This window comes from Hordeum vulgare, chromosome 4H (assembly GCF_904849725.1).
Source record: "Hordeum vulgare subsp. vulgare chromosome 4H, MorexV3_pseudomolecules_assembly, whole genome shotgun sequence".
NCBI lineage: Eukaryota > Viridiplantae > Streptophyta > Magnoliopsida > Poales > Poaceae > Hordeum > Hordeum vulgare.
The window spans coordinates 97,547,502-97,619,590 of NC_058521.1; positions in this window are offsets into that span (position 1 = coordinate 97,547,502).

Consider the following 72,089-nt stretch of genomic DNA (forward strand, 5'->3'; position numbering starts at 1 on the left):
AAAATTCAACAAGAACAAAGCAAGTGGTGAAGAAAAACTCAAAAAAACCCTAGCCACTTCTCAAATTCAAAGAAATTATAAACTTGTTCAAATAAATGAACCCAAAATGGCCTCAAGAAAAGTTCAACTTTTCTGATAATTCATGGAAGCAAATAAGCAATGAAGAAAATCATTTTCATAACACATTTGGCATTTTAAATAAATGCAAAAGGCTATTGGTTTCAAGTTTAAAATTTGAATTCAAAAACTTTAAGTTTTCAAAAATGTTGAAAACTTCAGGAATGGTTGGATATATTCCAACAAATATTTTGGTGTGTTCAAAATATTTTTTGTAAACTATTTTGGAGCTGAAATAAATAGCAAATCAAATAGTTAGTAAAACAGAAAAAAGGAAGAAACGCTTACCTGTCGCTCACCTGGCCCAGGCCTAGTCCCTCTGTCGTCTTCCTCCTCGCCAGTAGGAGCAGGAGGTGGCCGCCGCGATGTTGCGTGCCTCCATGCAGCTCCCTGCCTGCCTGGCCGCCGCTTCGCGCTGGCGCGCGCGGGGATAACCTCCCCGAGCTCTGGCCTATCCATTCCGCGCTCCATTCTCCCCTTCTGCTTCGTTCCCCACTGCAGCCATTGGAGCCCAAGCAGAGTTCGAGCTCGCCGTCGTTCTAGCCTACCTCTTTCCCTCCTAAGCCGCGCAATAGAACCGCGCAGCTCCCTGAAGCTTCCTAGCCACGAGCCCGACGCCGAGACGCAGTGAAATGACGAGTCGCAGTCGTCTTCTTCCTCGGGTCACCGAAGTTCATCGCCGGCGTTCTCCCTCTCCAGTCCGTCCCCGAGCAAGCTAGCGCCTCCACTGCACTCCTCGTGAGCTTGCGCAGCTTTCCCCGAAGTTTCCCCCTTCAATCCCTTCCTCTAGCCTTGATTTCACCTGAGCCTGACGAGATCCGCCGCGGGAGCTCGTCGCCGGTAGCCCTCCGGTGAACAGCTCGTCCTTCTGAGGCCACCGGCAGCTTCAGGACGTCGCGTAGATGTCGTAGGAGCAAAGTCCCGTGCGTAGCTCCCTCTGTTCCGATGACCCCGATGACGCCCGAACTCTGGCGGCCGCCAAGCTCGTCGCCGGCATCATCTCCGGCCAGATCAGCCCTGGCTAAGTTCAAAAATGAACCTGCGGGACTCGTGCCGTTCCTTTGGTGCACTCCGCGCAGAGTTTGGCCGCCTGTGCGCCGTTTCCGAGCCCCTTCGCCGTATTGGTGGTCGTCGGAGGCTCACCGCCGGCAAGGACGACCTCGCTACCGGTGGATCTCAGCTGGCTGAGCCACTAACGCGTGGGGCCACCCTCTGGATGATTTAGTTAATAAAAAATAAAATTAAATAAACTAATAAGTCACTGACATGTGGGTCTAGTGTGGTTAATTAGCTAATTAAGTTAAATCTAAACTAAAACTGACCAGAGTCACTGACCAGTGGGTCCCACTGGTCAGGTTTGACTTTCAACGGCCAGTTGGACCTGCTGATGTCATGCTGATGCAGTAAAGATTTTCTGATTTAAAAGAATTCCAGAAAAATGCCAAAACTTCTAAAAATCATAGAAATTAATCTGTAACTCCAATGAAAATAATTTATATATGAAAAATTATCAGGAAAATCAAAGGAATATGAATATGTCATTTTCAAGCATGTTTGAAAATGTTACTGGACCAAACATGTAGAAGAATGAATAAGTTAAATTTTATAAATGCTATGGAGATGGAATTTGAAAATCATTTGAATTCCACTTCAAATGCTATGATCAAACATTGTTCAATCACAACCAGCAACTTAACATATCATTTCCATGCATGCTAAAAACAAGTTGATCTGAGCATCTGGTCGAATCAATTAAAAATGGTATTCGAGAATGCCTCGTTCGAAGTGATATTTGAATCTGATTCAAATCAACTTCAAACCTAATAAATGTTAGCTATATTAGCATACCACCTTGCATCCTCATGCCATGCTCATGCATCATCTTGTTGCATATGATTGTTATCGATTGTTGTCATTTTCTTCGATAGGCTCCGCTCCTCCGGATTCCACTGAATATCCGACTAACAGATATTGTCCCTCATCTGAGCAACAAGGCAAGCAATCATTTTGATCATCCCGATAATTCCCAAGTTCTCGCTCCTGCACTTACTTATTGCATTAGGATCAAATGCTCAACTGCTTTTGCCACGTTAGTTAAACCCACTTCCTTTGCATGACCTGTCTTTGTCACAGTAAATAGCTGAACCTTGCAACCTACAATACCTGGTAGTTGCTTGAGCCATGATGTGCCTTATCCTGCTATGCATGTTATGCTTAGAGTTTTATATGGTCTGTCATCTGGGAGGTGAACAAAATTGTGAGAATGTGTTCAGTAAGTGAAGGCTGTGCGTTGAACCTGATTTGGTAAAGGTACCGGTGAAAGGCAATGTAGGAGTACATGGCGGGTTGTTTCATTGGAACCGTCCTTAGGAACTGAGTTCCGTGTATGTAATCCAAGACTAGATACTACCACACGTTGGGATACTTAATTGACCCTCTCGACTTATTAATCGCTTAGTACTCGGTCCTGGAGTTGCAAGTAGTTTCTGGTGTTTATAGTCATGCTGGAGGCCGTGCATAGCGCTGACCTGAGAGGTGGGTTGTGATGCGGTAGGCAGTGGCACGGTGTACCAAGTGGCACCCGGATGGTGGGCTTGGGAACCCTGCGCACATCATTTCGGGCCGTGGCGGAAACCTCGGGCGGACTTCCGTGTGGGTTACCCTCAGATAGGCGATAGACCTGGACTAAGTATTAGCATGGTTAACGGTCGTGGCCGACTCCCTCGCTGGGCTTCCGCTTGAAGGTTGCCGAGGTGCATGACATGCACATGGCGATAAATGGCGAGAGCGTGTGTGAAGAAGTACACCCCTGCAGGGTTATGATCTATTCGAATAGTTGCGTCCGCGGATATGGACTACTTGGAGACATATGTTGTTCATAGATAACTTCAATGGCTACTCTTAAAATTGTCAACATAAGCGTGAGTGTCGTGGACGGCATTTCCGTATGGAGACGGAATGATTCCACGATGGAGTATTGTTGTGGTGTTAGTGGACTCGTGTGCGAGAAATCAAGTTGTGAAAAATTGTTTTAAAATGCAAGTTGTCTAGCCACGAGTCAAATGCTGGTTTTCCGCATGGAACCCCACAATTCCTTATTGATACATTGCATGAGTAGATAGTTATCCTAAAGTCTTGCTGAGTACCTCCGTACTCATGTTTGCTTAATAATTGTTGCAGAGGTTGTTAATGACCCTAATGGAGGGTTCTTCCTAGACATCGACGACGACGAGTAGCTGGTGTCCCAGGTACGATCTGGCCCTAGGTTGGGTCTGTAGTATAATCAGGCCATGTGCCTTCTAGTTTCATCTGTCTGTACTCAGACAGTTTAATTACTTCCGCTGGCTTGTAACTTGAATGACTGTTATGATGGGTCGTGAGACCCCTACTGTGTAATATTATGAGTGTGGCTCTTCCGAGCCATTTAAATAAAGCTTGTATGTTTTTGGTTATGTTGTGATGCCATCAATGTATCTATACATATCGGTATGCCATGCGTACGTGTGTCGTACTTGGTATGTATGGGGTTCGATTACCTAGCCGTAGACTTTAGTAGCATTCCTTACAGGGAAATGCCCCTTTGTGATCCAACGAGCCAGAGTAGCTCGCAACTGCTCCGGACACATTGGTTGACCGGCGTGTGTCCTTCTTAGCTGTTGTGTCTGTCCCCTTTGGGGAAATGTCACGCGATGTAACGGAGCCCTTGTAGCTTGCTACGACTCGTCTACATTCGGTGGTGACCGACACCTGCTTTGCTGGGTCATGTATGCCTGTCCTTGTGCGGATCTGCCACTTTGGTTTATGACTAGACATGTCGATCCGGGTTCTTTGTCATTGGATTGCTAGCGACACAATTGCATACGCGAGTCAAAAGGCACGAACGGTCCCGACTAAGGTAAGGCTGCAGCCGTGGGGTTAACCGTGGGTGAGACCGCAAAGAGATGCGATGTGTTACAGGCTGGATTCCTATGGCTTAGGATCGGGGTCCCGACATCGTTGGTATCAGAGCCTAACTGACTGTAGGACTACTAAGCCAAACTGGTCGAAGTTGAGTCTAGAATTGCTTTAGTTATATATAAGGGAATTGTTTGTGGAAGGGAACGTAAGACTCTTGTTCTCTTCTCAAGTTATTCTATTCTGGTTATCCTCGTCTTTTCTGCGGGAAATAAGGACTAGGTTACTCATCTTCTTCTAGGCTCGTGTTTCTGATCGATAGATTATAAGACTACGGGTCGAGAGATATTTGGGTTTCTTTTATCCCTAGGAAAAAGGAAGTAAGTTTGATGATTAGAGAATTGAACTTGATAGTTGAGTGGTTACGCTATTCTATTTTTGGGTTGTCTCAAAATTGTTTTTGAGCATGTACAGCTGTTATGCTGCCCAATTTTGCGTTCAGAGCTCTAATGCTTTTGCATTACTCTCTATTTTCAGATGCCTGGCCGTCCTTCTCGTCAGGTGGTTCGTCTGACCAGGTGCATTGATGTGCCGGGTCATACATCCATGCTGGTCAGGGTGATGTTGGTGTGCGGTTACCGTTGGTACCCAGAGTACACAGTGGAGGAACAGTACCGAGACTTCAACCAGAGCCAGTATATCTGCACTGTTAGGGTATTTTCGGACTACCCTGGAGCTGAGGAGCCAATCCATTGGTCCTATGGATTGGGAGTCACTGTTGACATGGCAGTTCAAGATGCTGCCTATTCAATGCTGACCATTATGAGGGCGAGACATGCTCTGCTGCAGAACTCAGAGTTCTGTTATGTTCCTGCCTCTCAGCCAGGTGAAGAGGGATACCTCAGCGGGGTCTATTTTGACTCCTCTATGGAGGATCCGCTATTGCAGTCCACTGCTGAGATGCTAGAGAACAGAGACAAGGATGCTCGTGCCCTCCGTATGGAGCTTTATGCTACACGTGCCCGTCTGTGGACGGCTTTGACGCAGCTGGCACCGGTAGTCCAGACAGGGTATGTAGATATGGAGATGCTGAACCCTGTTAGAACCCATCTTCCGGCCCATGTTGACTGGCCAGCTATAGGAGGAGTCACCCCTCTTCAGGGACCCCTACTACCACCAGTCAGGGGACCAAGGCCACATCCGTGTCCTTACGGATCCCAGGGATCTCAGGCCAGAGTATTTCCTGATCCGCAGGTTGAGCTTCCAGGCCATGGAGGCAATCTTTATGAGATGTTCTATGCGGATGCCTGAACTGTGAGTGGAAGGATAGTATGGTAGTAGCTGTACGTTCATAGTCCTGTGTGACTTGTGAAGTATGCTTGTGATGTGAAATGAATTCCGGAGGCCTAGATAAATAAGGTATAGGAAGCTTGTAAGCCTCTAATGAATAGTTTCATAATTTCAGTAGTTTGCTCTCCGGTTAAGGTTGTACTGAGCTATGTAAGGGTGTGTATGAACCATGGTGTATATATAGCAGTTGCTTGTTACCATGTTGTTTGGATATTCATTTCCGCATTCCATGTGTTCAGTGCATTCTTAACCCATAGCTAGCATTGATGATGATTGGTCTAAGCTGTGAGTTTGTTTTGTCAGGATGGTGTTCACCAAGTTGAACCGTGCCCCTGCTCATGAGCAAGGCGAGGGTAGTCAAGCGTCGCAGGAAGACCTGCCTCACCCGCCCTCTCTGGTGGAAGTGATTCTTGAGGCAGAAAGGAACAAAAGGGAGACCAACCGACTGTTAGAGCGTCTTGAGCAGAATACGGCTCGTCAGCCTAGGAATGCTGCAGTGTCCTTCAATGACTTTGTGAAGCTGAATCCTCCAAAGTTCCATCACTCCGTCGATCCCCTCGACGCTGATGATTGGCTGTGCAGTATCTCACGTAAGATTCACTCTGCGAATGTTTCTGAGGCCGACAAGGTGACCTTTGCGGCGTATTTTCTGGAAGGACCTGCCAATCTGTGGTGGGAGAACTTTGAAGCTATGCGTCTTGCTGAACCAGCAGCCACATGGGCAGACTTTAGTGCAGCCTTCCGTCTGCACCATATTCTAGAGGGCCTGATGGACAGAAAGAGAGAGGAGTTCTGTGCATTCACCCAGGGAAAGTTGACCGTGGATGCCTATAGTCGCGAGTTCGGTAACATCGCCCGCTATGCAACAGAGGAGGTGTCTACTGATGCCAAGAAGCAAGCAAGATTCCGTAAGGGTCTGAGCCCTGAGCTTCGCCGTGATTTGCGCCTCCCAGTGCACCCAGTGCCAGTTTCTGTCTGCTGATGTCTTTTTTACATATACTTTTACACCAATTTACAGAGCCCCAAAAATCCCGAGAAAAATATATAAAAAACAGCGTGACGGAAGCTTCATGAAGCATCAAGTGGGGCCAGAGGGGAGCCAGGGCTCGCCCAGGCGACCACCCTCATGGGCCACCTCCTCGCCGCGCCATGATACGTCTCAAACGTATCTATAGTTTTTGATGGTTTCTTGCTGTTATCTTGTCAACTTTGGATGTTTTATATACCTTTTATATCTTTTTTGGGAATAACTTATTAATTCAGTGCCAAGTGCCAGTTCCTGTTTTTTCTGTGTTTTTGACTCTTTTCAGATCTGATTTTGGAACGGAGTCCAAACGGAATAAAATCCCCGAAATGAATTTTTCCAGAACAGAAGAAGATTGGGGGACTTGAGGGCCAAGGCAGGAGGCCCACAGGGAGCCCACAAGCCCTGACGCCGCGGCCAGGGGGGGCCCGCGGCCACCAGGCTTGTGGCCTCCCTGGAGCTCCCCTGCCCTAGCTCTTTGGCCTATATATTCCCTAAATTCCCAGAAAAAATTAGGGCGTCCACAAAACCACTTTTCCGCCGCCGCAAGCTTCCGTTTCCAAGAGATCTCATCTGGAGACCCTTCCCGGTTCCCTGCCGGAGGGGACTTCGGAGCTGGAGGGCTTCTACATCAACATCATTGCCTCTCCAATGACTCGTGACTAGTCTACTTCAGACCTACGGGTCTGTAGTTAGTAGCTAGATGGCTTCTTCTCTCTCTTGGATCTTCAATACAAAGTTCTCCATGATCTTCATGGAGATCTATCCGATGTAATCCTCTTTGGCGGTGTGTTTGTCGAGATCCGATGAATTGTGGATTTGTGATCAGATTATCTATGAATTATATTTGAGTCTTTGCTGATTTCTTATATGCATGATTTGATATCCTTGTAAGTCTCTCCGAGTCTTGGGTTTTGTTTGGCCAACTAGATCTATGATTCTTGCAATGGGAGAAGTGCTTGGTTTTGGGTTCATACCGTGCGGTGACCTTTCCCAATGTTAGAAGGGGCAACAAGGCACGCATCGTGTTGTTGCCATCAAGGGTAACAAGATGAGCTTTCATCATAGATTTGAGATTGTCCATCTACATCATGTCATCTTGCTTAAGGCGTTACTTTGTTCTTATGAACTCAATACACTATATGCATGCTAGATAGTAGTCGACGTGTGGAGTAATAGTAGTAGATGCAGAAAGTATCGGTCTACTTGATTTGGACGTGATGCCTATATGTATGATCATTGCCATAGATAACGTCATGACTTTGCGTGGTTCTATCAATTGCTCGACAGTAATTCGTTCACCCTCCGTCTACTTGCTTTCATGAGAGAAGCCACTAGTGAACACTACGGCCCCCGGGTCTATTCACAACTATCGTCTCCACTTTTACTTTTACTTTTCTTTGTTTACTTTTTTGCTTTCAGTTCTCACTTTGCAAACAATCTATAAGGGATTGACAACCCCTTGATAGCGTTGGGTGCAAGCTCTTTGTGTTTGTGCAGGTACTTGTGACTCGACACGATCCTCCTACTGGTTTGATACCTTGGTTCTCAAACTGAGGTAAATACTTACCGCCGCTGTGGTACATTACCCTTTCCTCTTCAAGGGAACACCAACGCAAGGCTCCAAGGCCGCGGGGGAATCCTTTGCATATTTTCCAAGGAAATCCCTATAGGCGTAGCCAGCAGCAGAAGGATTTCTGGCGCTGTTGCCAGGGAGGATCGCTTGCCGAGGAACATCAAGACAAGAATAATCTCCTGTCAACACGCCGATTTCTGGCACCGTTGCCGGGGAGAGATCAAGTCAAGATCTATCCAAGTAAGTGTCGCAAACTCATCTCTTGCATTTACTTTGTTTGCTAGTTGCCTCTCGTTTTCCTCTCCCCCACTTCACCAATTTGCCTTTTTCGTTCGCCTTTTTGTTTGCCCTTTTCTCTCGCTTGTTTTCTGTTCGCTTGTGTGCCATGTGCCTTCAATATGCTTGCATCTTCGCTTGCTGAAAATCTAGTGATATGGATCCTCATCCACTTGCTAATCTCTTTAAGAGATCCAATTATGTTGATCCAATTGCTAGTGAGTTGAGTGCACTTGACTATCTTTATGGAGTTTTGCTTGAGATGTGTGAATCTGAAAACTGTGAGGAAGAAATTTATGAAGAGATTCACGAGGGCTCCTTGGACGAAAAGCATGATTGCAATGGTTCACTATAAATTCTATTAGTGACAACCATGCTAAGAATATGCAAAACCCTAAGCTTGGGGATGCTAGTTTTGCTATGACCACTACTTATTGCAATAATCATGATTGGGGTGATGATCTTTCTTATGATCTTGAAAATTTGTTTAAACCTCATGATGAAAATGATATTTGCAATAATATTGAAAGTGGGTTTGGAGAAGTCATGACTTTAGTTGATGATAATCCCACTATTTTTGAAGAGCGTCAACTTTGCATTCATGTGGATCATGAAAAGAATATCCAATGTGATAGTTACATTGTTGAATTCGAATATGATCCCACACGTAATTGCTATGAGAGAGGAAAATATTGTGGTAGAAACTTTCATGTTACCAAATTACCTCTCGTTATGTGGAGATTGCTATTGTCTCTTTCTTCTTCCTTGCATATGGCAACTATTGGTTGTCTTGACAATCTGTTTTCCTATAAAATGCCTATGCATAGGAAGTATGTTAGACTTAGATGTGATTTCCACATGCTTTATGATGCTCTCGTTGTGCTTCAATTCTTGTCTTTTGTGTGAGCATCATTGATTTATCAATGCCTAGCTAAGGGCGTTAAACAATAGCGCTTGTTGGGAGGCAACCCAACGATTCTATCCTTTTTCTTTCTGTTTTGTGTTTTCCACACTTCCATAATTATGGTATGATTGTGTTTTTTGTGTTTCTTTTGCGTTTGTGCCAAGTGAAACCGTTATGATTAGTCTTGGGGATGATCGTTTCGTCATGCTGGAAAAGACAGAAACTTTCTGCTCACGAAAAGAATTTTCATTTTTTTTTCTGTGAGAGATTTTGAGTTGATTCTTTTTTCTTCTGATTGCAATGCAAATTCTTCAGACTGTCGTAATTTTCAGAATTTGTGAAGTACCGTAAGTATACGAAGTATACAGATTGCTACAGACTGGTCTCCTGTTAACAGGTTCTGTTTCCGTTGAGTTGGTTGCTTATTTTGATGAAACTATGGATAGTATCGGGGGGTATTAGCCATGGAAGATTGAAAATATAGTAACCCAACATCAACATAAGTATAATTTAAGTTTTCTACAGTACCTAAGGAAGTGGTGATTTGCTTTCTTATACTAATGATATCACGAGTTTCTGTTTAAGTTTCGTGTTGTGAAGTTTTCAGGTTTTGGGTGAAGTTCTTATGGACAAGGAGATAAAGAGTGGCAAGAGCTCAAGCTTGGGGATGCCCAAGGCACCCCAAGTTGATTCAAGGATGCCGAAAAAGCCTAAGCTTGGGGATGCCCCGGGAAGGCATCCCCTCTTTCGTCTTCAATCCATCGGTAACGTTACTTGGGGCTATATTTTTATTCACCACATGTTATGTGTTTTGCTTGGAGCGTCTTGTATCGTAGGAGTCTTTTATTTTTGTTGTGTCACAATCTCCCTTGCTGAACACCTAGAGATAGAGACATGCACTCACCGTGATTTTATCGAGCTTCACTTATATCCTTTGGTTAGACAATTCAGCTCACATGTGTTTCACTTATATCTTTTGAGCTAGTTGATTTTTCTCTATGTGTTTCACTTCTATCTTTTTGAGCACGGAAGCGCGTGGCATGGTAGTTGATCTATGCTATGAAAGTAGTCTCAAAAGGGGTAGTTATCCAAAGGGATATGAAAACTTCCACCTTCATGTGCATTGAGTAGTTAGAGAAGTTTGATTCATCTCAATTAGTTTTGAGTTGTGGTTGTTGTAATATTGAAGTTATACTAGTAAGGTGTTGTGGATCTAGAAATACTTGTGTTGAAGTTAGTGATTCCCGTAACATGCACGTATGGTGAACCACTATGTGATGAAGTCTGAGCATGATTAGTTTATTGATTGTCATCCTTTGTGTGGCGGTCGGGATCGCGCGATGGTTTATACCTACCAACCCTTCCCCTAGGAGTATGCGTTGAATGCTTTGTTTTGATTACTACTAAAACTTTTGCAACAAGTATATGAGTTATTCATTACTAATGTTGAGTCCATGGTTTACATGCACTTTCACCTTCCACCATCACTATCTTCTTTAGTGCCGTGCAACTTTCGCCGGTGCATAAAACCACCATTAGCCTCCCTCAAAACAGGCACCATACCTACCTACTATGGCTTTTTCAAAGCCATTCCGAGATATATTGCCATGCAACTACCACCATGACATGTGCCACCACTTCTACATTTCCATTGCATGATCATAAGATAGCTAGCATGATGTTTCCATTGATGTCTACGCCATGCTAGATCATTGTCACGATACACTACCGAAGGCATTTCATATAGAGTCATCATTGCTCTAGGTTTTGAGTTGTAAGTGTGATGATCATCATTGATGGAGCATTGTCCCATGTGAGGAAATAAAAGAGGCCAGCGAAGCCCATTTACAAAAAGAGGCCAAAGATGCCCACAAAAAAAAAGAGGCCAAAGAGCCCACCAAAAAAATGAGAGAAAAAGAGAGAAGGGACAGTGCTACTATCTTTCCACACTTGTGCTTATTAAGCACCATGATCTTCATGATTGAGAGTCTCTCGTTTTGTCACCACCATATAGCTAGTGGGAAATTTTCATTATATAACTTGGCTTGTATATTCCAATGACAGGCTTCCTCAAAATTACCTTAGGTCTTCGTGAGCAAGCAAGTTGGATGCACACCCACTAGTTTTCTTTAAGAGCTTTCACATACTCTTAGCTCTAGTGCATCATATGTATGGCAATCCCTACTCATTCAAATTGATATCTATTGATGAGCATCTCCATAGCTCATTGATATGCCTAGTCAATGTGACCATCTTCTCCTTGTTTGCCTTGCAACCTCCACCACACTCCATCCCACTTATAGTGCTAAAACCATGGCTCACGCTCATGTATTGCATGAGAGTTGAAAAAGTTTGATAAAGTAAAGGTGTGAAAACAATTACTTGGCCAATACCGAGGTTGTGCATGATTCAAATTCGTTGTGCAAGGATGATAGAGCATAGCCAGGCTATATGATTTTGTTGGGATAACTTTCTTTTGGCCTTGTTATTTTGAAAGTTCATGATTACCTTGCTAGTTTGCTTGAAGTATTATTTTCTCCACGTCAATAGCAAACTATTGTTTCGAATCTAACGGATCTGAACATTCACGTCACATAAGAGGAGTTACAAAGGACATCTATGCTAGGTAGCATGAAAGCATCAAAAATTCATTCTTTATCACTTCCCTACTCAAGGACGAGCATGAGTTAAGCTTGGGGATGCTTGATACGTCTCAAACGTATCTATAATTTTTTATGGTTTCATGCTGTTATCTTGTCAACTTTCGATGTTTTATATACCTTTTATATCTTTTTTGGGACTAACTTATTAATTTAGTGCCAAGTGCCAGTTCCTGTTTTTTCTGTGTTTTTGACTCTTTTCAGATCTGATTTTGGAACGGAGTCCAATCGGAATAAAATCCCTGAAATGAACTTTCCCAGAACAGAAGAAGATCGGGGGACTTGAGGGCCAAGGAAGGAGGCCCACAGGGAGCCCACAAGCCCTGACGCCGCGGCCAGGGGGGCCCGCGGCCACCAGGCTTGTGTCCTCCCTGGAGCTCCCCTGCCCTAGCTCTTTGGCCTATATATTCCCTAAAATCAAAGAAAAAATCAGGGCATCCACGAAACCACTTTTCCGCCGCCGCAAGCTTCCGTTTCCGGGAGATCTCATCTGGAGACCCTTCCCGGTGCCCTGCCGGAGGGGACTTTGGAGGTGCAGGGCTTCTACATCAACATCATTGCCTCTCCAATGACTCGTGAGTAGTCTACTTCAGACCTACGGGTCCGTAGTTAGTAGCTAGATGGCTTCTTCTCTCTCTTGGATCTTCAATACAAAGTTCTCCATGATCTTCATGGAGATCTATCCGATGTAATCCTCTTTGGTGGTGTGTTTGTCGAGATCCGACGAATTGTGGATTTGTGATTAGATTATCTATGAATTATATTTGAGTCTTTGCTGATTTCTTATATGCATGATTTGATATCCTTGTAAGTCTGTTCGAGTCGTGGGTTTTGTTTGGCCAACTAGATCTATGATTCTTGCAATGGGAGAAGTGCTTGGTTTTGGGTTCATATCGTGTTGTGACCTTTCCTAGTGACAGAAGGGGCAGCAAGGCATGCATCATGTTGTTGCCATCAAGGGTAACAAGATGGGGTTTCATCATAGATTTGATATTGTCCATCTACATCATGTCATCTTGCTTAAGGCGTTACTCTGTTCTTATGAACTCAATACACTAGATGCATGCTGGATAGTGGTCGACGTGTAGAGTAATAGTAGTAGATGCAGAAAGTATCGGTCTACTTGTTTTGGACGTGATGCCTATATGTATGATCATTGCCATAGATAACGTCATGACTTTGCGCGGTTCTATCAATTGCTCAACAGTAATTCATTCACCCTCCGTCTACTTGCTTTCATGAGAGAAGCCACTAGTGAACACTACGGCCCCGGGTCTATTCACAACTATCGTCTCCACTTTTACTTTTACTTTGCTTTGTTTACTTTTTGCTTTCAGTTCTCACTTTGCAAACAATCTATAAGGGATTGACAACCCCTTGATAGCGTTGGGTGCAAGCTGTTTGTGTTTGTGCACGTACTTGTGACTCGACACGATCCTCCTACTGGATTGATACCTTGGTTCTCAAACTGAGGGAAACACTTACCGCCGCTGTGCTACATCACCCTTTCCTCTTCAAGGGAACACCAACGCAAGGCTCCAAGGCCGCGGGGGAATCCTTTGCATATTTGCCAAGGAAATCCCTATAGGCGTAGCCAGCAGCACGCCACCAGGCCGCCTTGGTGGGGCCCACCCCCTGTGGTGCCCTCCTTCAGCCTATATTTACCTCTCCGACAGAAAACCCCAAGATAAGATCCAAAATCGTGAATTTCTCCACCGTTTTGCCGCCGCAGCGCTTCCGAGATCTGAAGCGCGAGGAGACCTCTTCCCGGCACCCTGCCGGAGGGAGGATTGACCTCCGGGAACTTCTCCACCACCATGGACGCTTACCGGACGTGGCGTGAGTAGTCCTCCTTGGACCATGAGTCCATGAACAGGAGCTATGTGATGTCTTCTCTCCAATCTTGTGCTTCAATGCTTAGCCCTTGTGAGCTGCCCTACATGATCAAGGCATCTATGTAATTTACCTGCTGTTGCTATGCTTGGTTTGTTGGGATCCGATGGATTATGAGATTATGTTCAGATTGTGATGAGTTATATATTTGGTTCTCCTTTTATATTATGTTCTTGAGTAATTCATGCACGTTTTCCGTCGCTTTTTATTGCTTTGGCCGAGTAGTAGATTGTAACTCCAAGAGGGACCGTTATGCATGATTGTGGGTTCATGCCCCCTGATGTCTATCTTGAGTGACAGAAACATGAGACTAGGGGGTGTGATGTTGCCACCAGGGAGAAAACAATGGTGCTTGTGACCACAGTTGCAAGGATTGTTTACCTTACGCAAAGTTCGTTAATGTAGTTGCCCGTTGCTTTGAGTTTACACTTTGGGTGGGGCTTGCAACTTAATACCAGCGAGATGTTCTGGATAGATATCTCAAGATGGATGATTAGAGAGTAGATGCTGATGGATAAATGGTCTACTTGTCTTGGCGTACTGCCCATTACTTTTGAGCCTCTAACTTTCTTGTAGCATGATTAGCATTGCGGTGCATTTATTATTCTGTTAATTGCCCAGCTGTAATTTGTTTACCCAGCATAGTTGTTTATCATCTTTTGGGAGAGAGACATCACTAGTGAACATCATGGGACTCTGGTCCATATTACCACCATTGTTTACACCTCAACCATTTACTGCTTTTATTTACTTTTCCGTTGCAATCACTATCACTATTCCCGCTTGTGTTTTGATCCTTTGTAAACTACAAGGCTGGAGAGATTGACAACCTCTCTGAACTCGTTGGGAGCAAAGTTATTTGTTGTGTGTGCAGGTCCACGTCTTCTGCTAGCACTAGAGCAGCGGACACCTACTTGTTGATCCTCGGAGTCCTCCTAGTTCGATAAACCTTAAAGTCCCCGTGTAAGGGAAATCTAGTGCTAACTACATCTCCACCTTCCACTTGGGGTAACCAACGAGGGGCGAGAAGTATATCCATCATCTCGTCATCAAGCAATTTTTTGGCGCCACTGTTGGGGACTCCAATCTTCAAGATAGGGGAGTTGCACACTATCTTTTACCTTTGCTTTTTAGTCTTGTTAGTTTGCTTTCTAGTTTTTGCTTTAGAGTCTTATACCAAAAACCACAAAAAATTAGTTGCTTTGTTCTTGCTTGTTGTTGCTGCTATGGGTTCCACTGAGAACACCAAGTTGTGTGACTTCATTAGTCACAACAACAATGACTTTATCTGCACTCCTATTGTTGCTCCTGTCACCGAGGCGACCTCCTATGAGATTAAACCTGCTTTACTGAACCTTGTTATGAAAGATCAATTCTACGGTGCTGGAGATGATGCTGCTTTGCACTTGAATAATTTTGTTGAGCTTTGTGATATGCAAAAGTACAAAGAAGTAAATGGTGATATTGTTAAACTTAAGATTTTTTCCTTTCTCTTTGAGAGGAGGAGCTAAAGTGTGGCTTCAATCTTTGCCTAGGAATAGCATAGATTCCTGGGATAAGTGCAAAGATGCTTTTATTGGGAAGTATTACCCGCCTGCTAAGATTATCCAGTTAAGAAGTAACATTATGAATTTTAGGCAACTGGATAATGAACACGTTGCCCAAGCCTGGGAACGAATGAAATCTCTTGTTAAGAATTTCCCTGCACATGGTTTGACAACTTGGATGGTTATCCAAACTTTCTATGCAGGATTGAACTTTACCTCGCGGAATCTGTTGGACTCGGCCATGGGAGGAACCTTTATGTCAACTACACTTGGTGCTGCCAAGAAACTATTGGACGAGATGATGACAAATTATTCTCAATGGCACACCGAGAGAGATCCAACAGGTAGGAAGGTAAACTCTGTTGAGGAGATCTCCTCCCTTAATGATAAGGTTGACATGATCATGACTTTACTTACTAAGCAAGCTCCTATTGATCCTCATAATGCTCCTTTAAATTCTTTGGTTGCTCAAGAAAGAGAGCAAGTTGATGTTAATTTTATCTCTAGGAACAACCTTAATAATAATGCTTATAGGAGTAATTTTGGTAGCAATCCTAGACCGTTCCCATCCAACAACTATGGGAATAACAACACTTATCCTAACACCAAAAACCCCACTTCTGAATTAGAGAGCATGCTTAAAGACTTTATCACTTCTCAAAACGCCTTCAACAAGAGTGTAGAAGAGAAATTAGAAAAATTAGATAGTCTCTCTTTGAAGGTAGACAACATAGCTCATGATGTAGAGATGCTTAAAACTAGACCCCCCCCCCTTGAGGAAAGGAAAACCACACCCATCAATGCTATCCAAGTCCAAATTAGTGAGAACATTAGAATGCCAGCCAAACTTAAGGATAGATGGGCTAGAGAAAAAGAAGAGGAAGATAGGATTAAGAGCCTTCCTACACTCACTACCCTTGCTACTATACAAGTTGTTGAGGATCTCAAAACTGTTAGCACCCATCACATCCTTAGTCCCAATGGACCTATTAATGGTGATGCTAATACCTCAAATTAGGACAAGAAGGTCCTTTGAACTTAGAGACTACCAAAAGAATGATCTTAGATGACATCACCACCACTTTAATTAATGGTAGTAATCTTGATTTTGATAATTGTAGTCTTTTTGAAGTTATCACCTTTTTTGCAAAGAATGGCTAAGGACCCCCACACTAGTACACTCAATATTGCCTTCACCGAGCATATTACCAATGCTCTTATCAAAGCTAGGGAGGACAATCTCAAGCTAGAGACTTCTATTCCTAGAAAACTAGAAAATGGTTGGGATCCTATGGTCAAGATTAAATTGAATAATTTCTCTTGCTTTGCTTTATGTGATGTTGGAGCTAGTGCCTCCGTTATGACCAAAAGAATGTATGATATGCTTGATTTGAAACCTTTTGATCAATGTTCTTTTGGTGTTCGTCTTGTCGATTCTTACATAAAGAAATCTTCAGGGAGAATTGATGATGTTCTTATTGTTGTCAATGATAAATATGTTCCCGTTGATTTTCTTATTATGGACATTGAGTGTGATCCCTCATGTCCAATTATTTTGGGATGTCCTTTTCTCCGCACTATTGGTGCTATCATTTACATGAAAGAAGGGACCATTAGATTCCAATTTCCCCTTAAAAAGGGAATGGAAAACTTCCCTCGAAAGAAGATTAGGTTACCTTATGAGTCTGTTACTCGGGCAAGTTATTTCTTTGGAGTTGATAATACTTGTTCTTGTTGCATCATGCCTAGCTCAAAGGCATAAAAGAAAGCGCCTATTGGGAGGCAACCCAATTTGTTTTTACTTTAAGTTTTAGTGTTCTTGATGCTTGTTACTACTGTAGCAACATCATTGTATCTTTATTTTCAAGCTTTGTGCCAAGTTTTAGCCTCTAATTGCAAGAAAGTTCAAAAGTTGTGACATGCTATCCAGAAACAGATTGTGTTTGCTTGACGAGCAAATTCGCCAAAAATCACTAGATCATCTTTTTGATCTAAATGTTTCTGACATTATGCTCTATATAATTTTATTTATGCGTCTGTTCTGAGTTTTTTGATTTGAGTTGCAGAAGTGCCCCGAAAAAATTATTTACTACGTGTTGTTCTGTTTTTCCCAGATTCTGCCCTCTTTTGCGTTTTCATTGTTTTGCAAATCTTAAGCTTGCTTTTTGTTTGCAAAAGCCTTTTGGAAATCTTGAGAAATAGTAGCTATTCATGATAATCCTTATTTACAGTAGAGAATAAATTATTTTATTATGGGCACTAACCACTCTAATCAGCTTATGATGAGTTTCGTATGAAGGGAGTTTTCAAGTATGTGATGGAAGATGATGAAAGAAGATCCAGGAGTGTCAAGCGCTCAAGCTTGGGGATGCCCCCATGCACCCCCAAGAAATATTCAAGCAGACTCAGGCGTCTAAGCTTGGGGATGCCCCCGTGCATCCCCTTCTCCATCAATAATCATCAGTTCGCCCTTCTCCATGTTATATTTTTATCACTTCATATGTTATGTGCTATGCTTGGAGCGTCCCACTCTTTACTTTTTAGTTTGATTTAGTTTTGGTTGCTGTTCATAACAAGTTGGAACCTAGCCTTCTTTGTTTGGGAGAGAAACACGCTCCACTCCACCCTAGAACACAACATAGGTTTTCTTGCTTATCTTTTTGTGTGTTCTTCATCTTTTCATAGTTGTTGTCATGCTTAGCTCTTAGTTTTCATGCTTTATCTTTTTAAGAGCTTTTATTTGGGTTGCTTTTGGAACTCTCTTGAGTTATCATGCTTATCTTGTTTACACAGTTGGCTTTTGCACTGAGTCGTGTGTCTTGCATGAGTAGGTAACTGAGGTTGCTATTTAAGTATAGTAGTAACTTGCAATAGTTTTGAGGTATTGATTTGAGTAATGTTTGGACAATTGGTGTCAAGAGCTTGAGCCTATTAGTGATAGGTGTCGTATTTTGGGAAATCCGTGTGTATTTTCAGAAACTACAAAAAAACATTAGTTGATAACTCTAGCTACTAGATGGATCGCTAACCTCTAGAGGGGTTGGAATATATAGAGTACCCTCACGTTATCATGGGTCGAGGATGCGCAAGGATAACCAAACCCCCAAACACTCCTCCTCGGGGTACTTGTATATTTGTGAATCTCCTGACTAGATAGAGAGTTACCGATAATAAGTGCATGAGTTCTTCGGACTAATGCGAGTATTCGATTGTTGGCACTTCCACCATCCATATTTTGCTAGCCTCTTTGGTACCGTGCATTGCCCTTTCTCATCTCGAGAGTTGCTGCAAACTTCGCCGGTGCATCCAAACCCTTGGCACGATACGCTCTGTCATCATAAGCCTCATTATATCCTTCCTCCAAACAGTCACCATACCTACCTATTAAGGCATTTCCATAGCCTTTCCGAGATACATTGCCATGCAACATCCACCATTTCATGACTTGATCTTCATGTCATACATTCTTTTGCTTGACCGAGGAGCCACATGATAGTTGGGCCTTGCCATTATTATTTCTACATGATGAGCTAGTTTCATTGCATATCCTGCTACACTGGCAGAGGCATACATTTGCATACATCATGATAGTTTTCATTTGTCTTTATGTTGAGTACTTCTTATAAAGTGTGAAGATCCTCTTTTTATTCTTGTAAAATATAGAGTGTTACCCTTAAGTGAGGAAAAGATCCCAAAGAGGACACATTTAAAGATCCCAAAAGAGGACACATGAAAAGATCCCAAAGAGGACAAATGAGAGATAAATAGAAAGAGCCAAAGAGGCCATAAAAAAGAGAGAAGGGGGCAACACTACTATTCCTTTTGAAAAATCCACACTCATACTCCATTGTCATATTTGTACTCCATAGAGATTATCATTCATGCATAACTATGTGGGGACCCTTACACTATAGAACTTGGCTTGTATGTTCCAATGACGAGCCTCCTCAAATGAGATCTAGGTCTACATGAGCAAGCAAGTTGGATGCACCCCCACTAGTTCCATTGGAGAGCTTACCTTAGATCATATGTGCATCCGTTGCATGGCAATCCCTACTCCTCACATCATATATATCATTTGGCTTTCTCTCGCCTATGATTGTCCTCATTGATGTGAGCCTTTCACACCTTTTTTGTCTTCCTTTCCCATCATTATTCTCTTTGCCATCCTAAGTGCCAACATATCTTTCTTGCGCTCATCCATTGCATGAGTGCTAAAAGTTCAAAGGGAGAGGATCATTTTGACTTGTGCCTGACTAGTGGTCTGGGGATGAATCAAAATAAGATTCTGAAGGAGACCAATTGTGAAGTTTTAGTAGATTGAGTTCTCAGTTAAACTATATAATATTTTTATGCTCCAAACCCATCTCCCACTTCTTGCACGCAAACACCATTTGGAGATATTCGAGTCACGGACAGTGAGAGCTCTTGCACGTTTATGTTCTTACCTTGCTAATTTCAATACTAGATATAAACTCTTGCTTGTTATTGTATTGACTTGAATTGCATATCTTACTTGCTTTACTTTGAAAGTTCTTATATGTGTATTAGCATGTCACCATAGAAATTATTTGTGTTATCATTTACCTACTCGAGGATGAGCAGGAATTAAGCTTGGGGATGTTGATACGTCCCAAACGTATCTATAATTTCTGTTTGTTCCATGCTCTTTTGGGTGACATTGTTATATGTTTTGCTACACTTTCATACCTTTTTACACATATTTGGACTAATCTACTAACTCAGTGCACCCAGTGCCAGTTTTTGTCTGCTGATTTCTTTTTTACAGGGACTTTTACCCCAATTTACAGAGCCCTCTCTCTCAGGAAAATGGATCTGGCAAGTGGGTGTGTGTTCTGAGTGCTTCTTGTGCGAGTGAGAGGAGGCGGATGGGTATATATAGGCATCCCCCAAAATCCACCTGTTACAACATTATTGCCCAACTTGGTGACACCAAAATGAATCTCGGTGGTACCGAGTTGCGGAAAATGTGGCAACTTTTGAATTCTCGGTGAGACCGATATATGAATCTCGGTGGTACCCATACGATGACCTAGAGTAGTTTCCAAATCCCAGTGAGACCGATTCCAACCTTGGAAATTATGATTCTTTCAATTTGCTCAACAGAAAGTTGGTCACATGCTTTCGGTGGCACCGATGTGAAACTTGGTGGTACCAAGAGATTATGGTTTAGCAAAGGATCTATTTGGTGGGAAATCGGTAGGACCGAGTAGAAAAGTTGGTGGCACCAATTTTGCTAGTTTGGCTTGGGAAAGAGATATTTGTGGGAGAATGAGTGAATATTTTTGGTGGCTATATCTAAGCACTTGAGCAACCAATTCATCATAATAGTTCACCCCCTTATAAAACTATTGGCTTTCCTATGGACTCAATAGTGATTTCTCACAAATGTAAAATGTAGAGTCCTCTTGCTTGAAGCTTGAGCCAATCCTATTCCTTTCCATGCATCAAGGGGTTTCTTTTCACAATCCTTTGTTCAATGTATCTTTGAACTTTTTTGAAATATACTTGGATAAGATCATTAGTTCAATGATATATATGTTGTGATTAATTACCAAAACCAGTTTAGGGAGCAATTGTGCTTTGAATCTCCCCCTTTTTGGTAATTGATGACAACATATAGATCAAAGCTTCGACAAAAGATATAATTAATGATTATTATCGACACTTTGAGAAGTAGTGAAAAGCAAGAGCTCCCCCTAAATTTGTGCATTATTTGAATTTGCGTTTGAATCAAACAAATAAGTGAATGATCATCATGTAGATAGCTCAAAGGTATAACATAGTAGCATCAACAATCAAAGCGTATGATCAAACACGGAATATTAAGTCATCCAAAAGACCAAAAGTTTTGAAAAACTAAAAGTTACTAAAATGATCTATACACATATCCCCCTTTGATAACAAGTTACTAAAAAGTTCAAAGGTATATAACTAAATGTCTCTCTGTGCTCGATCTCCTCCAACGGCAGTCGATGGAGTGGACAAAAGAGCATTGGCGAAGGCTTCTACGGATGTCCCTAGAGCTAGAGATATAGACATTAGAGGTGCAGGAGCTAAAGCTGAAGGTGCTGAGGCTTCAGATGATGAAGTTGGTCTTGATTCCGGAACTGGCACAACTGCTGACCTAGTTTGGGTCGTGAACTGAGTAGTCGTTGGAAGAGGCGACTCTTCATCATCACTGCTGGAATGGGGAATCTGCACAAAATCAACTTCATGCTGGAGATGCTGAATAGTGGTTGTCAACTCCGTCGCCTTAACATCCAGGTCATGGAATTTTGTTTCCACAATCCTCTCAAGACTCTTCTGGTTCAGCAAGATCTCATAAGTTTTGTTCTCCATCCCTTGGATGGTGCTGACAATAAAACACATTTGATCCTCTCTGGTCCTAAGCTGTGGAGCTGGTGCTAGAGCATCTCTAGCTGCCTCTGCCTATCCTGCCTCTACTGCTTCACGTGCTGAAGTTGAGCTGGGATGGCTGGGGTCCATCACAACTATGTTATCCTCAAAATCTGGCTGAAGTGGCAGGTGCGGAAAATCAAGTTGATATGCATGCTTGCCGATCTTGGCATTGATGAGCATATGAATATAGGGTGCAAATCCACAAGATCTCTTCTGATCTTCAGCAGTCCCCCTCACGGTCTCTACTATCAAGTCCATCACTCGAAACTGGGTGTGGGTGTCTAGATGGTGCATCAAGTTAATGGAATAACCTCTGATCATCTTAGCGTCTCGTGATTTGGGCATCAGGGTGTCTCTCATAATGGTGTTCTTAGTAGGTATTCCTGCTTGCAGAAAATAGACAGAGCCAAACTTATGTGTCTTCACATACTTATGGGGCACTGGAATGTACATGTTTGACATGGAGTTATGGTTCATCTTGGGTTGTGAGTACACATCCAAATCTCCTTCTTGTGCCTTTGGGGCACCAGTGATAGTGGTCCATCACCCACGGTAGACTCCTATCAATGACCTTTTTTCATCCAAACTATCCTTCCATCAGGATAAAAATGATAAGTTGAATAGAATTGCATGATCATCTCATCGTTCCATGCAGTCATCTATGTGCCAACAAAATCTTCAATATCAACTAGCCTGAAATTTTCTCTCACACGAGGAAAGTAGTCCTCACTGGCCTTGATATTTTCCCAATCAACACATCGCATGTCACTGACTATAGGACTCTTGTCAAGCAACACCATCTCATAGAAATCTTGTTGCACCTTAATGTGAAAAGGAGGATCAACAGTAGTTCTTCTCCTGATAGCACATGGATCTGCATACCTCCACTGCCTCAAACCTTGATCCCTTCTCTTCTTCATATCCTCCATGTCAACCGCTCACTAGGCTTTTGTTGTGGTGAAGTTGAACATCAGCCTCACCCCCCATTTTAAGATTTGGTTATAGTATCCTTTAATTCCACTTCTTCACCGATCTCTCCTGCAATCTTCTTTCCCCACTCCTCATCCAAGTGAGGAGCTACCCGAGATCATCGAAACCCACCACACAATGCTTGTTTTGATGATGCTATGGGTTGTATCGGGGGGGTGTAAGCCATGGAGGAGTTAAGATACAGTACCCTATGCCAAAATAAAATAATAATAAATTTGTAACAACACGTGAAAGTATTTTATATGTTGCTTATACTAACGGATCTCACGAAGTTTTGTTGAGTTTTATGTGATTGAAGTTTTCAAGTTTTGGGTATTGTCCCGATGGACAAAGGATTGAGGAGCAAGAAAAGCCTGAGCTTGGGTATGCCCAAGGCACCCCAAGGTAATATTCTAGAAAGGATAGAGCATCTAAGCTTGGGGATGCCCCGGAAGGGCATCCCCTCTTTTTGTCTCAATCCATCGGTATGTTACTTGGAGCTATATTTTTATTCATCGCATGATATGAGTTTTGCTTGGAGCATCGTTTGCTTTTGTTTGCTTTTACTTTCAGTTTACCACAATCATTGTTTCCTGGACACACCTATTTGAGAGAGATACCACATCATCACAATTTTTTAGAATACTCTATGTGCTTCAGTTATATCTTTTGAGCTTAGCAATTGCTCTAGTACTTCACTTATATTGTTGAGCACGGTGGCGTGTAGATTTTGTAGAAATATTATGCTCTTGTCCTTCACTTATTTTTTTGAGAGCCGGACAAATAGTGACGATAATTTGCATGGGTCGTAAGACTAGATCAAAAATAATGAGTATCAATGAGTGATGGTAAAAACCATAATGTAGCACGTATAAAGAAATTGTGTGTTAATGATATTGATATGGTGATATGAAAAAGGTGTGAGTGCATTATTATTAATTTAGATAGGTCTCGATATTAAGGATGTTAAACTTCTTGTTCATCTAAAAAATTAAAAGGGCACGGTGATGATGTGTGAGCATTTCTATTCCTCATTGAAATCCTAGTGTTGTTTTGAGTCGGAGTCGCGCGATGGTTAATTCCTACCAAGCCTCTCCCTCGGGGCATGCGAGCAGTACTTTGATTTGTCATAAAACTAATAAAACTTTGTAATAAGTATATGGGTTGTTCATGACTAATGTGACACCATGGACATACACACTCTCACATCCTCATATTTGCTAGCCTCTTCCGTACCGTGCATCGCCCGTTCTCACCTTGAGGATCGGTGCAACTTTTGCCGGTGCGTCCAAACCCCATGACATGACATGCTTTGTTGCACATAAACCTTCTTGTATCCTCCTCGGAACACCCACGGTATCTACCTATGATGGCATTTCCATAGCCATTCCGAGATATATTTCCATGCAAATGTGATCGTCACTTCACATGACTAGTTCGTTCATCATCACAATGCTTTGCATGATCATATAGAGCTGACATAATATTTGTGGCAAAGCCACCATTCATCATGTTTTCGATACATGTCACGCTAGATCTTTGCACATCCTAGTACACTGCCAGAGGCATTCATTCATAGTCATATCGTCCTATTAGTTTTCATATTGATTTGTAAGTAAATAAAAGTGTGATGACCGTCATTATTAGAGCATTGTACGGTTGAGGAAATAAAAATGGGGGACACCAAATGAGCCCACTATAATTAAAAAATGAATGAGAGAAAAAGAGAGAAGGGACTTTGCTATTACCCTTTACCACAATTGTGCCTCAAAGTGGCCCCTTGTTCTTCATATAGAGAGTCTCATGTTATATAATTCATATGCTAGTGGGAATTACTTTTTCAAGAACTTGTCTTGTATATTCCGATAACGGGCTTCATCAAATGCCCGATATCTTCATTAGCAAGAAAGTTGGATGCACACCCCACTTAGCTTTAGTGGAGCTTCCATACACTTATAGCTCTTGTGCATCATTTGCATGCCAATCCCTACTCCTCGCATCGATATTTCTCGGCGGGCATCTCCATAGCTTGTTGGTACACCAAGTTGATGTGAGACTATCTTCTCCACTTTTACCCCTTTGAAACTTACCACCATGTTCTATTCCAACTTTATGCTATGTCCAATGGTTCACACTCATGTATTGCATGAAGAATAAAAAGTTGATGAATATTGAAAAAGTATGATCCAATTGCCTGACTAGAACACCGTGGTGCTTGACATTTGTATAAATGCGGTGAAGATGGAGCCATGCCTTGCTAATATAATAAAGATGGATGGGGGATAAAACTATCTTTAAGGATCGTATACTTTGAAAGATTAATGATTTGTTGCTTATACCTATAAGTATTGCTATGTTAATATTTGTTAATTCATCATTTCTCAACGAGCATACCTGCATAAGGTTACATCATGGATAGCATGTCACATTAAAGATTCTATTTTTATCATTTACCTACTCGAGGACGAGCAGGAATTAAGCTTGGGGATGTTTGATATGTCTCCAACGTATCTATAATTTTTGATTGTTCCATGTTGGTATATTGTCATTCTAGAATAATTTTGGGGTATTTATTTACCATTTATATTATTTTTGAGCACTAACCTATTGACCCAGTGCTAGTTGTTGTTTCCTCCATGTTTTTCACTTTTCACGTTTTCCATACCAAATGAAGTCCAACTGCCCTGAAACTTTTTGGTGATTTTTTCTGGACCAAAAGAAGACCAACGAGCATGAGAAGAAGGCTAAAGGCCTCATGAGGGTCCACAAGCCAACATGGCACGACCTGGGGGGCGCCCTGATTGCTTGTGCCTCCCTCGTGGCCCTCCCGACTCTGTTCTTTGGCTTATAAATTCTCATCTACCCGAAGAACACAAGCGGGAGTCCTGAAACACTTTTTACACTGCCGCAAGTCTCTGTTCTGACGGGAGGCCATTTGGAGCTCCGTTCCAGCACCCTGTCGGAGGGGGGATCGATCACAGAGGGACTCTTTATCAACTTTGCTGCCCTCACAATGATGCATGAGTAGTTCACCATAGACCTACGGGTCCATCGTTGGTGCCTAGATGGAAATCTCTCTTTTTGATCATCAATACAATGATCATCACATCTTCACTTTGATCCATATGATGTAATTCCTTTTGTGCGGTGCATTTGTTGGGATCCGATGAATTGTGGGTTTATGTTCAGATTATTCATGAAAAATAGTTGTGTCTCCTCTGAATACTTATATGATTATTATGTGCATGATTATGATAGCTTCGTAATTCTCTCTGATCTGTTGAAATAGTTTGGCCAACTAGATTGATATTTCTTCGGTGAGAGAGGTGTGTTGTGGTGGGTTCAACCTGGCGAGTTTCTATATCCGAGTTACACAAGGGGACATGATGCATCTTCGTGTTTCTGCTACTAAGGATAACATTATGGGGTTTATTCATATTGCTTGAGTTTACTTTGTCTACATCAGGTCATTGTTCTCCATGCGTTACTCTGTTTTACTTAATACTCTAGATGCATCCTGGATAGCGGTCGATGAGTGGAGTAATGGTAATAGGTTGTGACGCCCCCGATTTTGATGGTACGCTCATCATAAACGCAATGCGTACGACCAAGATTAGGGACTCACGGGAAGATATCACAACACAACTCTAGACACAAATAAAAGCATACAAGCTTCATATTACAAGCCAGGGGCCTTGAGGGCTCGAATACAGAAGCTCGAGAAACACACGAGTCAGCGGAAGCAAATATATTTGAGTACAAACATAGAAACAAGGAAATTCTATAGAGAAGTCTAGCACAAAACATACAATGATTGACCAAGGCGAGGCCTCCTTCCTGGGAACCTCCTGAACTACTCCTAGTCATCAGCAGCCTGAAAGCACATATGCTCCCTTGGAGGTTTTGATAATTCATGTCAACATACATTGTCTCTTGGACTAACACTTTTACCTAGTATATTTCCGGCATAGTCCATTGAGAGCTTTGGCTATAGGATTGTGAGGAGATGCCCCTTGATGCAAGGAAGGAATAGGATTGGCTCAAGCTTCAAGCAAGAAGACTCTTCATTTTACATTTGTGAGAAATCACTTTGTGTCCATAGGAAAGCCAATACTATTAAAAGGGGATGAGGTATTATGATGAATTGGTTGCTCAAGTGCTTAGAGGTAGCCACCAAAAATACGGAGCCACTCTCCCACAAATATCTCTGTCCAAACCCAAACTAGCAAATCGGTGCCACCAACAATTTCCACTCGTCCCTACCGATTTTACACTTGACAGAACCTATGCCAAACCCTACCATCTCGGTACCACAAACATTCCTACCGGTGCCACCGAGATTCAGTGACCAACTTTCATTGAGAATATTTCAAGAATCAGACTTTCGAGTTTGAAATCGATCTCATGGAGTTTTGGAAACTAGTCTAGGTCATCGTATCGGTACCACCGAGATTCCTATATCGGTGTTACCGAGAATTCAAAAGTTGCCACTTTTAGTGCAATTCGGTACCACCAAGATTCATTTTGGTGTCACAGGGTTGGGCAATAATGTTGTAACTGTTGTATTTTGGGGGATGCCTATATATACCCCTCCACCTACCTTTCATTCATAGAGGAAGCACTCAGAACACACTTACACTTGCCAGATCAATTTTCCTGAGAGAGAGCCACCTACACATGTGTTGAGATCAAAAGATTCCATTCCAATCATTTGAACCTTGATTTATAGCCTCCCCAAGTTGATTTCCACAAGATCAATCTCTCCTACCCCTACCAAATCTGAGAGAGAGTGATTGAGTGTTGAGGAGACTATCTTTTGAAGCATAAGAGCAAGGAGTTCATCGTTCTACCCCATCTATTACCTTTTGGAGAGTGACACCTCCTAGATTGGTTAGGTGTCGCTTGGGAGCCTCCTACTTCGTGTTGTGGACTTGAACCAAGATGTTTGTAAGGACAAGGAGATCGCCTACTTCGTGAAGATCTACCGTGAGTGAGGCTAGTCCTGTGTGGACGGAAGCCGTTGTGGAATAGACAAGGCCGCTTCTTCGTGAACCCCGTGTGGGTGGATCCCTCCCTGGACTCTCGCAACCGTTACTAATGCATCTCCAATGTATCTATACTTTTTTATTGTTCCATGCTATTATATTATCTGTTTTGGATGTTTTATATGCATTAATATGCTATTTTACATTATTTTTGGGACTAACCTATTAATCTAGAGCCTAGAGCCAGTTTCTGTTTTTTCCTTTTTTGGGGTATTGCAGATAAAGAATATTAAACAGAGTCCAAATGGAATAAAATATATGGTATGGTTTTTTCTTGACGAGAAGAAACCTACCAGACTTGGAGAAGGGGGCAGGACACGTACCGTGAGGCCACAAGCCTGCACGGCGTGACCTGGGGGCGCCCCCTGGCTTGTGGGTCCCGTGCAGGTTTCCTAACCCTAATCTTGATCCTATCTAATTCCCAAATATTCCCCCAATACCAGAAGGACACCAAAAAATACCTTTCCGCCACCGAAAGCCTCTGTTTACATGAGATCCAATCTGGGAGCCTTCCACAGTAATCTGCGAGAGGGGGATTCGATCACGGAGGGCATCTACGGGCCAGTTCTTTTGGTAGCTTTTTTGGGATTCTAGAATAAGCTACCCCTACCCAGCTTATTCTAGAAGCCCAACTAAAAATATTTTTTAGAAGCCTACTAGTTAAGTATTAATTAGTAGGCTTCTAAAAGAATAATTTTGGTTGGGCTTCTAGAATAAGGTAGGTAGGGGGCAGCTTATTTGAGCTTATTCTAAAATCCAGCAAAACAACTAGCCCTACATCAACTCCATTGCGTCTCCGATGATGCGTGAGTAGTTTACCACAGACCTACAGGTCCATAGCTAGTAGCTAGATGGCTTCTTCTCTCTCTTTCTTCTTCAATACCATGTTCTTCATGATCTTCATGAAGATTTATCCGATCTAATACTTTTTTGCGGTGTGTTTGTCGAGATCCGATGAATTGTGGGTTTATGTTCAAATTATCTATGAATATTATTTGATTCTTATCTGAATTCTTATATGCATGATTTCATATCTTTGCAAGTCTCTTCGAGTTATTGGTTTGGTTTGGCCTACTAGATTGGTAACTCTTGCAATGAGAGAAGTGCGTGTTTTGGGTTCAATCTTGCGGTGTCCTCACCCAGTGACAAAGTAGGGGTATCGAGGCACGTATTGCATTGTTGCCATCGAGGATAAAAATACGGGGTTTTCATCATATTGCTTGAGTTTATCCCTCTACATCATGTCATCTTACTTAATGCGTTACTCTATTCTTCATGAACTTAATACTCTAGATGCATGAACGAGTCAGTCGATGTGTGGAGTAATAGTAGTAGATGTAGAATCATTTCGGTCTACTTGACACAGACGTGATGCCTATATGCATAATCAATGCCTTAGATATCTGCATAATTATTCGCTTTTCTATCAATTGTTCGACAGTAATTTGTTCACCACCGTATTATTTTCCTTCGTGAGAGAAGCCTCTAGTGAAATCTATGGCCGCCGGGTCTATTTTCCATATTATATTTCCAAATCTATAACCAAAAATACCAAAAATATATTGCTTCACTTATTTACTTTTGTTTTACTTTTAGTTCTTTCAATCTTCTATATCTATCTCTATCAGATCTCATCCTTGCAAATAACCGTGAAGGGACTGACAACCCCTTTGTTGCATTGGGTGCAAGTGTTTGATTGTTTGTGTAGGTTCTAAGATTGGGGCATGCTGCCTTTTGAGCTTGCGTTGGTTTTTCCCTTGAAGAGGAAAGGGTGATGCAGCGCAGGAGCAGTAAGTATTTCCCTTAGTTTGAGAACCAAGGTATCAATCCAGTAGGAGAATCAAGCCAAGTGTCCAGAGTACCTGCGCAAACACAAACGAGCTTGCACCCAACGCTATAAAGGGGTTGTCAATCCCTTCAAGATTGATTGCAAAGTGAGATCTGAAGCCGGAAAGTGCAACGAAGTAAAAGTGTAAGGCTGAAAATATGGTGTGAAGTAGACCCGGGGGCCATAGTGTTCACTAGAGGCTTCTCTCAAAATAGCAAATATTACGGTGGGTGAACAAATTACTGTCGAGCAATTAATAGAACCGTGCAAAGTCATGACGATATCTATGGCAATGATCATACATATAGGCATGACGTCCGAAACAAGTAGACCGATACTTTCTGCATCTACTACTATTACTCCACACATCGACCGCTATCCAGCATGCATCTAGTGTATTGAGTTCATGACGAACAGAGTAATGCCTTAAGCAAGATGACATTATGTAGAGGGATAAACTCAAACCAATGATGTAAACCCATCTTTTTACCCTTGATGGCAATAACACGATGTGTGCCTCGCTACCCCTTCTGTCACAGGGTGAGGTCACCACACAGTATGAACCCAAAACCAAGCACTTCTCCCATTGCAAGAATCATAGATCAAGTTGGCCAAACAAAACCCACAACTCGAAGAGAATTACAAGGATATGAAATCATGCATATAAGAGATCAGAAGAAACTCAAATAAGATTCATAGATAATCTGATCATAAATCCACAATTCATCGGATCTCGACAAACACACCGCAAAAGAAGATTACATCGGATAGATCTCCATGAAGATCATGGAGAACTTTGTATTGAAGATCTAAGAGAGAGAAGAAGCCATCTAGCTATTAGCTATGGACCCGAAGGTCTATGGTGAACTACTCATGCATCATCAGAGAAGCCCTGGTGTTGATGAAGAAGCCCTCCATATCCGAATCCCCCTCTGGCAAGGCACCAGAACGTGCCCCAGATGGGATATTGCGGAGACAGATGCTTGCGGCGGCAGAAAAGTATTTTCGTGGATCTCTCGTGCAGTTTTGGATTTTTTGGGAATTTATAGGCGGAAGAGGTAGGGCAGACGAGCTACACGGGGCCCACAAGCCTGCTAGGTGGGCCCCCCTGGCCGCGCCTAGGGGGCTTGTGGCTTCCCCTGGTGGCCTTTGCCTTGGTTCTCACGTCCCGTGCGTATCTTCTGTTACGGAAAAAAAATCTTTTCGGAAGTTTTATTCCGTTTGGACACCGTTTAAAATCCTCCTCTGAAAAGGGTCAAAAACACGGAAAAACAGGAACTGTCACTTGGCACTAAGTTAATAAGTTAGTCCCAAAAAGATATAAAAGGCATACAAAACATCCAAAGTTTGACAAGATAATAGCATGGAACCATCGAAAATTATAGATATGTTGGAGACGTATCAGGACCTTGCTTGTTCCTCCTACTGGATTGATACCTTGGTTCTCAACAAACTGAGGGAAATACTTATCTACTTTGCTGCATCACCCTTTCCTCTTCAAGGGAAAACCAACACAAGCTCAAGAAGTAGCAGTTACCCTCTGTGGATTGAAGTCTCCACTAACATGGATGAATGATAGGGCCACCTATCGAAACCATGCCAAAAATCGCCGTGTCAACTTCTTCGCGTTTGGTATTCTTAAACTCTACTCATTACTATATGTGCAAAGTCTTTACTTTTTGTTGCCATATTTATTGACTAGCATGTGTGGGGTGCACTAGAATTGTTAGAATCGCTAAAATTTGGCAACCATTAAATTGGGAAAAGGCTAGGATTTTAATTTATGCAAATAGTCTATTCACCCCCCTCTAGACACCTCTTCTATCGATCTCACATGGCCTCCACGTAGTAGTAGGCACCGTCGGGGTAGAAGACGTCGGCGGCGGGATACACCATCTCCTTGGCTCCATCATCTGGTCGCGACAATCGTATCAAGGGGAAAAGGGAGAGCAAAGCAACAGTTAGTATTCATCCAAAGTACTCGCAAGACTAACATCCGAACTATGCTAAGCATGCATCAGTATCAAAGGAATGGGGTTATATCTGGACCGACTGCGGGAATGCGAGAGTAGAGAGAAAGGGACTAGTCCTGTTGAAGACTAGCATCTTAAGTGTCTTGCAGCATTAGAAAAGAGTAGAACAATAACACATATATAGTCATATTGTTGTAGCAAATTTAATTAAGTCACGCCCATAGATTCTTCCTTGACTCCCTGCGAGAAAGCAATCTCGGAGCCAAACATTTTAGTTAAGTATCAATTCTAGTTGTATTAGATCGGGATACAATTTCAAGTCGTCTTGTAAGCATGGACATGGATATTAGAATAGTTAATTTTAATCCGTGCAGGGGTGCACCAAATCACCCAACACGCTTGATAAACTCTGGCCGGACACACTTTCACGTCATGCCCGGCCTCAAAACGTCAACATGTCGCGGCCCTACCTAGGCTCAACAGAGAGGCCAACCCGCGGGTCTAAATCCTAAGTGCGCATGGGTCATGGGCCCATCACCCTTTGCACTCCTACATGATGCGAGGGCGACCGAGGTCATTCCTGGCACCTCTTATACAAGAACGATGCTTACGTCGACCACTCGGGGGCGCGTCAGTCCATTGCTGACGTCTGAAGAGCTTCGACTGATACCACGACGTCGAGTACCCATAACTTCTCCAACATGAAGGTTAGTGCGAAAAGGTCTACGACCAACTTAGATCAAATACCCAAATCCCATTATCATTTTAATTAACACTGCAGCAACGATCAACAATCCACGATACGTGGTCCCGTCGCCCCATCTCGAGGATGTGTGGCAAGGTCCAAGAATGCCCAGCCATGCCTCGTCACGTCCACGTGGGAATCCACCCGCAACGCACCTCATCATGTTCCCAGTAGTAAGGCCAAGTAACTGTGTGACTGTAAGATCACAGGGATCTAAGATATCACCCATGATGGATTCCGAACAATGTAACCGTCAAGGTGACTAGGGAGGAATCACCCTCGATGGTCCATGCTTGAGGGTTTTCACGACACAGTCGTTACCGGGGGTGGGAAAGGAGGAATCACCCTCCGTGAACCACTCCCAGTTAACTACACTATAGATCTAACATCAGGAGTATGTAACAAGGTGTCACCCTCGTTACTCAATAGTAGCTCTATAGCGTCGTACAACAAGGGGGTGTGAGTGATGTGATGGTTGTTGGCTCTTCGGTCGGTTGATCAAGACTTTGATGATAAAGCGCGGCAACTGGGACTAAGGGGGTCAATGGAGATCACTGAGGTACCTATACTAAGCATTTAATGAACAACAAAGTATAATAATAGTGTATCAAAAACAGGCTATGCATGAGAATAGGAGCTATCTACATTACTAGCAAAGTCTAATGCAAGCATGAGGGACAAAGAATGGGCGATATAGGAATGATCAAGGGGGGTGCTTGCCTTGTTGCTCTGTTGCAAAAGGTTGGTCGTCAGGAGGGTAGTCGTACCCGGTAGCAACATGAGCGCCGGCGTCTATCGGAGAGAAGAGGGGGGAACAATAAATAACAACAAACAGGTGCATCATGATGCATGACATGGCAACATGCAGTGCTAGGCATGAGCTAACATAGTACTGCACGTCATGGATGGATCAATAAAATACCTCACGATATTTCCCGGTCTCTTGCTACTACAAGATAGGTAAAAACGATGGAAAAGTTCTATGTTCGCTATGCTAGGGGCACGTGACACACGAACGGACAGCGTATCCAGGTTCGTCTCATTCTTCTCATCAACTTTCATGTACAAAATATTTTCATCCAGATTATGGATTATTTTATATCAATTTCTAAAGTTTAATTACTTTTCTTAAATTAAATAGATTTAATTTAATTCAAAATTCCAATTATGACATCAGCATGATGTCATGCTGACATCACAAGTCAAAAGTCATGTTGACTGGTCAACTAACAAGTGGGTCCTACATGTCATTGTGTCCTAATTAACTAACAAAATTTATTAAAAAGTTAGGTATAATTAACCTAATTAGTTACCTCAATTAATTGTTGAGTTAATTAGGCAAATTAATCACGGGTTAATCACGACAACTAATTAATAATTAATTATGTCTTACTTACTTACTTAATTATTTTTTGTATTATTATTCATTTTTTTATTTATTTAATTATTATTGGGGGAGTGAGGCCCCACTTGTCATTGGGCCATGGGGGAGGTTAGTGGGGGGGTTAATCCCCACTAACCAAAATCGGGCACGACGCTATGGCGTGGCTATGGCTGAGGCCAGCGGCGGCAGCAACTGGCGGCGGTTGGCTAGGGGGCGGATCAACATGGGCTCGAGAGCGCACGGCGGCGAGCGGCAGCACAAGGAGCGTGGGTGCGTGTCACACCCTGTTTTCACTTTGTTTCAACTGTAGGATTTTTAATTTTGGAGTTTATTAAAAACTTTTTAAGCAAATGCTATGAGTGCCATGATTGTCATTGTTTGTGTGTATGCTTGAGTGTGTGGATCTAAAAACAATATTTTTAATTTGTATAACATAATATTTCCAAAAAGTGGCTTCAAGTGGCGAACCGTCCAAATCTTTATAAGGATATCGACCATCAATTCATTGATCTTCAACTTGACCTCACTTATCGCGAGAGACCGATCCGCATCGTGCGCGAAGCTGAGCGTTGTACCAGAAGCCGCACCGTCAAGTACTTCAAGGTTCAGTGGAGCAACCACTCCGAAGCAGAAGCAACATGGGAGCGTGAAGACTATCTTCGATCCGAACTTCCATACCTTTTTAGCACCTAGCTTAGGAATCTCGGGGACGAGATTCTTGTAAGGGGAATAGGTGTGTCATACCCTCTTTTCACTCTGTTTCAACTATAGTCTTTTCAAATTTGGAGTTTATTATAAACTTTTTAAGCAAATGATATGAGTTCCATGATTGTCATTGTTTGTGTGTATGCTTGAGTGTGTGGATCTAAAAAGAATATTTTTATAACATAATATTTCCAAAAAGATCCTTTCTCTCATTTTGATTAATTCAAAACCTTGCTTTCGGGTTTGCACTACAAGTCCCTGATTCCAAGGGGTGCCTTCACCCAAAGATTGTATTCTGATTTTAGCACTATTATAACTCTCCAAAATCATAAAATAATTATTTTATGATATATTTTTCTATTTATTGGCATGTCCTTTCGTGAGGCCAGAAATGATATTTCTGAGTGGAAAAATATTTTTCTGTCCTAGAAAAATCTGAGAAAAATTGGGGATACTGAGAGGACATATATTTTCCATACATAAGATTTTGAACCCCTATTTATGTTCAAAATATTTGAGCAAACCTTTGAAAACCTATTCTGTCTGTTTTGACCTTTTGAAATATTTCCAAAGGAAATATTCTCAATAAATTCTCAGAAAATTCTAGCATGCTTCCCAAGCTATATTTGGTGATCATGCTAAGTTTCACCTCATTTCAAGGTGGTAATGGTCCGAAAACCCTTCCTGTCTAGAAGCAAATTGTAGCAACTCTACATAGCAAAGTTTGTCCAAATGGCCTGAAACTTTGCACGGGTGCTCAATACCACAAATGAGGAGACCCTGCCAAGAATTGGATTTGTGGGGATTAATTTACTCACATTCTCCTTTAATAAGGCAGGAATGTCATTTGGGGGTGTTTTCAAGTTTACACCATCAAACTTGTCCAATGGAGCTCAAATTTGGTAGAGCATCCTACTTTTGACTAAAACACAATCCTGTTAACTTTCAGCGTCATTGGTGGAGGTTAGCTTCCCCAAACCCATATCAAACACTTTTAGCCAGATTGGTCAAACATCACCTAGCACTCTCTACACCCACTCCCTTCTCATTAAACTCCTAGCATAGGCTGCCAGCACCACTCCTCAACTATAGACTAGTGGCCCCTCTTTGATTCCAAGCATGTAAGCCAAAATCACCAATTTAGTCTCTGATTCAAAGCTGACAACATCTCCTAAAGCACTTCCCATTGACCAGCAATACATCTCTCGGCTCCTAGTAGCCAAGGGGCATCTAAGCCTACCCCCAAAACACCATAGAGGGCCAAAGCACACCAAAGCGCGCTAGCATGCCGTGGCATGCCAAATCTATGCTCTGGGCGCGCTACAAGGCGCACCTGAGGCAAAGGAGGCCAGCCCCGGCCGGTTCCCACCTCCCCTCGGTGTCTCTCCGCGTCTCCGAAAACCACCCGATTCAGGGCAGCCTCACGGCCCCCTTCTTTCCCTATCTACTGACTCAGGCGATGCTTGTCAGCGCGCGCTCGATTCGGTCACTAGGGTAGGGCCGCGCAGCATGCGCGCACGGAGGCCCCGCTCCCTCTCCTTGAGTCTTTGGAGCCTCAAACCACGTCCGCAAAACCGTGGTTTCAACCCCGAGCTCGCTCTCCCTCTCCTGTAGTCGCGATGAAACCACCGATGTCCCCCGCTTGATGCGCCATTGCTAGCCTATAAATAGGCCCTCCCCCTTCACTCCAGCATCTCACCCCTCTCCTCCAAACCCTCAATCGAGCCCCTAGCCACTCCACTGGAGCAAGAAGAGCTCCGGTGCTCGAGATCGACAGAGGCCCTGCCGCTTTGGAGCTCCGTCGATCTCGGGCTACAGGCCAGCTCTCGCGCATTTCTCAGATCCTCTGTGACCGTGGTAAGCTCAGGAAGCTTCTCCGCCTCTTCCCCGAGCTTTTCCCTGCCCGTAGCACCCATCTCCACCACCACCCCAATCATCTCCACCACAGCCACGTCGTCACCGGTGACTTAGGTCCTCCCCGTCGGTCCTTCCACCCCTAACAGGTAGGTGGCGATGACACGGTGCCATTCCTGCTATATCCTGGCCACGAGGGCGTCAGAGCCGCCGCCGACGTGCCTCCCACCCCCTCTGTCCAGAGGAGGAAGATTACACCGACACGCATGCCCCACTTGTCGAAGGCCAGCCTCTCCCCCTCTCCCCTCTCTCTGCCGCCGACCGCAGGGGCCCGCGCGTCAGGTTTAAACCTGACGGCGCGCGCGCACCTGGGCTAGCTGGCTCGCTAATAAGCCGGTTGGCCAGTTGGGCTGGCCCAGCTAGGCCATGGGTTGAGCCCCTTTTTCTTTTTCTTTTAAATTTTATTTTAGATTATTTTTACAAGATAAAATATTTAATCAAATTTAAATATTTTTCCACCACAATTCTTCTAAAAATGTGTATAATTTATTAGTGCTCTTGTGCAAATTTTTGTAAAGACTTTTATACATAGCTTTAATTAAAGTGCCTAGTTTGAATATTTTAGCTCATGTTAAATAAATTTTGAAAATACCTTTTTACATCAAAACCAGAGACAAACATTTTTAAAACTAAAGCTAAGATTTTTCAGAATAGGTTAACATTTTTAAAGTGAGTTTGTGCTCTGATATTGAATGTGCTTCTTATTATCATTATTATTATTACATCGATAGATCACACGTTTAACGAAGGACTTGGACCCGAAGACCCCGGATACCTAGTTGATCAAGGCAAGCAACCCTTTGACCATGTGTGAGAAAATATTTTATGCATGGCATATTGGTTACTCTATTCCGATGCATACAATTAAGACTAATCGGTGCACCCCAGCATGGTGTTTCTAGCTCCTCTGGAGCATTTGCATTGAGAATGACCCTATCATCTATGAGGGTCACGCTGATTAAATGTTAACAAGTAGACATTAGTGCTACACATATAAATAACATGTGCATGATGATGGTAACACATAGTTGATATCAAAGGTTTTACGAAAACCCCGTCGGGTGCCACTAATGCCCGAGGGTGATGATGTTGAGTTGGGTGACCATTTGTGAAAGAAGTGGTGTACCGGAAATGTTTGTGTAAGTGGTTTCAGAAATGGGATTGGATTTATGATGTGTCGACCGTCCCAACCTTAAATGTATGACCACGATACCCCTTTATGGGACGGGGCTTTGTTGATTACTTTGGTAGGTACTAGAAAATAGGCCGCATTACATATGGCGGGAGTGATATGGTCACTCTCGTGATGGGGTCGTACCAGGTAGGTCAACTATGCCGTTTTACGTGTTCCAGCCACACCGTTGGTCCCCGCATGGATAATATGGTCTAGAGTCGGTGCTCGTAAGACATACATCATGTGGGTTGGGTACCAATTGAGTGCACTCTTTGTCTAGTGTCGTCAGGGGAAAGGCAATGATCGGGTACTTACCTAGGGTATGTTATATACCAGGAGTCGTGGATGACACGGAAGTTTTCCGAATCTCGTGGGTACAGCATACAACCTCTGCAGAGTGTAAAACTATTCGAATAGCCGTGTCCATGGTCAAGGACAGTTGGGTAATCCTACTTAAACTACGTTCAGTCGTTTACGCATAAACCAAGTGTGTGTGTGTGATTAAAAGTTTTATCTAAAAGGGATGATGATGTCAAGTTCGGTGACTTGGCACAAAGGTGAACCTGAGGCGTTCAACCTTCAACAAATATATTGATATATGTAACATGTTCTTATGATTATCCTACCTTATGATGCATGTCCATACAAGTAATTGACCATGCTTATTCTTAAGTAAAACATTCTTTCCGCGAAGGCTGCATATTACTTATTATCGTACTAACTGCATTATCCACATCATGGGCTATTTGCGAGTACATTCCAAGTACTCATTGGCTTGCCACTGGTTATGTTATTGACCAGACATGGAGGAACCGAAGTACTAAGAAGAATTATTCGTCGAGGATGGACACGCGAACTAGGACGCTTCCCAGTCAGAATGCCTGTCGGTTAAGGCTGATGGCATGGGTTCCCGTTTACTGACAAGTTTTCCGCTAGTAGATGTGTTGGTGTGATTGGCCTTCTAGGCCCTATCTATGTAAGACTTGACCATGATGGTCATTTGTTGTATCAAACGGTATGTATGGATGTAAGACTCTTATTATTCAGTTTATGATGCATGTGTTCGGTGAGCATTGATCTCTGGGATCACCGAGCACATTCATTCGGCGATCTCGACTCGTTAGTCGGTGTCCCCCTAGTGCCGGCACTGCACGGTGGCCGGTAGGAAGCAGCAGCATCGAGCGGGCGCGACCAGTAGGGCCATGGCACGGACAGGGCGCGGCCCGGCCGTGGCAAGTACGGGGGTGAGGCCGCGAGCGGGGTTGACGAGGGGAGGAGGTGGGCGGTTGCCGGATCAGAGGGGGAAGGAGGACAGGGGGAGGCCTCACAATTGGCGTACGAGGGAGGTAGCAGCTCGGGGGTGAGGCGTGGGAGGCTGATGGTGGGGAGGAGGCCCGCAGGGCGTGGTGGTGACGCAATGGCCGGCTGGGGCCAGCGGCGCGCAAGGGAGGCCTGGATCCATCTCGACGAGAGAAAAGAGCAGACGTTGGGGGTGGGGGAATTGGGGGAAGGGGGAAATAGGGCTTTCTCGAGGTTTTCTACCCCTAGGGGTAGGTGGGCTCGTCGTTTGGCTTAGCTGGGCTGGCCACTTGGGCCGAGGCCCATCAGAGGGGGTGGTATTTTATTTAAATTTTCCTTTTCTTACTTTTATTATTTTCTGTTTATTCTTTTCTATTTTATGTATTTTTCAGACCAAATTTCCTTTAGCAAAAATGTGTGACTTGCTCCATTAAATCACATGCAATACTCTACACTGCCATAAAAATATTTGGACCCATTTGAATCTATTAGAATATTTTCCGTGAATTTAAAATGATTTAAAATTGTAATTGTGCTCTATTTTGGATAGTGAGGCCCAAACCAACATCAAGGTGATGTTGTTCTCCTTAGCAACAATTGTTTTGGAATTATTACCAAGTGTGCAACATTTTTTATTTTGTTGTTTGAAGCTTTATTTTGTCACATTAAAATTCAATGCCTTTAGGTGGTGGAATTTGAAATGAGATATGAAATTCAATGTGATCAAGCACTATTTTGCAAAATGTTTTAGCTTAATCAAGGCGATTAGTGTAGCTTGATTACATGGGTTAATGTAGCATAATTCGGGGATGTCACAACTCTCCCCTACTTCAAGAAATTCTCGCCTCGAGAATTAAGAGGTAGAAGTAAAGAGCTCGGGGTATTCATCACGAAGATGATCCTCGCGTTCCCAAGTGGCTTCACCTTCAGAATGATTTGACCACTGCACTTTAAGGAACTTGGTGACCTTGCGACGAGTCCATTATTCAGTCTGTTCGAGAATGCGGACCGGATGCTCCTTATAAGAGAGGTCTTGTTGAAGCTTAAGCATATCATGATCCACTACTCACACGGGATCCTTGAAGCAGCGGGAGAGCTAAGACACATGGAAGACATCATGAACCTAAGAAATGTTGACGGTAGCTCCAATTGATAAGCCACTTTTCCACGTCTTTCGAGAACGGTGAACAAGCCAATATAGCGAGGAGCTAGCTTGAGCTTGATGCCAAAATGGTGTGCACCTCTCATTGGTGTGAGTTGAAGATAAGCCTTTTCACCAGGTTGATATACCATATCTTGATGGTGACGGTCATACTGACTTTTCTGACGAGACTGAGCAGCCTTCAGATTCTCTTGAATAATGCAGACTTGATCTTTGACATGTTGGATAATATCTGGTCCGAAGAGTGATTGTTCCCCAGTTTCTGACCAATTCAGAGGAGTTCGACAGATTCGCCCATACAATACTTCAAAGGGGGGCATCTTCAGACTAGCTTGATAGCTATTGTTGTAGGAGAACTCAGCATCAAGAGAGATTCCTCCCATTTCTTATTGAAAGAAATGACACAAGCTTGAAGCATGTCTTCAAGAATTTTTTTGACTCATTCAAGTTATCCCTGAGATTGAGGGTGAAATGCGCTGCTAAAGGACAAATGAGTTCCCATAGCCTTCTAAAAACTTTCCCGGAATTTTGAAGTGAACAAGCTGCCACGGTCCAAGCTGATTACCAACAGAATACCATTAAGACAATTCTGGACATATAAAGATCTACCAGTTGACTAGAAGTGATTGTTTCTTTGATGACGAGAGAATGTGCAACTTTGGACAGTCGGTCAATGGAAACAAGAATAGCATCATTACCTCTCTGCGATCTCAGAAAACTAGTGACAAAGTCCATTTCAACATGGTCCCATTTCCATCCAGGAATAGAGATAGGTTGCAGAGTTCCAACAGGCTTTTGATGTTCTACTTTGATTCGCCGGCAAATATCACATTCCGCAACATAGCGTGCAATGTCTTGTTTCATATTTGACCACGAGAATCTTTGACGGATGTCTTGGTACATCTTGGTACTACCCGGATGAATAGAGAGGAGTGTATCATTAGCTTATTTCATCACCCTTCTAGTCATTCTCAGGTTTTCCCTCTTATGTGGTATGTAAAGACGACCCTTGAAGTACAAGGCGCCATCATCAGCAAGAGTGAAGCAAGAGGGTTTACCTTCTGCAAGGTAGCTTTTAATCTTATCAACTTCAGGGTCAAAGAGTTGAATAGTTTTGACGCTGCTCATGAGATTTGGTTCAGCAACCAGGTTACTTAGGGGACCCTGATTAACAACAAGGACGTTCATATTGCGAAACTCTTTAGCAGGGGGAACACGATAACCGTGAGGAACAATACGGAGGTTCAGCTTACGAAATTCCTCTTGAAGACGACCGTGAACCTTAAGGACCTGGAGGTGGTCACAGTACGACTTGCAGCTCAAGGCATCAGCCATTACATTAGCCTTGCGAGGTGTATAAGAAATACCCAATTTGAAATCAACTATGCGCTCCATCCATCTCTGTTGACGGAGTTTCAAACCAATTGAGTAAATAGGCACTTTAGACTTTGATGATTGGTGTAGATCTCACAACAATTACGAAGAAGGTAATGTGGCCACTCTGTGAGTGAATGTACTACTGCAGCTAGTTTGAGGTCATGAACTGGATAGTTCTCTTCATGAGCCTGCAACTGACAAGAAGCATAAGCAATCACTTTGCGCTCTTGCATTAGCACACAGCCTATTCCTTGACGAGAAGCATCACAATATATGAAGAAATCCTTTTTAGTATCCAGAGGAGCAAGTACTGGAGCAGACGTCAGTTTGTCCTTGAATGCCTAGAAAATTTCCTCACATTTATCAGTCCAGTCATACTTAACAACTTTGTGAAGCAGATTGGTTAAGGGCTTAGCAATCTTGGAGAAGATCTCCATGAATCGACGGCAATAGCTGGCGAGTCCGGGAAAACTTCTGACTTGCGTGACATTCTTCAGGGGAGTCCAGTCAAGAATAGCTTGAACTCGTTTGGGGTTGACTGCAATACCATCTTTGGATATCACATGACCAAGGTAAGTCACTTCGTCCAGCCAGAATTTTACATTTGGAATACTTTGCATAAAGTTGATGCTCCCTAAGATTTTCTAGTACAAGACGAAGATGTTCGACATGTTCTTCTTTATTCTTTGAATATACCAGAAAATCATCCAAATAAACCATGACGAATTTGTCGAGGTAGTCCATGAAGATATAATTCATCAACCGAGAGAAGGTTTCCGAAGCATTTGTTAAGCCGAAGGACATGACGGTGTACTCGTATCAACCATATCGAGTAACGAAGGGGATTTTTGGGATATCATCTTCGCGAACACGGATCTGGTGGTATCCCAACCTCAAGTCGAGCTTAGAGAAGACTGAAGAACCAGCAAGTTGATCATACAGATCAGTATCCCGAGGAAGAGGATATTTGTTTTGAATAGTGGCCTGATTGATAGGACGGTAGTCTTGAACCAAACGATTTGTTACATCCTTCTTCTTAACAAAGAGAGAAGGTGCTCCCCAAGCAGAGGAACTTGGACGAATGAAACCCAGCGAAGAGAATTGTCAATTTCTTGCTTAAGTTCAAGGAGTTCACGTAGTGGCATCTTATAAGGACGCTTGGCGATAGGAGTGGTACCGGGTACCAAGTCAATGACAAACTCAACATTTCGAGCAGGGGGAATCCATGGAAGTTCTTCTCGAAAGACATCTTGGAATTCTTGGACAATTGGAATGTTTTCGATCACGACATTTAAAGGATTTCTTCAAGAGGTGACGCATTTAAAGGATTCAAGGCATATAGTCATTCTTCAGCATCTCGAACGAGATGAGCATGATAGCTTATTATTTCATTTGAAGGATGTAGGAGGTGGACGGTTTTGGTGGCACAAACGATTGAAGCCGTATGAGCTTTCAACTAGTCCATTCCCAAAATGAGGTCAATGTTGGAAGACTTAATTAATATGGGAGCGGCAAGGAATTTCAATCCTCCACTTTCAACGGGAACATTGGGGCAATCCATGGAGGTTCTGCATTGGCCCGTGTGGGTGTTTACCACTATCGAGATGTTCATCTCTTCATATTTAATGCCATGCATGAATCTAAAAAATTTCAACATGAAGGAGTGTGATGCTCCTGTATCAAACAATGTAGAAGCTGGTGCTGAGTTAACGAGAAGTGTACCCATCATGGTAGAGGTTGGTCCTAAGCTTCACCCATCTCAATGTTGTTGACCTGACCACGAACATATGCAGGCTTGGCATTGTTGTTGCGATTCTCATTGTTACCACTTGATACGTCTCCAACGTATCTACTTTTCCAAACACCTTTTCTCTTGTCTTGGACTCTAATTTGCATGATTTGAATGAAACAAACCTAGACTGACGCTGTTTTCAGCAGAATTACTTTGCTTTTATTTTTGTGCACAAATAAAAGTTCTTGGAATTCGACGAAACTTTTTTCTGAATTTTTCTAGGAATTATAATGAAATATGGAGCGAAGACCTGCTGGAGGAGGTGTGCCATGGGGGCACCAGCCAACAGGGCGCGACCCAGGCCCTGGTCGCGCCCTAATGGCTTGTGGGGCCCCCGTGGCTCCTCCGACCCTATTTCCAGTCCTATAAATTCCTATTCGTGGAGGAAAAAATCATGAGATTACTTCAAGTATGAAGCACCGCCGTATCGAGGCAGAAACCTAGGCAGAGGCCCTTTTTCTCTCCGGGGTGTGATTCTGCAGGGGAAATTTCCCTCCGGGAGGGGATGATTGAAGCCATAGTAGTGTTGATTACATCTTGCAGTTGATGCTTGTTGGATTAATTGGTGAAATATGTTATGTCCAGATCCTTTGTCACCATCATTATGAACATGTTGATGAGGTGTGAGTAGTTACTATTGTTCATGGAGACATGAGATAAGTCTTGTCACAAGTAATTATGTAAAATTGGCATTCGTTCAATATTTTTATGATATGTATGTTGTTCCTGTTGGAAATATGCCCTATAAGCAATGATAAATAGTTATTATTATATTTCCTGTTTAAAGATAATCGCTTATTATCCATGCTATAATTGTATTGAATGAAAACATAGATACATGTGTGGATACATAGACACAACAATATCCCTAGCAAGCCTCTAGTTGGCTATCCAGTTGATCAAGGATAGTCAAGGTTTTCTAACTATGTGCAAAGTGTTGTTGCTTGATAACTGGATCACATCATTAGGAGAATCATGGGATGGACTAGACCCAAACTACGAACGTAGCATATTGATCGTGTCATTTTATTGTTATAGTTTTCTGCGTGTAAGGTATTTGTTCCTGTGACCATGAGATCATATAACTCACTGGCACCGGAGGAATGCCTTTTGAGATTAAACGTTACAACGTAACTGGGTGACTATAAAGGTGCTCCACAAGTATCTCCAAAGGTGTCCGTTGAGTTAGTATGGATCAAGACTGGGATTTGTCACTCCGTGTGACGGAGAGGTATCTCGGGGCCCACTCGGTAATACAACATCACACACAAGCCTTGCAAGCAGTGTGACTAAGTGTAAGTCACGGGATCTTGTATTATGGAATAATACGTCCATTTTGCATCATGCTTTCATGTTGATATTTATTGCTTTTTGGGCTGTTATATTACTTGCGGTACCATATTTATGCCTTTCTCTCTTATTTTGCAAGGATTATTTGAAGAGGGAGAATTCAGGCAGCTGGAATTCTGGACTGGAAAAGGAGCAAATCCTAGTCCACTATTCTGCACATCTCCAAATGCCCAGAAAATTTACGTGGATTCCATCTGGAATATATTAAAAATACTGCGCGAAAGAACTACCGGAGGGGGCCACCAGGGCCCCACAAGCCCCCACGCCGCCACCACCCCCCTGGTGGCGGTGGGCAAGCTTGTGGGCTGCCTGACGGCCCACTAGCCCCCCTCTTTTGCTATATGAAGCATCCTGGTCTGAAAAAAAATCAAGGGGGAGCTCTTTCGTGGTTTCGTCGCCGCCACGAGGCGGAACTTGAGCAGATCCAATCTAGAGCTCCGGCAGGACGATCCTGCCGGGGAAACTTCCCTCCCGGAGGGGGAAAACGTCGACATCGTCATCACCAACACTCCTCTCGTCGGAGGGGAGGCATCTTCATCAGCACCACCTCCTCTCTAATCCCTAGTTCATCTCTTGTAACCAATCTTCGTCTCACGACTCCGGTTGGTACTTGTAATGTTGCTAGTAGTGCTGATTACTCTTTGTAGTTGATGCTAGTTGGATTACTTGGTGGAAGAGTTTATGTTCAGATCCTTGATGCTATTCATTACACCTCTGGTCATGATTATGATTATGTCTTGTGAGTAGTTACTTTTGTTCCTGAGGACATGGGATAAGTCATGTTAATAATAGTCATGTGAATTTGATATTCGTTCGGTATTTTGATATGTTGTATGTTGTCTTTTCCTCTAGTGGTGTTATGTGAACATCGAATACATAACACTTCACCATATTTCGGCCTAGAGAAAGGCATTGGGAAGTAGTAAGTAGATGATGGGTTGCTGCAGTGACAGAAGCTTAAACCCCACTCTATGCGTTGCTTCGTGAGGGGCTGATTTGGATCCACTACTTTTATGCTATGGTTAACTTTGTCTTAATTCTTCTTTTGTAGTTGCGAATGCTTGCGAGAGAGGTTAATCATAAGTGGGATGATTGTCCAAGTAAGGGAAGTACCCAAGCGCCGGTCCACCCAGATATCAAACTATCAAAGTAACGAACGCGAATCATATGAACATGATGAAACTAGCATGACAGAAATCCCCGTGTGTCCTCGGGAGCGTTTTTCCGCCTATAAGACTTTGTTCAGGCTTGTCCCTTGCTACAAAAGGGATTGGGACACTTGCTGCACCGTTGCTACTACTTGTTACTTGTTACTCTTTGCTTGCTACGTTTCACCTCGCTACACAATCACTTGTTACCGCTACTTTCAGTGCTTGCAGTTATTACCTTGCTGAAATCCTTTTATTAGAGCCTTCTGCTCCTCGTTGGGTTCGACACTCTTACTTATCAAAAGGAATATGATTGATCCCCTATACTTGTGGGTCATCAAGACTCTTTTCTAGCGCCGTTGCCGGGGAGTGAAGCGCCTTTGGTAAGTGGAAATTGGTAAGGAAACATTTATATACTGTGCTGAAATTTATTGTCACTTGTCACTATGGAAACTCTTCCTTTGAGGAGTTTGTTCGGGGTATCTTCACCACGAACGGAAGCACAAGGAGTTGCTCCTCAACCTGAGGTACCTACTGAAAATATCTTTTATGAAATTCCTTTGGGTATGCTTGAGAAACTGCTGGCTAATCCTTTTACAGGAGATGGATCTTCACATCCAGACTTTCATATAATCTATGTAGATGAAGTTTGTGGTTTATTTAAGCTTGCAGGTTTGCCCGAGGATGAGGTAAAGAAGAAAGTCTTTCCTTTATCTTTGAAGGATAAGGTGTTGACATGGTATAGGCTCTGTGATGATGCTGGATCATGGGGCTACAATCGGTTGAAATTGGAATTTCATCAAAAGTTCTATCCTATGCATTTAGTACATCGTGATCAGAACTTTATTTATAACTTTTGGCCTCATGACAGGGAAAGCTTAGCTCAAGCTTGGGGGAGGCTTAAATCAATGCTATATTCATGCCCCAATGATGAGCTTTCGAGAGAAATCATCACTCAAAACTTTTATGCTCGGCTTTCTCATGAAGATCGTACCATGCTTGACACTTCTTGTGCCGGTTCTTTTATGAAGAAGGATATTGATCATAACTGGAATTTATTGGAGAGAATCAAACGCAACTCTGAAGATTGGGAGCTGGAGGAAGGTAAGGACTCAGGTATGAATTTCCAGTTTGATTCCGTTAAATCTTTTGTTGAGACAAACACTTCTAGAGATTTTAGCGCTAAGTATGGACTTGACTTTGAGATAGTAGCTTCTCTATGTGAATCTTTTGCTGCTCATGTTGATCTTCCCAAAGAGAAGTGGTTTAAATATCATCCTCCTGTAGAAAGCAACATAGCCAAAACCAATCTAGTTGAGGAGAAAATCATAGCTTTTAGTGATCCTGTTGTTCCTTGTGCTTACACTGAGAAACCACCATACCCTCCTAGGATGAAGGATTATTCTAAAGCTCCAACTGTGATACGTAGGGGTTACATTAGACCACTTGCACCCCCTGAGGAGATTAGAGTTGAACCTAGTGTTCCTATTATCAAAGATCTCTTAGCCGAAGACATAGATGGGCATGTTATCAAATTTTGTGAGGACTCCGCTAGAATTGCTAAACCTCACACGAGAGACAAACACGGATCTGTAGTTGGCCTGCCCGTTGTTTCTGTTAAGATAGGAGATCATTGTTACCATGGTTTATGTGATATGGTAGCTAGTGTTAGTGGAATACCCCGTTCTCTATATGATGAAATCAAATATGAGATTGCACCTGCTGAGTTAGAACCCATTGATGTCACTATTACGCTAGCTAATAGAGACACTATCTGCCCTCTGGGAATTGTGAGAGACGTAGAAGTCCTGTGTGGTAAGACGAAGTATCCTACTGATTTCCTCGTCCTTGGTACTACACAAGATAGCTTTTGCCCCATCATATTCGGTAGACCCTTTCTCAACACTGTCAATGCTCACATTGATTGCATTAAGCAGACTGTCACAGTAAGTTTCGAGGGTGTGTCTCATGAATTTAACTTCTCCAAGTTTGGAAGACAAACCCATGAAAGAGAGTCGTCTGGTAGAGATGAAATCATTGTTCTTGCCTCTATTGTCGTACCTCCTACGGATCCTTTAGAGCAATATCTGCTTGAGCATGAAAATGATATGCATATGGAGGATAGAGATGAGATAGATAGAATTGTCTTAGAACAACATCCTATTCTCAAGAACAATCTGCCTGTTGAACTGCTTGGGGATCCTCCCCCACCAAAGGGTGATCCTGTGTTAGAGCTTAAACAGTTGCCTGATACGCTTAAGTATGCCTATATTGATGAGAAGGAGATATATCCTGTCATTATTAGTGCTCTCCTCTCAGAGTGCGAAGAGAAGAAGTTACTAAAAACTCTAAGGAAGCACTGCGCTGCTATTGGATATACTCTTGATGATCTTAAGGGTATTAGTCCTACTCTATGTCAGCACAAGATTAAAACCGATCCTGACTTTAATCCAGTTGCTGATCATGAAAGGAGATTAAATCCTAAGACGAAAGAGGTCGTTAGAAAAGAAATATTAAAGATTCTGGAAGCAGGAATCATTTATCCTGTTGCTCATAGTGATTGGGTAATTCTAGTACATTGCGTACCTAAGAAGGGAGGTATCACCATCGTTCCTAATGATAAGGATGAACTAATCCCACAAAGGATTATTACCGGCTATAGAAGGGTGATAGACTTCCGTAAACTGAACAAGGCAACCAGGAAATATCATTATCCTTTACCGTTCATCGACCAAATTCTAGAAAGGCTATCAAAACACACACACTTCTGCTTTCTAGACGGTAATTTAGGTTTCTCGCAAATACCTGTTGCACAATCCGATCAAGAGAAAACCACTTTCACCTGCCCTTTCGGTACCTTTGCCTATAGACGTATGCCTTTTGGCTTATGTAATGCACCTGCCACATTCCAAAGATGTATGATGGCTATATTCTCTGACTTTTGTGAAAAGATTGTCGAGGTTTTCATGGATGACTTCTCCGTTTACGGGTCTTCCTTTGATGATTGCCTCAGCAACCTTGATCGAGTCTTATAGAGATGCGAAGAAACCAACCTTGTCTTGAATTGGGAGAAGTGCCACTTTATGGTTAATGAAGGTATCGTCTTAGGACACAAAATCTCTGAAAGAGGCATTGAAGTTGATAAGGCTAAGGTTGATGCAATTGAGAAAATGCCTTGCCCCACAGATATCAGTGGTATACGAATTTTCCTTCGTCATGTTGGTTTCTATAGAAGGTTCATTAAAGACTTCTCTAAGATTTCTAGGCCTCTTACCAACCTCTTGCAGAAGGATGTTCCTTTTGTTTTTGATGAGGATTGTGAGGAAGCCTTTGAAATATTTAAGAAGGCTTTGATAACCGGACCTATTGTTCAACCACCTGACTGGAACTTTCCCTTTGAAAGCATGTGTGACGCTAGTGATTATGCTGTTGGTGCTATTCTAGGACAAAGAGTTGACAAGAAGTTGAATGTCATTCACTACGCTAGTAAAACTCTAGACAGTGCCCAAAGAAACTATGCCACTACGGAGAAGGAATTTTAGCACTCGTGTTTGCATGTGAAAAGTTCAGATCTTACATAGTTGACTCCAAAGTCACTATTCACTCTGATCATGCTGCTATTAAGTACCTTATGCAGAAGAAGGACGCTAAGCCTAGGCTGATCAGATGGGTTCTCCTGCTACAGGAATTTGATTTGCACGTCGTTGACCGAAAGGGTGCTGATAACCCTGTAGCAGATAACTTGTCCAGGCTAGAGAATGTCCTTGATGACCTACTACCAATTGATGAAAAATTTCCTGATGAGCAATTAAATGTCATCCGCACTTCACTTAGTGCACCGTGGTATGCCGATTATGCAAACTATATCGTAGCCAAATACATACCACCCAGTTTCACCTATCAACAAAAGAAGAAATTCTTCTTTGATTTGAGACACTACTTTTGGGATGATCCTCACCTTTATAAGGAAGGAATAGATGGTGTTATTAGACGTTGTGTGCCTGAACATGAACATGGACAGATCCTGCAGAAGTGTCATTCCGAAGCCTACGGAGGACACCATGCTGGAGATAGAACTGCCCACAAGGTATTGCAATCAGGTTTCTATTGGCCCACTCTCTTCAAGGATGCCCGTAAGTTTGTCTTGTCTTGTGACGAACGCCAAAGGATAGGGAACATCAGTAAGCGTCAAGAGATGCCTATGAACTATTCACTTGTCATTGAACCATTTGATGTCTGGGGCTTTGATTATATGGGACCCTTCCCGAGTTCCAATGGGTACACTCACATCTTAGTTGTTGTGGATTACGTTACTAAGTGGGTAGAAGCTATCCCCACTAAAAATGCTGACCACCACACCACTATTAAGATGCTTAAAGAAGTCATATTCCCAAGATTCGGAGTCCCTAGATACTTGATGACTGATGGCGGTTCACACTTCATTCATGGTGTTTTCCGCAAGGTGCTAGCTAAGTATGATGTCAACCATAGAGTTGCATCTCCTTATCATCCTCAGTCTAGTGGTCAAGTTGAGTTGAGTAATAGGGAGATCAAGTTGATCCTACAAAAGACCGTCAATAGATCTCGAAAGAACTGGTCAAGCAAACTTGATGATGCACTATGGGCTTATAGGACTGCTTATAAGAATCCCATGGGCATGTCACCGTATAAAATGGTTTACGGTAAGGCCTGCCATTTACCTCTTGAGCTGGAACACAAAGCTTATTTGGCAATCAAAGAGCTCAACTTTGATTTCAAACTTGCCGGTGAGAAGCGGTTGTTTGATATCAGCTCGTTAGATGAATGGAGAGCCCAGGCATATGAGAATGCCAGATTGTTCAAGGAAAAGGTTAAGAGATGGCACGACAAACGAATACAGAAACGAGAGTTCAATGTAGGTGACTATGTCTTGCTATACAATTCTCGTTTGAGATTCTTTGCAGGCATGCTTCTCTCTAAATGGGAAGGTCCCTATATTGTCGAGGAAGTATATCGTTCTGGTGCCATCAAAATCAATAACACGGAAGAAAATTTTCCTAGAGTGGTAAATGGGCAAAGAATCAAGCATTACATATCTGGTACTCCCATAAAGGTTGAGACCAATATCATCAATGTCATAACTCCAAAGGAGTACATAAGGGATGTTTATCAGCCTGTTTCATGTTGGAATTATGCCCTAGAGGCAATAATAAATATAGTTATTATTATAATTCCAGTATCAAGATAATCGTTTATTATCCATGCTATAATTGTATTGAATGAAGACTCATTTACATGTGTGGATACATAGACAAAACATTGTCCCTAGCAAGCCTCTGGTTGGCTAGCCAGTTGATCAAAGATAGTCAGTGTCTTCTGATTATGAACAAGGTGTTGTTGCTTGATAACTGGATCACGTCATTAGGAGAATCACGTGATGGACTAGACCCAAACTAATAGACGTAGCATGTTGATCGTGTCATTTTGTTGCTACTGTTTTCTGCGTGTCAAGTATTTGTTCCTATGACCATGAGATCATATAACTCACTGACACCGGAAGAATACTTTGTGTGTATCAAACGTCGCAACGTAACTGGGTGACTATAAAGATGCTCTACAGGTATCTCCGAAGGTGTTAGTTGAGTTAGTATGGATCAAGACTGGGATTTGTCACTCCGTGTGATGGAGAGGTATCTCCAGGCCCACTCGGTAATACAACATCACACACAAGCCTTGCAAGCAATGTGACTTAATGTAAGTTGCGGGATCTTGTATTACAGAACGAGTAAAGAGACTTTCCGGTAAACAAGATTGAAATAGGTATGCGGATACTGACGATCGAATCTCGGGCAAGTAACATACCGAAGGACAAAGGGAATGACATACGGGATTATATGAATCCTTGACACTGAGGTTCAAACGATAAGTTCTTCGTAGAATATGTAGGATCCAATATGGGCATCCAGGTCCCGCTATTGGATATTGACCGAGGAGTCTCTCGGGTCATGTCTACATAGTTCTCGAACCCGCAGGGTCTGCACACTTAAGATTCGACGTTGTTTTATGCGTATTTGAGTTATATGGTTGGTTACCGAATGTTGTTCGCAGTCCCGGATGAGATCACGGACGTCACGAGGGTTTCCAGAATGGTCCGGAAACGAAGATTGATATATAGGATGACCTCATTTGATTACCGGAAGGTTTTTGGAGTTACCGGGAATGTACCGGGAATGACGAATGGGTTCCGGGAGTTCACCGGGGGGGCAACCCACCCCGGGGAAGCCCATAGGTCTTGAGGGTGACGCACCAGCCCTTAGTGGGCTGGTGGGACAGCCCAAAAGGGCCCTATGCGCATTGGAAGAAAAAATCAAAGAGAAAGAAAAAAAAGAGGAGGTGGGAAGGGAAGGAAGGACTCCCACCCACCAAACCAAGTCCAACTCGGTTTGGGGGGGAGACCTTCCCCCTTGGCTCGGCCGACCCCCTTGGGGCTCCTTGAGCCCCAAGGCAAGGCCCCCGTGTCCCACCTATATATACGGAGGTTTTAGCGCTGATTTGAGACGACTTTTCCACAGCAGCCCGACCACATACCTCCAAGGTTTTTCCCCTAGATCGTGTTTCTGCGGAGCTCGGGCGGAGCCCTGCTGAGACGAGATCATCACCAACCTCCGGAGCGCCGTCACGCTGCCGGAGAACTCTTCTAACTCTCCTCTCTCTTTCTGGATCAAGAAGGCTGAGATCATCGTCGAGCTGTACGTGCGCGGAACGCGGAGGTGCCGTCCGTTCGATACTAGATCGTGGGACTGATCGCGGGATTGTTCGCGGGGCGGATCAATGGACGTGAGGACATTCCACTACATCAACCGCGTTCACTAACGCTTCTGCTGTACGGTCTACAAGGGTATGTAGATCACTCATCCCCTCTCATAGATGGACATCACCATGATAGGTCTTCGTGCGTGTAGGAAAATTTTTGTTTCCCATGCGGCGTTCCCCAACATTTCAGACCTTGAAAACGAAGATGTATCTGTTTCGGCAAGAAATTGGACTCCGATACTTTTCCAATAGGAAATTTCCTCGGTTTTGGAAATTTTGGAAAATTAGAAAAATAAAAAGCAGTCCGGAGAGCAAACAAGGAAGCCACAAGGGCCCACTCCGCCACACCCCCTGCTGGCGGTGGGCAAGCTTGTGGGCACCTCGTCTGCCTCCCGAACTCCGTTTTCTTGTGGAGGACTCCTTCTGGCCCATAAAAAATCAATATATAGTCGCCCGAAGGTTTTGATCTCCGTATCGCGTAGTTTGCCTCTGTTTTCGTTTCGAGCTTGTTCTGACGCAGATCTAGGTCAAGATGTCTTCTCAAGATTCAGAGGGAGAGAGCTATGTGGCTAACTACCTTGCTAACCCCAAGGTCTATGGGGACTCGGAACCATATGGCTGGACCACTGAGGAGGAAGAGGACTATGAGCCCAAAGGGAAGGAGCAAACGAGTTCCGATGAAGAGGAGGCTCCTCTACCTCAACCTGTAAACACCCATGTGGAGTTCAAGAAGTCAAGCCTCCCTAACCATAGGAAGAAGCCTAAGACCTTGTTTATCCCTTCTCGTTTCTTACAGGAGAGTAAGCAGGAGCTTTGCCATAGAGTTTGAAACTTGAGAAGGAAAATGACGATCTAAGGGAGCAGAAATTTTTGCTCAAGTGGAAATTACACAAGCTCAAGACTACTCCGACAATAACACCACCATCACCACCAAAGGAAGACAACTAAGCATTGGTATGGGCAATCCCCTTGGATTCTGCCAAGCTTGGGGGATTTGCCCCGGTATCGTATCACCTTTATATCTTTTGCTTTTACCTTTGTCTTAGTTCTTTCCTTTTCAGTTTTTATTTCTTCTTTTAGAGGAATAAGTCTTTAGTTTTTAGTTTGAGTCTTTTTCTTTTGTCTCTCCCCCGATGTATTCGAGCTTACGAGCTATATAATAAAGAGTGTCATAGTCAAGGGCTTTGCTTTGTGCCATGATCAAAAGTATGAAAAGAACGATAGCATGAAAGATCATGAGACGATCTTATGGAAAGTGATAACTTCACTTATGACACGTATGATGATTGAAACTTGTTGAGAATAAATCAACATAGACCTCAGTCATTGTTGCAATTAATAAGAAGTAATAAGTAAAGAGAGGTTCACATATAAATGTATCATCTTAGACACTTTTTGCAATTGTGAGCACTCACCAAACTATTACATGCCTAGGAGTAGATGTTGGACAAGGAAGACAACATAATGAATTGTGTTTGCTTGGTTCCAAACAATGTTATATGATTAGAGATCCCTTAGCATGTGATGATTGCTTCCACCTCATATTAGCCAAAACTCCCGCACCAAGTAGAGATACTACTTGTGCATCCATAAACCTCCAACCAGTTTTGCCATGAGAGTCCACCATACCTGCCTATGGATTGAATAAGATCCTTCAAGTAAGTTGTCATCGGTGCAAGCAATAAAGATTGCTCACTAATATGTATGATCTATTAGTGTGTGGAAAATAAGCTTTGTACGAACCTGTGATGAGGAAGACATAAAAGCGACAGACTGCATAATAAAGTTCTTTGTCACAGGAGGCAATATAAAGTGACGTTCCTCCGCACTAAGAGGACACGCATTCAAACCTCAAAAGTGCATGGCAACCTCTGCTTCCCTCTGTGAAGGGCCTATCTTGTACCTTTACTTTTTGCACTTGTAAGAGTCATGGTGATCTTCACCAATTCCCTTTTTGCCTTTGTCTTGGCTACTGTCACGTGCTTGGGAAAGATCTATATTCATATATCAACTTGGAGTTGAGTACTCATGCTTTATTGTTGTTGACTTTACCCTTGAGGTAAATGGTTGGGAGGCAAAACAATAAGCCCCTATCTTCCTCTGTGTCCAGCTGAAACTTTGACACCATGAGTACCACGTGAGTTGTAACAATTGTGGAAAACAAAAGAGATGATTGAGTATGTGGGTTTGCCTCACAAGCTCTTATTTGACTCTTTCTAATGTTGTGATAAATTGCAATTGCTTCAATGACTATGGACTTTTGTTGGTTACTTCTCGGTAAGGTTTTTGCTTCATGCTTTGCTTTGTGAAGGAATTGTTACTTTCCCATAAGAATCTTTATGATATGCTGATGTTCTATGTGTGATCATGATGCCCTCATGTCCGTATTATGTTTTATCGACACCTTCCTCCCACAACATGTGGACATGTTTATGGAACTTGGTTTTCGCTTGAGGACAAGCGAGGTCTAAGCTTGGGGGAGTTGATACGTCCATTTTGCATCATGCTTTCATGTTGATATTTATTGCTTTTTGGGCTGTTATATTACTTGTGGTACCATATTTATGCCTTTTCTCTCTTATTTTGCAAGGATTATTTGAAGAGGGAGAATTCAGGCAGGTGGAATTATGGACTAGAAAAGGAGCAAATCCTAGTCCACTATTCTGCACATCTCCAAATGCCCTGAAAATTTACGTGGATTTTTTCTGGAATATATTAAAAATACTAGGCGAAAGAACTACCGGAGGGGGGCCACCAGGGCCCCACAAGCCCCCACTCCGCCACCACCCCCCTGGTGGCGGTGCGCAAGCTTGTGGGCTGCCTAACGGCCCACTAGCCCCCCTCTTTTGCTATATGAAGCGTCCTGGTCTGGAAAAAATCAAGGGGGAGCTTTTTCGTGGTTTCGCCGCCGCCACGAGGCGGAACTTGAGTAGATCCAATCTAGAGCTCCGGCAGGACGATCCTTTTCTAGTCCAGAAGGGGGAAATCGTCGCCATCGTCATCACCAACACTCCTCTCGTCAGAGGGGAGGCATCTTCATCAACATCTTCATCAGCGCCATCTCCTCTCCAATCCCTAGTTCATCTCTTGTAACCAATCTTCGTCTCACGACTCCGATTGGTACTTGTAAGGTTGCTAGTAGTGTTGATTACTCTTTGTAGTTGATGCTAGTTGGATTACTTGGTGGAAGAGTTTATGTTCAGATCCTTGATGCTATTCATTACACCTCTGGTCAAGATTATGATTATGTCTTGTGAGTAGTTATTTTTGTTCCTGAGGACATGGGATAAGTCCTGTTAATAATAGTCATGTGAATTTGATATTCGTTCGGTATTTTGATATGTTGTATGTTGTCTTTTCCTCTAGTGGTGTTATGTGAACGTCGACTACATAACACTTCACCATATTTGGGCCTAGAGGAAGGCATTGGGAAGTAGTAAGTAGATGATGGGTTGCTGGAGTGACAGAAGCTTAAACCCCAGTCTATGCGTTGCTTCGTGAGGGGCTGATTTGGATACACTAGTTTAATGCTATGGTTAGAATTTGAATTAATTCTTCTTTTGTAGTCGCGGATGCTTGCGAGAGAGGTTAATCATAAGTGGGATGCTTGTCCAAGTAAGGGCAGTACCCAAGCACCGGTCCACCCACATATCAAACTATCAAAGTAACGAACGTGAATCATATGAACATGATGAAACTAGCATGACAGAAATTCCCGTGTGTCCTCGGGAGCGTTTTTCCTCCTATAAGACTTTGTTCACGCTTGTCCCTTGCTACAAAACGGATTGGGCCACTTGCTGCACCGTTGCTACTACTTGTTACTTGTTACTCTTTGCTTGCTACGTTTCACCTCGCTACACAATCACTTGTTACCGCTACTTTCAGTGCTTGCAATTATTACCTTGCTGAAATCCGTTTATTAGAGCCTTCTGCTCCTCGTTGGGTTCGACACTCTTACTTGTCGAAAGGACTACGATTGATCCCCTATACTTGTGGGTCATCACGGAACGGGTAAAGAGAATTGCCGGTAATGAGATTGAAATAGGTATGCGAATACCGATGATCAAATCTCGGGCAAGTAACATACCGAAGGACAAAGGGAATGACATACGGGATTATATGAATCCTTGACACTGAGGTTCAACCAATAAGATCTTCGGAGAATATGTGGGATCCAATATGGGCATCCAGATCCCGCTAGTGGATATTGACCGAGGAGTACCTCGGGGCATGTCTACATAGATCTCGAACCCGCAGGGTCTGCACACTTAAGGTTCGGCGATGTTTTAGTATAGTTGAGTTATATGCGTGGTTACCGAATGTTGTTCGGAGTCCCGGATGAGATCACGGGCGTCACGAGGGTTTCCGGAATGATCTGTAGACGAAGATTGATATATAGGATGACTTCATTTGGTTACCGGGAATGTACCGGGAGTGACGAATGGGTTCCAGAAGTTCACCGGGAGGGGCGCAACCCTCCCGGGGGAAGCCCAAAGGACTTATGGGTGGCACACCAGCCATTAGTGGGCTGGTGGGACGTCCTAACAAGGCCTATGCGCCATAGATAAAAAACCAAAGAAAAAAAGGTGGGAAGGGAGAGAAGGACTCCACTTTCCAATCCTAGTTGGACGAGGATTGGAGTAGGACTCCTCCTCCTCCCTGGCCGGTGATGACCCATAAGTGTAGGGGATATATCGTAGTCCTTTTGATAAGTAAGAGTGTCGAACCCAATGAGGAGCAGAAGGAACTGACAAGTGGTTTTCAGCAAGGTATTCTCTGTAGGCACTAAAATTATCGGTAACAAATAGTTGTGTGATAAGATAATTGGTAGCGAGTAGCAAGTAACAAAAGTAACAAACGTGCAACAAGATGTCCCAATCCCTTTTGTAGCAAGGGACAAGCCTGGACGAACTCTTGTGTGAGGTAAAGCGCTCCCGAGGACACATTGGAATTTCTGTCAAGCTAGTTTTCATCATGTTCATATGATTCGCGTTCGCTACTTTGATAATTTGATATGTGGGTGGACCGGTGCTTGGGTGTTTTCCTTACTCGGACAAACATCCCACTTATTATTAACACCTCTTTAATGAATTCTAGCAGCATCTTCCATCTTCACAGAAGTGAATAACATGCCCATCAACATTATCGGACACGAGATCTTTGATAATAGCAATGCTAGGTTCAACTTTAATTTGCTCAGGGGGTGTAGGTGTTCTAATACAGCCCTTACGTATCACAATTGAAGCTTTAGCATGATCCTTTATTCTAACAGGGAAAGGTGGTTTCTCAATGTAAGCACTAGGAATAATAGGATCATTATAAGCAATGAATTTCTCTTCAACTGGATTGAGTTTTACTACATTGACTTCTATGGGAGGATGATATTTAAACCACTTCTCTTTAGGGAGATTAATATGAGCAGCAAATGATTCACATAATGAAGCTACTATCTTAGAGTCAAGTCCATGTTTAGCGCTAAAATCACAAAAAGTATTTGTTTCAACGAAGGATTTAACGCAATCGAACTTAAGATTCATACCTGACTCCTTACCTTCATCAAACTCCCAATCTTCAGAGTTGCGTTTAATTCTTTCCAATAAATCCCGTTTGAAATCAATATCTCTCTTCATAAAAGAAACAGTACAAGAAGTGTCAAGCATGGTGCGATTGTCATGAGAAAGCCGAGCATAAAAGTTCATCATAATAATTTCTCTAAGGAGCTCATGGTTGGGGCGTGAATATAACATTGACTTAAGCCTCCCCCAAGCTTGAGCGATACTTTCTCTATCACGAGGCTAAAAATTAAAGATATAATTCCGATCACGATGTATGATACGTCCATTTTGCATCATGCTTTCATGTTGATATTTATTGCTTTATGGGCTGTTTTATTACTTTGTGGTACCATATTTATGCCTTTTCTCTCTTATTTTGCAAGGTTTATTTGAAGAGGGAGAATTCAGGCAGCTGGAATTCTGGACTGGAAAAGGAGCAAATCTTAGTCCACTATTCTGCACATCTCCAAATGCCCAGAAAAGTTACGTGGATTTTTTTGGGATTATATAAAAAATACTGGGGGAAAGAAGTACTAGAGGGGGGCTGCCAGGGCGCCACAAGCCCTTCCACCGCCACCCCTCCTGGTGGCGGAGGGCAAGCATGTGGGCTCCCTGGCGTCCCACTAGCCCCCCTCTTTTGCTATATGAAGGGTTTTGGTACAGAAAAAAATCAATCGGGAGCTTTTTCATGGTTTCGCCACCGCCACGAGGCGGAACTTGAGCAGATCCAATCTAGAGCTCCGGCGGGACGATCCTGCCGGGGAAACTTCCCTCCCGGAGGGGGAAATTGTCGCCATCATCATCGCCAACACTTCTATCGTCGGAGGGGAGGCATCTTCATCAACATCTTCATCAGCACCATCTCCTCTCCAATCCCTAGTTCATCTCTTGTAACCAATCTCCATCTCACGACTCCGATTCGTACTTGTAAGGTTACTAGTAGTGTTGATTACTCTTTGTAGTTGATGCTAGATGGATTACTTGGTGGAAGAGTTTATGTTCAGATCCTTGATGCTAGAATTTACACTTTGTAGTTTACTAGAAGAGTTTACACCTCTGGTCATGATTATGATTATGCTTTGTGAGTAGTTACTTTTGTTCCTGAGGACATGGGATAAGTCATGCTGATAATAGTCATGTGAATTTGATAATCGTTCGGTATTTTGATATGATCTATGTTGTCTTTTCCTCTAATGGTGTTATGTGAACGTCGACTACATAACACTTCACCATGCTTGGGCCTAGAGGAAGTAATTGTGGAGTAGTAAGTAGATGATGGGTTGCTGGAGTGACAGAAGCTTAAACCCCAGTCTATGCGTTGCTTCGTAAGGGGCTGATTTGGATCCACTAGTTTAATGCTATGGTTAGACGTTGTCTTAATTCTTCTTTCGTAGTTGCGGATGCTTGCAAGAGAGGTTAATCATAAGTGGGATGCTTGTCCAAGTAAGGGCAGTACCCAAGCGCCGGTCCACCCACATATCAAACTATCAAAGTAACGAACGTGAATCATATGAACATGATGAAACTAGCATGACAGAAATTCCCGTGTGTCCTCGGGAGCGTTTTTCCTCCTATAAGACTTTGTTCAGGCTTGTCCCTTGCTACTAAGGGATTGGGCCACTTGCTACTACTTTTTACTTTTTTCTTGTTACGTTTCACCTCGCTACACCATCACTTGTTACCGCTACTTTCAGTGCTTGCAGTTATTACCTTACTGAAATCCGTTTATCAGAGCCTTCTCCTCCTCGTTGCTACTAAGTGTATGGGGTCTATCGTAGTCCTTTCGATAAGTAAGAGTGTCGAACCCAACGAGGAGCAGAAGGAACTGACAAGTGGTTTTCAGCAAGGTATTCTCTGCACGCACTGAAATTATCGGTAGCAGATAGTTGTGTGATAAGATAATTCGTAGCGAGTAGCAACTAACAAAAGTAACAAAGGTGCAGCAAGATGGCCCAATACATTTTGTAGCAAGGGACAAGCCTGGACGAACTCTTATGTGACGTAAAGCGCTCCCGGGGACACATGGGAAATTCTGTCAAGCTAGTTTTCATCATGTTCATATGATTCGCGTTCGCTACTTTGATAATTTGATATGTGGGTGGACCGGTGCTTGGGTGCTGCCCTTACTTGGACAAACATCCCATTTATGATTAACCCCTCTCGCAAGCATCCGAAACTACGAAAGAAAAATTAAGACTAAGTCTAACCAGAGCATTAAACTAGTGGATCCAAATCAGCCGCTTATGAAGCAACACATAAACTAGGGTTTAAGCTTCTGTCAGTCTAGCAACCCATTGATACGTCTCCAACGTATCTATAATTTTTTATGGTTCCATGCTATTATCTTATCAAACTTTGGATGTTTAGTATGCCTTTTATATCTTTTTTGGGACTAACTTATTAACTCAGTGCCAAGTACCAGTTCCTATTTTTTCCGTCTTTTTGACCCTTTTCAGAGGAGGATTTTAAACGGTGTCCAAACGGCATAAAACATCCGAAAATATTTTTTCCGGAATAGAAGATACGCACGAGACTTGAGAACCAAGGCAAGGGCCACCAGGGGACCCCACAAGCCCTCTAGGCACGGCCAAGGGGACCCGCGCCTAGCAGGCTTGTGGGCCCCCTGTGGCTCGACTGCCCTACCTCTTCCGCCTATAAATTCAGAAAAGATCCAAAACTACGAGAGAGATCCACGAAAATACTTTTCCTCCGCCGCAAGCTTCTGTCTCCGCAAGATCCCATCTGGGGCACGTTCTGGTGCCCTGCCGAAGGGTGGATTTAGATACGGAGGGCTTCTTCAGCAACACCATGACCTCTCCGATGATGCATGAGTAGTTCACCATGGACCTATGGGTCCATAGCTAGTAGCTAGATGGCTTTTCTCTATCTTGGATCTTCTATACGAAGTTCTCCATGATCTTCATGGAGATCTATGCGATGTAATCTTCTTTGCAGTGTGTTTGTCGAGATCTGATGAATTGTGGATTTATGATCAGATTATCTATGAATCTAATTTGAGTTTCTTATGATCTCTTATATGCATGATTTCATATCCTTGTAATTCTCTTCGAGTTGTGGGTTTTGTTTGGCCAATTTAATCTATGATTCTTGCAATGGGAGAAGTGCTTGGTTTTGGGTTCATACCGTGCGGTGACCTCTCCCACTGACAGAAGGGGCAGCAAGGCATGCATCGTGTTGTTGCCATCAAGGGTAAAAAGATGGGGTTTTCATCATTGGTTTGAGTTTATCCCTCTACATCATGTCATCTTTCTTAAGGCGATACTCTGTTCTTCATGAACTCAATACACTAGATGCATGCTGGATAGCGGTCGATGTGTGGAGTAATAGTAGTAGATGCAGAAAGTATCGGTCTACTTGTCTCGGACGTGATGCATATATGTATGATCATTGCCTTAGATATCGTCATGACTTTGCGCGGTTCTTTCAATTGCTCGACAGTAATTTGTTCACCCACCATATTATTTGATATTTTGAGAGAAGCCTCTAGTGAACACTATGGCCCCCGGGTCTACTTCACACCATATTTTCGGCCTTACAATTTTACTTCGTTGCACTTTCCGCCTTCAGATCTCACTTTGCAATCAATCTTGAAGGGATTGACAACCCCTTTATAGCGTTGGGTGCAAGATCTTTTGTGTTTGCGCAGGTACTCTGGACTTGGCGCGATTCTCCTACTGGATTGATACCTTGGTTCTCAAACTCAGGGAAATACGTACTGCTCCTGTGCTGCACCACCCTTTCCTCTTCAAGGGAAAAACCAACGCAAGATCAAGAGGCAACAGAAGGATTTCTGTCGCCGTAGCAGAAGAATTTCTGGCGTCGTTGCCGGGGAGGATCAAGTCAAGAATTCATCCAAGTAAGTGTCGCAAACTCATCTCTTGCATTTACTTTTTTGCCTCTCGTTTTCCTCTCCCCCACTTCTGAAAAACAAAAATTTACAAAAATATTTGCCATTTTTTCGTTTTCCTTTTCTGTTCGCCCCTTTCTCTCGCTTGTTTTCTGTTCGCTTGTGTGCTTGCTTGCTTGTTGAAGTCACCATGACTGAAAACACCAAACTTTGTGACTTGTCGAATACTAAAAAATAATGATTTTATTAGTACTCCGATTGCTCCCGCCACTAGTGCGGAATCATACGAAATCAATGTTGCTTTGCTGAATCTTGTTATGAAAGAGCAATTCTCCGGCCTTCCTAGTGAAGATGCCGCATCCCATCTTAATACCTTCATTGAGCTTTGCGATATGCAAAAGAAGAAAGATGTGGATAATGATGTGATTAAATTGAAGCTTTTTACGTTCTTGTTGCGAGATCGAGCACAAACTTGGTTTTCTTCTTTGCCCAAAAATTGTATTGATTCTTGGAACAAGTGAAAAGATGCTTATATATCCAAATATTTTCCGCCAGCTAAGATTATCTCTATCCGTAATGATATCATGAATTTTAAGCAACTTGATCATGAACATGTTGCACAATCTTGGGAGAGAATGAAATTGACGATTAGAAATTGTCCCGCTCATGGCTTGAGTCTTTGGATGATTATACAAATCTTCTACGCTCGCTTGAATTTCGCTTCTAGAAATATCTTGGACTCTGCCTCAGGTGGAACGTTCATGGAAATCACGTTAGGAGAAGCCACAAAACTCCTAGACAATATCATGACAAATTACTCTCAGTGGCACACTGAAAGGTCACCTACTAGTAAGAAGGTACACGCTATAGAAGAAATTAACTCGTTGAGTGCTAAGATGGGTGAGTTAATGAATTTGGTTGCTAGTAGAAGTGCTCCTTTAGATCCTAATGACATGCCCTTGTCTTCCTTGATTGAGAGTAGCAATGCTAGCTTGGACGTTAATTTTGTTGGTAGGAATAATTTTGGCAATAACAATGCTTTTAGAGGAAACTATGTTCCTAGGCCTTTTCCTAGTAACCCCTCTAATAACTTTGGCAACTCCTACAACAATACTCATGGAAATTACAATAGATTACCCTCTGATCTAGAGAGTAATATCAAAGAGTTTATCAACTCGCAAAAGATTTTCAATGCGTCCATCGAGGAAAAACTACTCAAAATTGACGATTTGGCTAGGAGCATTGATAGAATGTCTAGTGATATTGATGCTTTGAAAGTTAGATGTGCTCCTCCCAAGATCAATATGGATGAAACTTTGAAAGATATACATGTTTCCATGAGTGAGAGCAAAGAAAGAACCGCCCAAATTCGTGCTAGACATAAATGGCTTAAAAGTGCGTATTCTCGTGATAAGAATCACGAAGATCTTAAAGTGCTTGGTGTGACTCCCATTGAATCTTTGTTTTCTTGTGTCAAACCTAATGATGATGGGGCTGGATATGAATCCAGTTTGGTTGAAAACGCCCCAATTATTCGGAGTCCATCTATCTTGATGCTAAAAGCATTGAAAGTGGAGTAGAAGATATTAAAACCTTGAGTAGTAATGAAACTACTACTTTGGTTTCAAGGAATTCAATTATGACAGTTGCTCCTTGATTGAATGCATTTCCTTGATGCAATCCATGCTAAACTCTCCACACGCTTATAGCCAAACACAAGGCCTTTACCGATCATATCGTCAATGCTATGATAAAATCTCTTGAAGAGATAATTGAATTGGAAGTTTCTATCCCTAGAAAGCTTCATGAAGAGTGGGGACCTACTATCAAAATCAAAATCAAAAACTATGAATGCAATGCTTTGTGTGATTTGGGTGCTAGTGTTTCCACGATTCCAAAGTCTTTATGTGATGTTCTGGGTTTTAATGAGATTGAGGAGTGTTCTATTAATTTGCATCTTGCGGATTCTACTGTCAAGAAACCCATGGGAAGGATCAATGATGTTCTTATTATTGCAAATAGGAACTATGTACCCGTGTATTTCATTGTGCTTGACATTGATTGCAATCCTACATGCCCAATCATTCTTGGTAGACCTTTCCTAAGGACTATCGGTGCTATCATCGATATGAAGGAAGGGAATATTAGATTTCAATTTCCTTTAAAGAAGGGCATGGAGAATTTTCCTAGAAAGAAAATAAGATTGCCTTATGAATCCATGATGAGGGCTATTTATGGGTTGAGCACCAAAGACGACGATACGTGATTCTATCGCCTTATGCCTAGCTAAGGGCGTTAAACAATAGCGCTTGTTGGGATCCAACCCAATGAATTTATCTTTTTCTTTCTGTTTTGTTGCGTCCACACCATCATAATTCTGTTATGATTGTGTATTTTGTGTTTCTTTTTGTGTTTGAGCCAAGCAAAACCTTTATGACTAGTCTTGGTGATGGTTGTTTGATCCTGCTGGAAAAAGACAGAAACTTTTTGCTCACGAGATTATTTTTCATTTTTATTCAGAAAGAGATTTTGAGTTGATTCTTATTGCTTCTGGTTGATATGCCTTTTGCCCAGGCAATCGTAATTGTTCAGAATTTTTGAGGTACCAAAAGTATACAAAGCATACAGATTGCTATAGACTGGTCTGTTTTTGACAGATTTTGTTTTTGTTGAGTTGGTTGCTTGTTTTGATGAAACGATGGATAGTATCGGGGGGTACTAGCCATGGAAAAGTGAGAATACAGTAATCTAACACCAATATTAATAGAAATCAAGTTTTCTACAGTACCTAAAGAGGTAGTAGTTTGTTTTCTTGTGCTAATGATATCACGAGTTTCTGTTTAAGTTTTCTGTTGTGAAGTTTTCAAGTTTTGGGTGATGTTCTCATGGACAAAGGGATAAAGAGTGGAAAGAGCTCAAGCTTGGGGATGCCCAAGGCATCCGAAGCCAAATTCAAGGACACCAAAAAGCCTAAGCTTGGGGATGCCTGGGGAAGGTATCCCCTCTTTCGTCTTCAATCCATCAGTAACATTACTTGGAGCTATATTTTTATTCACCACATGATATGTGTCTTGCTTGGAGCGTCTTGTATCGTAGGAGTCTTTTCTTTTTGTTGTGTCACAATCATCCTTGCTACACACATTTTGAGAGAGACATGCACTCATAGTGAATTTTCTAGAATTCTCATCGTGCTTCACTTATATCTTTTGAGCTAGATAATTTTGCTCTATGTGCTTCACTTAGATCTTTTAGAGCACGACAGTGCGTAACTTGGTAGTTGGCTTGTGCTATGAAAGTAGTCCCAAAGAGGATAGGTACGCAAAGAGGATACAATAAAACTTCCACCTTCATGTGCATTGAGTAGAAAGAGAAGTTTGATTCCTCTCAATTAGTTTTGAGATGTGGATTTGGTAATATTAAGAGTTATGTTAGTAGGGTGTTGTGAATCTAGAAATACTTGTGTTGAAGTTACTGATTCCCGTAACATGCACATATGGTGAACCGCTATGTTAGGAAGTCAGAGCATAATTAATCTATTGATTGTCATCCTTTGTGTTGCTGTCGGGATCGCGTGATGGTTAATACCTACCAACCCTTCCCCTAGGAGTATGCGTTTAGCACTTTGTTTCGATTACTAATAAAAACTTTCGCAACAAGTATGTGAGTTCTTCATGACTAATGTGAGTCCATGGTATAGATGCACTTTCACCTTCCACCATTGCTAGCCTCTCTAGTACCGGGCAATTTTTGCCGGTGCACAAACCCACCATATGCCTTCCTCAAAACAGCCACCATACCTACCTACTATGGCATTTTCATAGCCATTCCGAGATATATTGCCATGCAACTCCCACCATTCCGTCTCATGACTTGTGCTATCACTCTCATATTGCCATTGCATGATCGTAAGATAGCTAGCGAGATGTTTCAACGTCATACGCCAAGCTAGATCGTTGCACATCCCGGTACACTGCCGGAGGCATTTCCTATAGAGTCATCATCGTTCTAAGCTTTGAGCTGTGAGTAAATAAAAGTGTGATGATCATCATTATTAGAGCATTGTCCCATGTGAGGAAATTAAAAAAAGAGGTCAAAGTTGCCCACAAAAGAAAAGAGAAAGAAAGAGGTCGAAGAGCCCAAATAAAAAAGAGAGAAAAGGGGAGAAGGGACAATGCTACTATCTTTTTCCACACTTGTGCTTCATAATAGCACCAGGTTCTTCATGATTGAGAGCCTCTTGTTTTTTCACTACCATATACTAGTGGGAATCTTTATTTTATAACTTGGCTTGTATATTCCAAGGATGGACTTCCTCAAATTGCCCTAGGTCTTCGTGAGCAAGCAAGTTGGATGCACACCCACCAGTTCTCCTTTTGAGCTTTCACATACTTATAGCTCTAGTGCATCCTTTGTATGGCAATCCCTACTCATTCACATTGATATCTATTAATGGGCATCTCCATAGCCCTTTAATACGCCGAGTCAATGTGACCATCTCCTCCTTTTTGTCTCACAACCACCACCACACTCTATTCCACCTATAGTGTTATATCCATGGCTCACGCTCATGTATTGCGTGATAGTTGAAAAAGGTTTGAGAAAGTAAAAGTGTGAAAACAATTACTTGGCCAACACCGGGGTTGTGCATGATTTAAATTAGTTGTGTGGGGATGATGGAGCATAGCCAGACTATATGATTTTGTAGGGATAACTTTCTTTGGCCTTTTTATTTCGAAAGTTCATGATGACCTTGCTAGTTTGCTTGAAGTATTATTGTTTTCATGTCAATAACAAACTATTGTTTTGAATCTTACGGATCTGAACATTCATGTCACATGAAAGAAGTTACAAAGGACAACTATGCTAGGTAGCATTCCACATCAAAAATTTAATATTTATCACTTCCCTACTCGAGGACGAGCAGGAGTTAAGCTTGGGGATGCTTGATATGTCTCCAACGTATCTATAATTTTTATGGTTCCATGCTAGTATCTTGTCAAACTTTGGATGTTTTGTATGCCTTTTAGATCTTTTTTGGGACTAACTTATTAACTCGGTACCAAGTGTCGGTTCTTGTTTTTTCCGTGTTTTTGACCCTTTTCACATGAGGATTTTAAACATTGTCCAAACGGAATAAAACTTCTGAAAAGATTTTTTCCGGAACAGAAGATACGCACGAGACTTGAGAACCAAGGCAGGGCCACCAGGGGACCCCACAAGCCCCCTAGGCACGGCCAGGGGGCGCGCCTAGTAGGCTTGTGGGCCCCCTCTGGCTCGTCTGCCCTACCTCTTCCGCCTATAAATTCAGAAAAATTCCAAAACTGCGGGAGAGGTCCACGAAAATACTTTTCCGCCGCCGCAAGCTTATGTCTCCGCAAGATCCCATCTGGGGCATTTTCTCGTGCCCTTCCGGAGGGGAGATTCGGATACGGGGGGCTTCTTCATCAACACCATGACCTCTCCGATGATGCGTGAGTAGTTCACCATAGACCTACGGGTCCATAGCTAGTAGCTAGATGGCTTCTTCTCTCTATTGGATCTTCAATACAAAGTTCTCCATGATCTTCATGGAGATCTATACGATGTAATCTTCTTTGCGGTGTGTTTGTCGAGATCCGATGAATTGTGGATTTATGATATCTATGAATCTTATTTGAGTTTCTTCTGATCTCTTATATGCATGATTGCATATCCTTGTAATTCTCTTCGAGTTGTGGGTTTTGTTTGGCCAACTTGATCTATGATTCTTGCAATGGGAGAAGTGCTTGGTTTTGGGTTCATACCGTGCGGTGACCTGTCCCAGTGATAGAAGGGGTAGCAAGGCACGCATCATGTTGTTGCCATCAAGGGTAAAAATATGGGGTTTTCATCATTGGTTTGAGTTTATCCCTCTACATCATGTCATCTTGCTTAAGGTGTTACTCTGTTTGTCATGAAATCAATACACTAGATGCATGATGGATAGCGGGTGATGTGTGGAGTAATAGTAGTAGATGCAGAAAGTATCGGTCTACTTGTCTCGGACGTGATGCCTATATGTATGATCATTGTCTTAGATATCGTCATGACTTTGCGTGGTTCTATCAATTGCTCGACAGTAATTTGTTCACCCACCGTACTATTTGATATTTTTGGAGTAGCCTCTAGTGAACACTATGGCCCCTGGGTCTACTTCACACCATATTTTCAGCCTTACAATTTTACTTTGTTGCACTTTCCGCCTTCAGATCTCACTTCGCAATCAATCTTGAAGGGATTGACAACCCCTTTATAGCGTTGGGTGCAAGCTCTTTTGTGTTTGCGCAGGTACTGTGGACTTGGGCCGATTCTCCTACTGGATTGATACCTTGGTTCTCAAACTGAGGGAAATACTTAGTGCTCCTGTGCGGCACCACCCTTTCCTCTTCAAGGAAAAAACTAACGCAAGCTCAAGAGGCAACAAAAGGATTTATGTCACTCTAGCAACCCATCATCTACTTATTACTTCCCAATGCCTTCCTTTAGGCCCAAATAATGGTGAAGTGTTATGTAGTCGACGTTCACATAACACCACTAGAGGAAAAACAACATACAACGCATCAAAATATCGAACGAATACCAAATTTACATGACTATTTATAGCAAGACTTATCCCATGTCCTCAGGAACAAAAGTAACTACTCACGAAGCATAATTATGTTCATGACTAGAGAGTTATTGAATAGCATTAAGGATCTGAACATATGATCTTCCACCGAGAAATCCAACTAGCATCAACTACAAAGAATAATTAACACTACTAGCAACCTTACAAGTACCAATCGGAGTCGCGAGATGGAGATTGGTTACAACAGATGAACTAGGGTTTGGAGATGAGATGGTGCTGATGAAGATGTTAATGGAGATGAGTCCCCTCCGGTGAGAGGAGTGTTGGTGATGATGATGGCGACGATTTCCCCCTCCGGGATGGAAGTTTCCCTGGCAGGACGGCCCTGCTGGAGCTCTAGATTGGTTCTGCTCAAGTTCCGCCTTGTGGCGGCGGCGATTCCTCCCGAAAGCCCTCTCCTGATTTTTTCTGGGACGAAACCCTCCTTATAGCAGAAGATGGGAGCCGGAGGGGCAACAGGGGGCCCACAAGCCACCCAGGCGCGGCTAGGGGGGTAGGCCGCGCCTGGCAGGCTTGTGGCCTCCTTGTGGCTCCCCTCGAGTACTTCTTTCGCCCAGTATTTTTTATAAAATCCAAAATAATTCCTCGTTGATTTTCACGGATTTTGGAGTTGTGCAGAATATGTATCTCAAACTTGCTCCTTTTCCAGCCCAGAATTCCAGATGCCGACATTCTCCCTCTTCATGTAAACCTTATAAAATAAGAGAGAAAAGGCATAAGTATTGTACCGTAATGTGTAATAACAACCCATAAAGCGATAAATATCAACATAAAAGCATGATGCAAAATGGACGTATCAGCCGGCACACCCTTGAGGGCTTGGCCCTCAAGGAAAGCCTCCTCCCCCTCCCTCCTATATATAGTGGTGATTTAGGGCTGATTTGAGACAACTATTGCCACGTGCAACTCAGATCTAGACACCATAGTTTCACCTCTAGATCGTATTTGTGCGGACCTGGGCGGAGCCCTGCAGGAGTAGATACTTCACCACCACCGGAGCGTCGTCATGCTGGCGGAGAACTCATCTACTTCTCCGTCTTGCTTGCTGGATCAAGAAGGCTGAGATCATCGTCGAGCTGTACGTGTGTTGAACACGGAGGTACCGTCCGTTCGGCACTAGATCGGAGCGGATCGTGGGACGGATCGCGGGACGGTTCGTGGGACGGTTCGCGGGGCGGATCGAGGGACGTGAGGACGTTCCACTACATCAACCATGTATCTTAACGCTTCCTGCTGTGTGATCTACAAGGGTACGTAGATCCAAATCTCCTCTCGTAGATGGACATCACCATGATAGGTCTTCGTGCGCGTAGGAAATTTTTTGTTTCCCATACGACGTTCTCCAACAGTGGCATCATGAGCTAGGTTCACGCGTAGATGTAATCTCGAGTAGAACATAAAAGTTTTTGTGGACGGTGATGTTCGATTTGCTGCCCTTCTTAGTCTTTTCTCGATTCGGCGGTATTGTTGGATTGAAGCGGCCCGGACCGACATTATTCGTACGCTTACGAAAGACTGGTTTCATCGCTTGACATGTAACCTCGTTGCATAAAGATGACTAGCGGGTGTCGGTTTCTTAAACTTAAGTTGAATTGGTTTTGACCGAGGCGGTCCTTGGAGAGGTTAAATAGCAATTTGCACATCTCCGTTGTGGTTTTTCGTAAGTAAGATGCGATCTACTAGATACCCATAGCAGCCACGTAAAATATGCAACAACAATTAGAGGACATCTAACTTGTTTTGCAGGGTATGCTTGTGATATGATATGGCCAATGACGTGATGTGATATATTGGATGTATGAGATGATCATGTCGTAATAGTTAATATCGACTTGTACGTCGATGGTACGGCAACCGGCTGGAACCATAGGGTTGTCTTTAAACTAACGTTCGTGTTTGCAGATGTGTTTACTATATTGCTAGGACGTACCTTTAGTATTAATAGCATAAGTAGCAGGACAACCCCGATCGCGACACGTTGATGGAGATCATGGTGTGGTGCCGGTGACGAGAAGATCTTGTCGGTGCTTTGGTGATGGAGATCAAGAAGAACATGATGATGGCCATATCATGTCACTTATGAATTGCATGTGATGTTAATCCTTTTATGCACCTTATTTTGCTTAGAACGACGGTAGCATTATGAGGTGATCTCTCACTAAAATTTCAAGACGAAATTGTGTTCTCCCCGACTGTGCATCGTTGCTACAGCTCGTCGTTTCGAGACACCACGTGATGATCGGGTGTGATAGACTCAACGTTCACATACAACGGGTGCAAAACAGTTGCACATGCGGAACACTCGGGATAAGCTTGACGAGCCTAGCATGTGCATACATGGCCTGGGAACAGATGAGACCAAAAGGTCGAGCATGAATCATATAGTTGATATGATTAACATAGAGATGCTTACCACTGAAACTATCCTCAACTCACGTGATGATCGGACTTGAGCTAGTGAAATTGGATCATGTACCACTCAAATGACTTGAGAGATGTAATTTTTGAGTGGGAGTTTAGCAAGTAATTTGACTAGTTAAACTCTAATTATCTTGAACATAGCCTAAGTCCACTTTGAAAATATTTGTGTTGTAGATCAATGGCTCACGCGATAGTCACCCTGAATTTTAATACGTTCCTAGAAAAAGCTAGGTTGAAAGATAATGGAAGCAACTTTGTAGACTGGGCTCATAATCTTAAGTTGCTCCTGCAAGCTGGGAAGAAGGTTTATGTCCTTAATGTTGCTCTAGGCGATGAAACACCCGCCGCGGCTGACCAAGATGCTAAGAACGCTTGGTTAGCACGCCAGGAGGACTACTCAGTAGTTCAATGTGCAGTCTTGTATGGCTTAGAGCCGGGACTTCAACGTCGCTTTGAGCGTCATGGAGCATATGAGATGTTCCAGGAGTTGAAGTTTATCTTTCAGAAGAACGCCCGGATCGAGAGGTATGAGACCTCCGATAAATTATATGCTTGCAAGATGGAGGACAATTCGTCTGTCAGTGAACATGTGTTCAAAATGTCTGGGTACTCAAACCGTCTAGCTGAGTTGGGGATTGATCTCCCGCAAGAGGCTATCACTGACAGAATTCTTCAATCACGGCCACCAAGCTATAAGAGCTTTGTGTTGAACTATAACATGCAAGGGATGAACAAGTCACCCGGTGAGTTATTCGCGATGTTGAAAGTCACACAGTCAGAACTCCATAAACAGCATCAAGTGTTGATGGTGAATAAGACCACTAGTTTCAAGAGAAACAGCAAAGGAAAGAAGGGTAATTCAAAGAAGAGTGACAAGCCTGTTGCCAATCCGACGAAGAAACCCAAAGCTAGACCTAAGCCTGAAACAGAGTGTTATTATTGCAAGGGCATGGGTCACTGGAAGCGCAACTGCCCCAAGTATCTGGCTGATAAGAAGGAGGCCAAGGAAAAAACAGGTATATTCGATATACATGTTATTGATGTGTACTTAACCAGCTCTCATAGTAGTGCCTGGGTTCTGTTGCTCATATTTGCAACTCGAAACAGGAACTGCGGAATAAACGAAGGCTGGCGAAGGATGAAGTGACGATGCGCGTGGTAAATGGTTCCAAGGTTGATGCAATCACCGGCGGCACAGTTTCACTTCAGTTACCATCAGGATTAATTATGAACTTAAATAAATGTTATTTAGTGCATGCACTATGCATGAACATTATA